The sequence below is a fragment of the Nuphar pumila genome, chromosome 13 (genome assembly GCF_984573655.1).
Source record: "Nuphar pumila chromosome 13, dmNupPumi1.hap1.1, whole genome shotgun sequence".
NCBI classification, from domain to species: Eukaryota; Viridiplantae; Streptophyta; class Magnoliopsida; order Nymphaeales; family Nymphaeaceae; genus Nuphar; species Nuphar pumila.
The window spans coordinates 25,436,890-25,492,004 of record NC_143261.1 but is presented as its reverse complement, the minus strand read 5'-3'; the positions used below and the strand labels follow the sequence as shown (position 1 = coordinate 25,492,004).

The 55,115-nt window shown below is 37.2% G+C and overlaps 3 protein-coding genes and 1 long non-coding RNA gene across 4 annotated transcripts; 1 reads left to right on the top strand and 3 right to left on the bottom strand.

The window, feature by feature from the left end:
• The first annotated feature begins 5,426 nt into the window (after positions 1 to 5,426).
• LOC149818135 (zinc finger CCCH domain-containing protein 19-like) lies at positions 5,427 to 20,425 on the top strand. The gene is made up of 3 exons (XM_089984056.1): positions 5,427 to 5,847; positions 17,388 to 17,498; positions 18,143 to 20,425. The coding sequence occupies exons 1-3, from the start codon at positions 5,719 to 5,721 to the stop codon at positions 20,120 to 20,122; spliced, it is 2,220 nt and encodes a 739-aa protein (XP_089840182.1). The 5' UTR covers positions 5,427 to 5,718; the 3' UTR covers positions 20,123 to 20,425.
• A 3,389-nt stretch (positions 20,426 to 23,814) lies between these two features.
• On the bottom strand, positions 23,815 to 26,692 carry LOC149818134 (BTB/POZ domain protein, putative (DUF177)). Its single transcript, XM_089984055.1, is given in 3 exon segments — positions 23,815 to 23,975; positions 23,977 to 24,328; positions 26,078 to 26,692. Coding segments are annotated over 3 exon segments (987 nt in total). The 5' UTR covers positions 26,677 to 26,692; the 3' UTR covers positions 23,815 to 23,939.
• A 1,635-nt stretch (positions 26,693 to 28,327) lies between these two features.
• Positions 28,328 to 42,804, bottom strand: LOC149818132 (DNA-directed RNA polymerase II subunit 4). Its single transcript, XM_089984054.1, has 6 exons — positions 42,756 to 42,804; positions 41,607 to 41,715; positions 41,441 to 41,518; positions 39,653 to 39,686; positions 39,502 to 39,570; positions 28,328 to 28,523 (listed from the first exon to the last, which is right to left on the bottom strand). Exons 1-6 carry the CDS (start codon positions 42,802 to 42,804, stop codon positions 28,446 to 28,448), a joined length of 417 nt encoding a protein of 138 aa, XP_089840180.1. The 3' UTR covers positions 28,328 to 28,445.
• LOC149818133 (uncharacterized) lies at positions 32,746 to 34,099 on the bottom strand. Its single transcript, XR_016426985.1, has 2 exons — positions 33,311 to 34,099; positions 32,746 to 33,234 (listed from the first exon to the last, which is right to left on the bottom strand). It is a non-coding gene; the product is annotated as an uncharacterized LOC149818133 (long non-coding RNA).
• Positions 42,805 to 55,115: the final 12,311 nt, after the last annotated feature.

The following is a 55,115-nucleotide window of genomic DNA, read 5'->3' as shown; positions in this document are numbered from 1 at the left end:
ATTCTGATGTGTGTACGATGAATAATGTTTTGAGTCGTGGTGACAATAAGTACTTTATTACCTTTATAGATGATTACTCAAAATTTTGTTATGTTTATTTGTTGAAACATAAATCTGAAGCATTTTTTCAAATTTCTTCTTTATCTAGCTGAAGTACAAAATAGGTTTAAAACAAATATTGTACATTTAAGAACAGATAGAGGAGGTGAATACTTAGGTGGAGAATTTGATAAATTCTGTGAAGATAATGGTATTATCCATCAAACGTCAGCTCCTAGAACTCCTGAACATAATGGAGTAGTAGAAAGGAAAAACAGAACACTTGTAGAAATGATGAATGCTATGCTGCTTAATACGAGTTTGCATTCCAACTTATAGGGAGAGGCTATACTTTCTGCTTGTTATATTCTTAATCGAGTTCCTTATTCCAAATCTGATAAATCACCTTATGAATTGTGTTTTGGTAAGAAACCTAATCTTAGTTATTTTCGTGTTTGGGGTTGTTTAGCATATGTTAAAATTCCAGAAAATAAAAGAAAGAAGGTTGGACCTAAAGCATTTAAATGTGCATTTGTTGGGTATGCTGAACATAGTAAAGCATATAGATTTTTGGACATTGTTAATGATGTTATTGTAGAATCTAGAGATGCATCTTTCATAGAACATAAAAATGCATTTGATTCTCTTCTTGATGGCAGCCGGATTATAGTAGATGGACTTCTTGTAAATGACATGATTGAATATTCTAATGATTGTGTTGATGAACCGGAAACTGAAGTTAGACTCAGTAAACGCATTAGAAAACCAACTAATTTTGGTTCTGACTTTTATACATTTCTAATTGAGAATGATCTTGTGTCTTTTCAAGAGGCTATGTCTTCTCAAGATGATGCCTTTTGGAGAGAAGCTATTAATGATGAAATATAATCAATTATGTCTAATATTGTTTGGAAATTAGTGGATTTACCTATTGGTTGCAAAACTATTGGCTGCAAATGGATTTTCAAAAAGAAATTAAAAGCTGATGGTACAATCGATAAATTTAAAGCACGTTTGGTTGCAAAAGGCTTTAAACAAAAAGAAGGTATTGATTATTTTGATACTTTTTCTCCTGTAACAATAATATCTACTATTAGAATTCTGATTGCCATGGTTGCCATATATAAGCTTCAAATCCATCAAATGGACGTGAAGACGACCTTTTTGAATGGAGAATTAGATGAAGAGATATATATGGAGCAACCTGAAGGTTTTGTAGTGCTAGGGCAAAAGCGCAAAGTTTGCAAACTTGAGAAATCCTTATATGAATTAAAGCAAGCCCCTAAGCAATGACATGAAAAATTTGATAGTTCTCTGGTGCATAATGGTTTTAAAATTCATGATGCGGACAAATGTGTCTACAGTAAAGTAGATAGTAGCTAAATTATTATTATTTGTTTATATGTTGATGATATGCTTATTTTGGGTAACAATAGTGAATGCATAAATCAAACAAAAAGATTTTTATGTTCCTTGTTTTGTATGAAAGACTTGGGTGTTGCAAATGTTATTTTAGGAATCAAAATTATAAGAAATAAAGATGGCATTGTATTATGTCAATCACATTATATTGAGAAAATTCTTACAAAGTATGGATATCTTAATAGTTCACCAGCATGCACCCCATATAATCCAAATATGAAATTGACTCCTAATGATGGTGCTAGTGTTAAACAATTAAAATATGTCAGTGTTGTAGGTAGCCTTATGTATGCAATGAACTGCACAAGGCCTGACATTGCCTATGCAATGAGTAAAGTGTGTAGATACACTAATAATCCTGGTCATCAACACTGGAATGTAGTGAACAAGATTCTTAGATATCTAAAGCATACTTTAGACTATGGAATTCACTATACCGAGTTTCCTGCTGTTATTGAAGGGTATAGTGATGCAAGTTGGAATACTGACTTTGAAGATTCCAAGTCTACGAGTGGTTGGGTTTTTACCCTTGGAGGAGGAGCAGTTGCATGGGGGTCTAAGAAACAGACCTGTATAACTCATTCTACAATGGAATCTGAGTTTATTGCTTTGGCATCTGCTTGTAGAGAAGCTGAATGACTTAAGAATATGCTAGTGGATATTCCACTAGGTGATAAGCCTATACCTGTTATTTCAATGTTTTGTGATAGCCAATCAGCTATATGTAAAGCAGGTAATATGAAATACAATAGGAAGTCTAGACATATTAGTCTAAGACACAGTTTTATAAGACAAATGATTGATGACAATATTATTTCATTGAAATATGTGAAGTCATGTCAAAATTTGGCAGACCCATTTAAAAAGGCCTTTCGAGAGATGTCATCAATAAAACATCGAGGGAAATGAGAATTAAGCCAATTAAGTCATCACCTAAGGATACCCAACCTAGAGCGCTGGAGATCCCACATGCATAGGTTCAATGGGAAACAAATTGGTGAATGACAGATATTGAGCATATTTATGTAAGCCCATTACTGATGTGTGCTCATGAGCTGTAACTAATATGAGGGTTGAGCTAATAGCTCTTAATGAGTTTGTAGGCCTTAAGGCTAAGGTGTGTGTTACAGTACACCTAGACAAACTCACCTATATGAGTGTAGAAATGTGAGTCGTTTCTTATGAGAATTGGCAATTCTCTAGAGCACTCATGAATCCAGGAAAACACAAGGCTCTAAATGTGCCAACATGAAATCCACACAATCGTACTTTTGGAAACCTATGTATGATTGAAAACTCTGTTAACAATATAAGGAGCTAAGTTCAAGGTAAGTCCACTTAGCACCTTGGTTAATTTAGGTTTTCTTTCAAGTAGTGGGGGTTCAAGTCATGCAGACACTCTCACTAATGCATAAGTTTCTATGCAAGCCAAATATATTTTAAAACTAGTGGGGAATTGTTAGGAAAGTTTTAAAATATTAATGATTACTACCAAAAGAGTTTTGAAAAAGTTTAGTCCCATATCTAAGAGAGAAAAGTTTTTCAAGAAGTTTAAATAGAGAGTTTGTTATCTATTCTTTACTTTGGTAAGCCTTGATTCTTTAGGTGGATTGCAGACGTTGCTGCACATCGTGCAGCAACAGACACGCCGTTCGCGCACACGCGCGTGCGTGCGCAAGGGCGCTTGGGGCGCAATGTGGCGTTTTGATGGCGCACTTTGCACTTCGCACGCTCGCAGCGGTGCGAGGTGCTTATGAGGTGAAAATATCCGTTTTGCTTTTCGGTTTGAGTTATCTGGCCGTTTGAAAAGCTTTAAGTTGCATGCATATCGAGTTAATTTGCTTTGTGACTATTGGGCGGTTTTGGAGGCCTTTGATTGACAGTAAAATGTGGGTGACCGTTTAGGTACTTTTTTGTCCTATTTTCAAACCGTCAGATTTATGGCCATTAATCTCATTTATCGCAAATCGTTTTGGCATCTCTAAAAGTTTATAAATATCTTCTATTTTCGTCTTTTGAAAATACAAGAATTTTCCGACTCTCCAAAATCTTCTTCTTCCTTCTTCTCGATTTGGCTTGCAGAGTACAAGTGTGGTAGAGATCATATGTCCTTGCGAAGCAGTGACTCTCTGGAGGTTCAAGCCTAGTTGTATCCTGGGAACTCAGTCGCATCAAACCCCTTTTCGCATCTTCGAACTTCCCGGAGTGGGACGATTGAAGTTCTAAAGATAGCGATCTTAAGAACGTGCCTCTAGGCTTGACATCTCTTTTTTGAAATACATTTTCACAAGGTTGGAATAACACATACATACATGCATGCCTAAATACATAGAGATCTAAAAGCAGATTTGAATATGTCCCTAGTGGAGATTCGGCCAACTCACGATCAAATCTGTTAAAAAAAACAGAGAAAGTTAAACTCATGATTTACTACCGGTATTGTCATCTAAGAGACCCATCCACAATTAGATAATACATATCAGATTTGGGTATTGATCCACTTAAGCTTGACATCAAAACCCGGATCCATATCGAATCATGTACATAATGCAGCCAGCTATACCAGCTGCATCAACGGATGGCATAGGTGAATCTCATCCTGGTATTGGGACGTAAATGGGTTAGGCTTGGATCCCATCTACGCATTACTGAATCTGACTTGATCAGATCTAGATTCTAGCCTAATCAAATTTGTATGGGAAAAAAAAATGATCCGATTAGCTAATTGGATATATGTTATATGTAATCAGAATGGATTATCTGTTGGATTCAGATTCCGATGAAAAACTGTATATTGAATCTGAATCTGATTTTTAATCAAACCCTACCAAACCTAGCCAATCAGATTAGGATCCAAACACGATCCTTTGACAACCCTAGCTAGTATAAGTTATGATGCCTACTAGCAGAATATCCAGTGCGTTCCCATCTGAATATATCTTTCTAAGTTACTTGTTGCAAGAGCTAAACAAAATTCAAGAAAGAAAAATATGAATATGAATCAATTAATTTGGATAGATCATAACAACACTAACGGGTGTCATTTGGTGATAAGAAGGCCCATTAAAATCGGGGTTGGACACAAAGGGTCTAATTAGTATATAAAATCGAGAATGGTTTGTGAAATTTCAAACCAAAACCAGTGACTTGGGTTCCGATTAAGATCTGCAATTTTTCAATGTAAAAAGTATAAACAAGTACAGTTTTTATCGAGTACTGACTGGGTCTGGTTCATGTAATTCTTATAAGACCCAGATATGGTTTTCTTTACAGTGGGTTCAATCAGACTCTGGTTCATGTAATTCTTATAAGACCAGCACCTCGAAGTTGTATATAGGTCTGAATCCACCGAGTATGAACCAAGTCCGACCCGTGGCCACCCCTAGTAGTGGGGCATGATGTGACCAACATTCCAACAGAAAGAAATTTCTGAAAAGGAAGATAGTGCTGTAGGTTAAGCTGCATCTTTGTAAAAGGTGAGAAAAGTAACAAAGAGATTGTAATGCGAGTTGAATGGGATTCCATGTGATCATTGGATGATGATGCCAGTCCATCTCACATGATGGCAATGGAGTTTGGATTATGGGAGCCTGGAGGGTTGTAACTTGTAATATGAGGAGCACCTTAAAAAATACCTGAACATCCTATGATCATGATTTCAGGTAGGGCTAGGATTCGCAGGTTCCAAGTTCCAACCCTATGGGTCTATCTTCAAACTTGGTTATTACCAAACAAAGTGGAGAGAGAGAGAGAGAGAGAGAGAGAGAGAGAGAGAGAGAGAGAGATTTATAAAATACAAATACAGATAAATTGAAATACACAGGCAAGTCAGTATACACAGTATGTAACGTACAGAATCCAGAGAGAGAGGTACAGTATTCTAAATAAAAATATAAAATACAGATAAGTTGAATACACATGGAGGTCAGTATATACGTACATAATCCCAGAGAGAGAGAGAGAGAGAGTGTGGTAATTTGAGCTTTGAGTTTGCTCCTGAAAGGTATAAAAAACCTGCGAGCCTTTTAGGTCGATGAGCTCTCTCTCCTTCCCATCCCTCCCGGGTTTGAGCGTCCCATCCTCACCTCGCCACCGCCGTCCGATCTGCCCTACATGCACGCGGATCCATATCAGATGACCCGTTTGCCCTAATACCCATCTCCCCTCTCCCCCCCCGAGTTCCTCCTACTTATCTGAATTTCTCTCTGTAAATCCCCCAGAAGATAGAGGTAGAGAGGGAGAGAGCTCAATCCGATCATGGAGCTCAATTCGATCATGGATGGGGGTTCTCTCGAATCGAACCCGCAATCCACCTTGGAGGAGGAGGCCAAGAAGAGGAGTACGGATTGCGTCTACTTCCTTGCATCTCCTCTAACATGCATCAAGGTCGCAATTTCGATTATTTTTGCTTTTTACCCTATCTTTTTCTGGTTTCACCGATGCCCTTTTGCTTACATGCTCTGTTGGTGCTGAAATCTGTCCCATTTTGGTTATTGGAGATCCTCTTTGGATTGTTTGTTGCATCGATGTGGGTGTTGCTAGAGATCTGTTTTTTTGTTGCCTTCTTGTTAAATCTTTCAGTAGGCAGTGTGGTTGTCTCTTAGCTTCTCGTCCGGAAGCTTTTATTAGTTTTTTGCTTAGAAAATCTGAGTTACAATGGTAATGTAAAAGGACCCTTCTTCATGAGATGGGCTGTTCTTGTTGTTTCGGTGAAATTTCGAGTTCATTGGCGCTGTTGGTGTGCGAGATGTTTTTGACCCATGTCGTCCCTTGCTATGATATTTGGTTGCAGTTGAAGGTTTTGAAGCATCACTATCACCATCCATTGTCCCATTTGTGATTCTGTTTTGGTTGAGGTTTCTGAACGAGAAAAAAATAATCTTGATATGTTACATATGCCCAAGGCCGTCCTTATGTTTTATGAGTAGTCTTTCTGATAGGATGGTGGTAGCTTTACTGTTAGAGGCCGAGCATGAGGTATCTTGAATTCACTTTTTTGTTATTGTCACACATTTTGGGCAGATGAGTTGGTATCGTTCCTGGCTATTCATATAACTTGTGGATAGCCAAGAACCCAAGGAAACTAAGTTCATCGGAAGTTATTACAAATTAAGGTCAAGTCGATGTAGAATGTATACATCTTGGATATCTGAGCTGATTCTGCACTTGATATGTATGTAAACTGTAACTCTACATGAGCTAGTTTCTTGCAGAGATTTCAGTTGATTTCCCCTTTAAGTATTGAGGAATATATTAACAGAGAAATTATTTTTAAACTTCTGAGTGCATTGATTGATGTATTTGAATGAGAGAGACCTTTGTGGGGATTTATTACATCCAGAGAGTTTTCCATTATTATGATTTTTTATGGTGATGGTAGCCATCAAAGTGGGTCCATACATTGATTATGGCAAGCTTAGTTACAGGTGCAGAATGAGGGATGTCTGGATTTCTTCTTCATTATTTTCATGTAGCGAAGAGTACTTTATGTTAAGATGTGCACATAGTGCTTGCATGATTGTACATTTTATAGCTGTGATATTAATCTTGATTTCTATTTAATCTATAAGAAAGCTGGTGTTTTTTTCATATCTTGCAGTTTGTGTGACATCTAATTGTATGTATAGAGCACATAAAGACCACTTTTCTTTAAGAAGTCCACCAAAAATGCAGTCTCATTTTGTCTTGCCATTGGCTAATTTACTGACTTGAACTTGTTATGTTGCATATTAGGGGTGTAACTGGGTTGGGTACACCCGACCCGACCTGAAGCCCCGAACCGATTATACCCTACTCGAACCGATATTGGTGAACCTGTGGGTTTGGGTCGGGTCCAAAATATAGACCCGTAGAGAAAACAGGTCGGGTCTTGGGTATTGTAAATGAAGACCCAAACCAAACAAACCTGACCCGATTATGTACCCAAACCCAAACCGACCCGTACCTGACCTGACTATATACCTGAACCGACCCTTACCCAAACCCTCTTCATACCCAATCCATTTGAAAGTTTCGAATCGGTAAATATTATATATTCAATTAAACATTTAAAGATGTTGATAAACTTAGAATTAATATGCATTGCATTTTAGTAATCTAAACTTTAATTCATTTTTGCATATACTTCCTATTGCCCTTTTTTCCTGAAAATTGTTGGATTGAAGTGAATCCCAGAATATTACTCTAGAACTCATTGAATTTGATACATTTTGAATATGATATATCATTGGTTTTTTTGTTTCACCATAAAATGTTCGGTTGGAGTAGATATATTCTTTTTATATTCAGATTTTAACATTATTTAGAATAGATATTAAGCTTCTATTTTGTTGGCATATAATCTTTTTAATAAACGTTGATTCCATTAATTTACATATTTTTTATTGGCAAATATTTAGGTCTAGAATACCCATCATATCAAGATCCGAGCTGAAACTTGAACCCATTAAGACCCGAACCCGTTAATCTATATGGGTATGTTTTTTTCAGTCATACCCAAATCCGAACCCGACCCGAATCAAAACGGGTCTACTAAAACCTGATACAGTCATACCAGACCCAATGTATACCCGAACCTAGGGATGCACAACGATCGGGCTCGGCTCGGTTCGAACTCATTCGGGTAGATAAACGAGCCGAGCTCGGTATGCATAAACAAACCGAACTTGATCAGGCAATCAAGTTCGGTTAAGCTTGATTAGACCGATTAAGCTCAGTTTGCGTAGTTATATAATGCACATAGAATAGTATATTTACAATTTATGTTTGCAAATTTAACACATCAAGTGGCCTTGTTTGGACGGGTGAGGTGTTGGGTAGTTCCAAACCCACTGTTTTCAGTGCAGTTCAAATTTTTTTAATAAAAAATGCTCAGCTCGAGCCGAGACGAGCCAAGCTTGAGTTTGACTTGAGCCAATTTTGGACAGAAGCTGTTCAAGCTCTGCTCGAGCTTGAGCCAAGTTTGAACAGATAGTTTTTTTTATTCGAGCTGAGCTGAGCCAGCCTAAGCTCGTCTCAAACTCGGCTCGTGTGCATCCCTATCCGAACCCGTTAACCCATATGGGTCTACAGTTTCTAATTGTACCTGAATTAGATTGGGTCGGGTTTAGGTCTTACTTTTAGACTCGATTCAGAATTGGGTCTTATCAGTCCCAAACCGAACCCGACCCGGTTACACCCCTATTGCATATGTATTCCCTGTTATCCTTAATATCATTTTTTGTCATGGATCTCTTTATATTTTCATGTTGAGGTTGTTTCCTTTTATGTTGTAATTGATGGGCATAACTCTCTTGTAATGCCAATTACCATTTAAGACAATGGATGGATATTTTATAAGGGTTATAGGGATTTTAATCAATATGTGGATAAAAATTAGCTTCTGTATTTTTCCTTTTTTTGTTTGGGAATTTTAAAAGAAAAATAAACTTATGATAGGTGGGGTGTGAAAAGTATCTTGCATTGAGATACAAATACAGATGTGGAGGGAAAACTGCCCCCCCCCCCCGATACATGAACCTGGCTGCGTAAAGTTGACCCCAATCACAATTTTTTGAGTGATATACTTTGTTATTATGCAACCATGTACTTGGATTGTTCATGTCAGAAGAGCTGGACTGTCTTGCCTGGTGATACAACATTTACAAAAAAACAGTGTATAAAGAGTCTTGGTCTAAGGACCTCTATGATCACATATAGCTGGAGACCTTTCTGTTGGCATTATCAGCCTAAGCAATGAGATTATCCAGTGTCAATGAATGCTTGTGCAGTATTCTGGTTTGTAACAATCAACTCTGTTGTTTTGATTGACGGAACACACAGAAAGAGTGCATAGTTCCTGAGTGAATGGAAGGATAAATTGTTTTCGATTGAAATATGAAAGAGTAATGCTGACAACTGATTGATAATCAGTACAACATGCATTAGCAGAACCTCAAGGGAGAAGATTAAGACTCATCATCTTGTTAATGCCTACCATCTTTTCTGCTACTAGCTGCTACTCCCAAATTCATCATCCTTTTGATTATCGGAGAAAGTACAATACTGAAAAATGTGTTTTGTTGTAGAAAATTTGGGGTTTGAATTTTTCACACAAGGACTATTTAATCTGGGGACCATTTATCTGTAACTAGTCTAATGATTGACATCAGAAATTAATATGATTAAGGATGCTTAATGTTGAATCTGTATTGTGATATACACTTAGTTGTCCAAGGTGGTAGGCAGTGAGCCCCTAAAAAGACTAGTCATGGACTAGGCATACTAGTCGGGACTAGGCGTACTAGTCGGTACCTCAACTAAAAAAATAAAATATGTAAACAAACTGCTAAAATGAATAACAAACATGTATACAACATAAAATCAATAAAAAATAAGCAATGGGCAAAACATGTAAAACAATTATATTAAATAACCTGCTCCAAAAAATTAAGAATAAATGAACAATGGAATAAACAAGCTATACAACTAACAATGTGAATAAATAATATATAAAAAATAAAATAATGTATACAAAAATATTAACAACAATAGACATAAAATAAGCAATAGACACAATTGAATAAACAAACCATGCAATCGACAATGTAAATAAAAGGCAACTAAATGATTTAAATACAATTAAAGCCTTAACAATATTAAATTCACATCGAAGTGATAGTTTATGATAACTAAAAAAATCACATTTAACCGTTTCATATGCTAATCTTTATCTCTAAACTATGAAGATCATAAAACTAAACTATATAGGCAAAAAATTAGGACAAAATCTTCATTGTTTCATCCAACTGTCGCACCACCATCTCTTCATATTGATGTCTTTTTTTGGCAAGTGAAGTTAATCGAGTTTGCCGCGGTGGGTCATCATCATCTTCAGAATCTGGAACAATGACTGGAATTCCTTCTTTGCATTGTTGCAATCTTTTTCTTTCAATTCCTTCTAGTTCAACAACAACATCAACACAAAAAGTGACAGGAATAGATAAAAAATGACATGGATGTACAAATTGACAATGATCTGCAATATGTTGCTTATATCTATGGAGTGCACCTCTAATAATAGCACCACAAAACACACATCTCAATGACCTTGATTCATTATAAATGCTTCTATAGTATTTTCATGCATGATCATCTCTACGACATGAACGTGAAGGTGACATCAACAAATGTATAATAAAACATAACCAATTAATCACCAAATAAAAATATATGCATACACATATTCAACAATAAATCTACACACATGTAACAAACTTAACTAATAAAAAAAGAAAAAAAAAACTTAGTTGTCAAAGGCGGTGGGGTTGCACATTCAACATACAAAACATGATGATGACTCACCACGGCAAATATGCAACACATTCAAATATATATTTGCAAATATATAGAACATCAATACAGAAAACATGCATTATTCAATATAAATATTTAGCAATACCTACACATGTCAAATCCAAACTGATATATGTCTAAAGGGTCAGGGTCAAAGAACCCCAATAAGTTTACAATAACAAGTCTAAAATAGTCAAATCCAAAATGATATGTCTAAAAGCTAAGGGTCAAAGAACTCCAATAAGTTTATAATATGAATCAACAAACAAGCTAGTTCAAAACTCTCCACTCTAATGAATCTAATCCTTAGATGATGAACGTGAAAGTCAATCATAATCATCCGAATCATTTCATCAATATATCGGTCTTCTTCTTTAATTACTTTAGAACTAGCTTCTTCCTCTTCTTCTTCCATCCTCACCATTTTCTTTTCGTTTTTGGATCTTTTCTTATGCATTGTGTAGTACGGGTTTTTGGGCCTCCTATGCCTCGACGCTCCTGATGCCTTATCAACAAAATTGTCATATTCAAAACCGCCTCATCTTCACTTGGTCCCTCATCTTCTTCTCTTAAGATGATGGGGTCGATGAGATCTTCTTTGCTCATTCGCTCTTCATATCTTCGATTCAATCTCTGATTATATTGCACAAAAACTAAATCATTCGATTTCTTGTGCAAAAGTCAGTTTCTTTTCTTTGTATGAATCTACATATATATATGTATGTATATAATTAAAATATATAAAAATTAACAAATATTGTTTAGTAGTAAATAATAATTTACCACTTCAAAAGTACTCTAGTTACATTCACAACTGGGTGCACTACATGTGAGGCCTAAGATCCGAACAACAAAAGTCTGGAGCTGGGGACAACCAATGCCTAAGGAAATCCACCAATCCACTATAAACAAAAAATATCAAATTAGATGTAATTAAAGTAGATAAGTTATAAAAATAATACAAAGCTAAAGTTATATGAAGTTTAGTCAACTTGGCAAATACATTTTTCTCTTCTTCTTTGCTAACTTCATGCCAAAAGGCCCACTAGAAGTTATAATATTTTATCAATTGGTCTACTAGTTCACTTTGATCTTCTTCACTTCGAACAAGACGATTAATACAATCATACAAACTATTTTTTATCTCCTCATTTGATTTGATATTTGCATAATCATAATATATAGTTGAATTTAGATATAAGCCTGCCACATGCAAACTATATAATATATACATATACATAATAACATATGCTTATAAGTTATAATATATTAATATATATTTACATACAGAAAACAAATATATACATATATATATATATATATATATTTGGTATACAGGAATAAATAGGAATAGGAATGGCGTAGGGATTGTTATGAGTCATTAGTTTATAGATAATGTAGTTGAGGTCCGTAGGAAGGGTGATAGAATTTTACTTATTAAATTAGTATTAGGTACGGATATTATTAATATTATTAGTGTTTATGCACCTCAATGGAAAAGTGCTATTGGAGTGCTGTGCGATCGTAGAATGCCATTGCGGTTGAAGGGAAAGTTTTATAGGACGACTATTAGACCCGCTTTACTATATGGTACGGAATGTTGGGCTGCCAAGCGACATCATATTCAAAAAATGAGTGTAGCTGAGATGCGGATGCTTAGATGGATGTGTGGAAATACAATAAAAGATAAGATTCGGAACGAAGAGATACGTAAGAAGGTAGGTGTTGCACCCATTGAAAATAAGATGCGAGAGAATCGTTTACGGTGGTTTGGACATATTCGGCGAAGGCCTAATGATGCTCCAGTTAGAAGGTTGGAGAAATGGGAAAATATATTAGTTAAAAGAGGTCGGGGTAGGCCTAGGAAGACTTAGATGGAGATGATAGGAAAGGATATGAATGCTTTGAACCTCACCGAGGACATGGCGTTGGATAGAAATGATTGGAGGAAAAGGATTCATGTGGAAGACCCAAAATGAATTTCTTTTTTGGTTCATATCGCTGACCCCAATTGTTTTGGGATGAAGGCGTAGTTGTTGTTGTTGTTGTTGTTGTAGTGTTTATGCACCTCAAGTAGGTTTAGATGATTCCATTAAGCATCAATTTTGGGAAGATTTAGATGGAGTAGTACAAGGGATATCTTATGGAGAAAAGCTTTTCATCGGCGGTGACCTTAATGGACATGTAGGCATTAGTAGGGATGGATTTGAGAGTATCTATGGAGGCTATGGTATAGGAGAAAGAAATGAAAGTGGAGAAATGATTTTAGATTTTTGTTTGTCCTATGATATGATCTTAGCAAACACTTGGTTTAGGAAGAGGGAGTCTCACCTAGTAACATTTAAAAGTGGGGTTAATACGAGTCAGATAGATTTTTTCCTACTTAGAAAGAGAGATAGGGGTTGTTGCATCGATTGTAAGGTTATACCGGGAGAAAGTGTAGCTACACAACATAGAGTCTTAATTTTAGATCTTAGAATTAGACAATGCTGCAAAAGGGATAGACATAGGATAGATCCTAGAATTAAGTGGTGGGCACTGAAAGGAGCTAAACAAGAAATGTTTGTAGAGCAGGTAGTTAAGGAAGCTGATTGGTGTCTCGAGGAGGATTCATAATCAATGTGGAATAAGATAGCGGGTGATATGAGAAAAGTGGCTAAGGAGGTATTGGGTGAGTCTAAATGCCACCACTAGGTAATGATACATCATGGTGGAACGAGGATGTCAAATTAGCTATTAAGGTTAAAAGAGAGTGTTATAGAAATCTAAGTAAGAGTCGTGATAATGAGAATTTGGAGAAGTATATGATAGCAAAGAAGGAAGCTAAAAAAGTTGTTCGAAACGCGAGGGCTACGGTATATAAGGAGGTTTATGACAAGTTGGATACCAAAGAAGGCGAGAAGGATATTTATAGGCTTGCAAAGATGAGAGATAGGAAATCGAAGGATTTGGGTATGGTTAGATGTATCAAAGATGAAACGCAAAGGGTTTTAGTCAAAAATGAGGAGATTAAGGAGAGATGAAAAGATTATTTTGATAAGCTATTTAATGATAGTCATGCTCAAGATCTTGGAGACTTCTCCATTCCTTTTCATGAGATTAATCGTGACTTCATGCGCAAGATTCAAAAGAAAGAAATTGCAGAGGCTTTGAATAAAATGAAATCAAGAAGGGCAGTTGGCCCAGATGGTATACCTATCGAGGCTTGGAAATGCTTGGGAGAGAAAGGTTTAGAATGGTTGACAAATCTTTTTAACTTGATTTGGCGAACAAATAAGATGCCTAATGAGTGGAGGAAGAGTACTTTGGTGCCTTTATATAAGAATAAGGGTGATATACAAGATTGCACAAACTATCGTGGTATAAAACTCATGAGTCATACTATGAAACTTTGGGAGAGGGTGATTGAGTCTAGGTTGAGGAAGGTTGTCATGATATCGGAGAATCAATTTGGTTTTATGCCTGGAAGATCAACTATGGAAGCTATACATCTTCTTAGACAACTTATTGAAAGATACAGAGAGAGGAACAAAGATTTGCATATGGTTTTTATTGATTTAGAGAAGGCATACGATAGAGTACCTAGGGACGTTCTCTGGTGGACAATGATGAAGAAAGGTGTTTCCCTAAAGTACATTAGTATAATTAAAGATATGTATGAAGGAGTAGTAACCAATGTCCGCACTTGTGGAGGGGTGACGACCAATCTTTCGATAACGGTTGGGTTACATCAAGGATCTGCTTTAAGCCCTTTCCTATTTGCGATAGTGATGGATGAGCTTACGATATCAATTCAAGAAAATGTACCGTGGTGTATGTTGTTTGCTGATGATATTGTTTTGATTGATGAGTCTAGAGCTGGGGTTAATGCTAAGTTAGAATTATGGAGACAGACATTGGAAGCTAGAGGTTTTAAGTTGAGTAAGAGTAAGACTGAATATATGGAATGTCGGTTTAGTAAGCAACGAAGTAGTGATGGGAGTGTAGTGAAGCTTGGTGAGCAAGAAATACCGGTGAATGATTATTTCAAATATTTGGGATCCATCATTCAAAAGTATGGAGAAATTGATGGAGATGTAAATCATAGGATAAAGGTTGGGTGGATGAAATGAAAAAGTGCAACTGGAGTGCTGTGCGATCGTAGAATGCCATTGCGGTTGAAGGGAAAGTTTTATAGGACGACTATTAGACCCGCTTTACTATATGGTACGGAATGTTGGGCTGCCAAGAGACATCATATTCAAAAAATGAGTGTAGCTGAGATGCGGATGCTTAGATGGATGTGTGGAAATACAATAAAAGATAAGATTCGGAACGAGGAGATACGTAAGAAGGTAGGTGTTGCACCCATTGAAAATAAGATGCGAGAGAATCGTTTACGGTGGTTTGGACATATTCGGCGAAGGCCTAATGATGCTCCAGTTAGAAGGTTGGAGAAATGGGAAAATATATTAGTTAAAAGAGGTCGGGGTAGGCCTAGGAAGACTTGGATGGAGATGATAGGAAAGGATATGAATGCTTTGAACCTCACCGAGGACATGACATTGGATAGAAATGATTGGAGGAAAAGGATTCATGTGGAAGACCCAAAATGAATTTCTTTTTTGGTTCATATCGCTGACCCCAATTGTTTTGGGATGAAGGCGTAGTTGTTGTTGTTGTTGTATATATATATATATATATATATATATATATATATATATATATATATATATATATATATATATATATATATATATATATATATATATATATATACAACATTTGTGTGTGTGAGTGTGAAGAAAGATACTGAGAACAAATATACATACATGATATATATACGTGTGTGTGAAGTATGAAGTGTGAAAAAGGTAAGAAAACAGATAATAACTGAGACAAAAAAATATAAAGCAGAAACAATATGCACAAAAACTAAACAATATATACATATACATAATTACATATAGTCATATATAATATATGCTTATAATATGTTAATATATATAATTATGTGTGTGTATGTGATGTGTGAACTGTGAAAAAGATAAGAAAACAGATTATATATAAATTACACACACACACACACGCACACACACACACACACACATATATATATATATATATATATATATATATATATATATATATATATATATATATATATATAACTGAAAAACATAAACTATAAAAAAAAGAAAAAGGAAGGAAAAACAGGAAGAAGAAGAAAAAAGGAAGGCAAAACAGAGGAAGAAAAACAAAAAGAAAAAAAAAAGGAAGAAAAAAAAGGGGAGGGGGGGGGGGATAGATAAGAATAAAAAGAAAACTGAGAGAGAGAGAGAGAGAGAGAGAGAGAGAGAGAGAGAGAGAGAGAGAGCTACACCCTTCCCCTTTTACACTAGCCCCTTGGCACAGTTGACCAGGTTTGGACAAGTCCAAACCTGGTCAATGAAGTTAAGAAAAAAGGACATAACTATCCCCACGCCTAGTCGGCAACAGCCTAGATGGTAAAAAAAGGGCCCCAAAAGCCCAGGCGGTGGAGCTGCCCGCTGCCTTTGACAACTAAGGATATGCAACAACATTTAGTGATGTTATTTCATTTTTTCTCTGCATACTACATCACATTTCTGCTAAATATTTTCATATCTTTCTACTCTGTCCTTTTCCTATATTTTGCATTGCACTGACTTGCACTTCTCCTCGTAGTTGTATGTCACATAAAGCAAATGTATTTTTCCTTGTTTAAAATATAGGAGCATGTTGGTCATTTACTAATTCATTAGATGCAATTCTTATACAAAATTTTCATGCATATAAATCTTATGTTAGACTTCCTACATTTGAATGAAAATATAATGACCTTTCTGTGAGTGTTATGCATTCTTTTCTGTCTTGCTGATAGAGATGTTTTCTCTGTGGTGGATTGTTTTCTTGTGTTCACCCATCCAAAACAAAATCCACCACCTGCCACTACCAGAACTGGTTTTAACAAAATTTAGTTCATTAGAGTGTTCTCTTGTTTGGTTTTCTATTTTTTCCCTAATTTGATTGAATTAATTTGATTTGTTCACTGTATTCTTTCAGGCTGCAAGTGTGTGTGTGTGTGGCCCTTCCCACATCAATGTTCTAGAACTAAATGGCATGCTCAGCTTGGTCATCCTATTTAACTGGGGAATATATGTCCAATAATGTTATAGAACTAAATGATGTGCTCATCCTCATCATCCTGTTTCACTGAGGAATATATGTCCAATACTATTATTACCAGTTTCTTGAAGATTTGATGATCCAAATGCCTAATAACTTCCAAGTATCTTTAAGAATTGATCTTATACACCATCTCCATGCCAGCCTTAGCCTGTGTTCTCTACTAGTGTGTGAAACTCTGTTAGTAAACTTTCCTTGGGATCTTTTCATCATTGGTTTTTGTAGTTCTGTTTTGTTTTCATTTTTCTCCTTTGCTTTCGATTTCATCAATAGCTTTATGCTTGTAGTTCAGTCTTATGTTCCTTTTTTCTCTTTTGCTGTTTGATTCTCTAATAATAACGATTTTGTGATTTGCATGATTCATTGGAAGCATATCTAAGATGACCTTTTTTCCTTCTTTTTTTCAGGGGGCTGAATGTGAGTATCGCCACAGTGAAAGTGCAAGAATTAACCCCAGGGATTGCTGGTTCTGGCTGAACGGTAACTGTTTGAATCCAAAATGTGCTTTTAGGCATCCAGTAAGTTCAATTTCCACCTTCTTCTGGTATGTGGATTGTTATTTGATAATCTATTCATGCATTGTGGCATTTGTCTTGCACACTTGCATGAGAAGGAAAATGAGCTGTGTGTTATCATTATTCATGAAAAATTTATTGCTGTTCTTGTGCCAATGCATCTCCACGACCTTGGATAGTGGAGGTTGCATGTACATCTGTGTCAAAATCCAATATATTCAGACTCAGCCGAGGCACTTTGCATATTGGCCATCCTCTTTCCCAAGTTGGTTTAACTAAACTTTTAAGTAATGAATGCTTGCATGTACAATATATTCAGACTTAGCTGAATCACTTTGCCCTGTTGGCCATCATCTTGCCTGAGTTGGTTTAGCTAGACTTTATGTCATGAATGCTTGCATAGTTCAGGCAGGTAAACTGAAACTGTTTGACCTCAGACTTGTACTCAAGCGGGTCAGGTTACCACATTTTTAAACTGCATGTCAGAATGCTCTGGTTGTCTTTTGATAACCAGATGCTTGAATTATGGTTGTATTGTATAAGGCGTTCTCCCGTTTGAATGTGTATCTACTTGCCTTGCTGTTACTTTCTGTACCCACTTCAGAAAAATTGTGTTTTAAGTGCTTGGCTCATCTTCTTTTGTCCAGCCACTTGATGGATTTCGAGGAATTTCAGCAACAGCGCCTGCTGGTGCATCTCAGCCCTCTTTACAACCTGCAGTGCCACCACAACTCCCTCAACATGCAACTGGTCCTTATCACCCTGTTTCTTACACTTCTAACAGGCAAAAGGTTCCTTGCTATTATTTCCAGAAAGGCCTTTGTTTAAAGGGCGATAAGTGTTCTTTCATGCATGGTTCACAGCCTACGGGTGATTCTGCTTTGCCTCAGACTGCAAAAACTGCTCCTGTATCAAATCCTTATACCGTTAAGAAGACAGTGAATGGAACTGAAAATCTAACTTTGCAACAAAAGAATTCTCAAGCAAAATCTGTGCAGCCACTGGAGGTACCTCCAGTAGTAAAAGCTGATGCAAAGCCTGTACCCTTGCCTTCTATTGGAAACACAGTTCACAAAAATAAGGCACCCATAAATTGGGATGATGAGCCTACTAGGTTCACACAAACTGCTATACCGGTCCCTAGTGGAAGTAACATAATTAGGCCCCGACTCCACCAATCCCAGCTACAAGATGAACGAATTCAAAATGGTAAAGATGTCGATGAATGCTTAGGTGAGTCTTCACCTGGCTTTGATGTTCTTGTTGATGATGATCTGGAGGAAGAAGAGTATTTTGATCCAGATATGGAAAGAGCCTTAGGACATGGTGGCAGACGTTTGAATTCCCTGAGGGAGTTTGATTGCATGGGTTCTGGCACTGATGCTGTTGGTGAGTTTGATGGTGAGCGTGGGGAATTAGGTGCTTATGATGTATATGGGCGAAGACAGGATCAATTGGGATGGGAGCAAAGCCATGCTTCCATGGCGAGGATTTTAGAGAGACCATCTATGGGAGAAAGAAGTCTGATGCTGAGAGAGGAAAGCCCTGGTCGGATAGAGGGGCAGGATTTGCGCCGTCAGCTCTCAAAGCGAAGAAGGGATAATGGATCAGGAGTGTTTGGCAGTCCTAACCCTCATGGAGATTCATACTGGAGGGATGATCAGTTGGTTGAGGATCGGTATCATAGGCATTCTCGTCGGGAACAGTTGCAGCATCCGAACACTGAAAGCTCCTTAAGTAAGCGTCTTCGTGGCAGAATAAAATTCCCAGGAAGGCGTTCTCCAGATTCGTCCTCTGAACCATACTCAGATATGGAAGGTGAGCGAAGAAGAATGAGGGCAAGATCATCTCCAAGCAGGCCTGCAGTGCATCAGGGAAGACACCTTGAAAAGGTGAAAGGGAGGACGAATGAAGATAGCACTTTTGAGGGGAAAAGTTTGAGAGGTCAAATTGTTAGAACCGAAGAGAGAAAATCTGAGTCTCTGGATTTCGCTGGACCTAAAAGCCTTGCAGAGCTCAAGAGTGCAAAGGTTTCTGGGATCCATGAAGAGCAGAATTCTGCTTCAGCAAACAGACAGGCGTTAAGGAGTCAAGTTGTCCATGGGGAAGCTGAGAAGAATATGAGGCTGAAAAAGTCTTCAAGCCAAGACCCCAATGCTTTGTTTTTATTTGAGGGCCCAAAATCTCTCAGTGAGATCCTCGATATAAAGCGAGAACCGGGTTCTGGGAACATGAGTGATTCAAAGAAAGAAGATGAAGTGAGCCAGATGGAAGGACATGGAAACTCTGATGTTACAGATTTACAGACCTCAATGGCTCAACCTTTAGAGCTCAAGAAAGAGTCTAACCAGGGCAGCGATAATCCTGCCAGTGCTGGAAAGATTGAAGATAAATTGGATTCAACAGATGAAGCCCACCCATTTCAAAATGATGAATCACCAACAGAAGTGGATTATAATGCCCAGGAAGAAGATGCATTGATGTTGGATTCTGAAGTCCAAGTTGTGGAAAATCTGGACAGGGACAGAGAATCAGAAGATGCAGAAAACCCAGATGCAGAGGATGAATACTTGGATGATGAGGATGGGGATGACTTTGCAAGAAAGTTGGGTGTTATGTTCTCTTAAGTTAACTGTTTTGGCAAAGTTGCCGGAGCTAGAGCTACTCTTCATATTTGTTGTTGGAATGTCACCAGAATGTTTCTGCATCTGTTATAGAAAAGAAGGGTCTGTAGGATCTATGTATCGCAGAAGAGGTGTTTTCTGGTATTTTAACTGCTTGGGAGCTTGCAGGCATCTGAGGCAAGGTGCTTCAATTGCATAACCGTCTTAGCCTGCTTCCTTGGAAATTTTAATTGTATTACAGAGCAGAAGAATTATTTCTGACCATATATGCATCATAAAGCAAAATCTTGGTCATTGCTTGGGTTATATGATGTGTTCTGCTGTCTTTGTATTTTGAGTACTGATCTCTCTTGATTAGTTGGCTGCTTAACTATGAGTAGTTGATGATTTGATTCAAAGTCCAATTTCTTCATATTAAGGGAGGCCCTTCCCTGCCCCAAGGGGGTTGACATAGTGGGGTGGGGCCTTGGTTGCTAGATGGGCAGTCAAGGTTCGATTCCCATGGGTGTTGCCCCCTCTGCGCAAGGCAATGCGGAACATAGGCCCTAGGGGCAGGGGTCCTAGTCTCAGAGTTTTACACTGCTGGCACGACGACCGTAGGTATGTCCAGGGTTTCGTGCTGTGCGGTTTTTTTGGGTTATAAATCCAAAAAAAAGGAGACCCTTCCCTGGTATGGCTTACTATTTTTTGATGGGCAAGCTGGAGGATAACCCACATAGGGGACGAACCCAAGACATCTCGTTACCATGGCGAGACCTACCCCCACCCCCTAATTGTAGACGAAAGATTGTGGTCTGTAGGGTGATCAAGTTATTTTTCTGATAGGCAGGATTTTCCTCCCCACTCCCCCTTCCCCTTCCCTCCCCTTGTCCTGCTTAGTGTTTATTGGAAGTTTTGGAAGCATGAGGCACAGTGTTTTGTGAGAATTGATGGTGTATACGCATTCATTTTGTTGTCCTTTTTTTTGTCATTATGGTCATTGCTGAGCATGGTTACTATGTTATGATCAATGAGTCCAGATCATATTAAAAATTGAAGGCATAATTTTTGTTCTTTTAATCTTGTTAAGAAAAAAAATCTATTCACTTGTTGGCAAGTTTGGTCAATATGTCGAAGTGGATTTGTTTGTAATCTCACCAGCCTAAGCAGAGCAAGTTGTCCTGAAAGATCCGTCTTTGATTCCAAAATTTGACACTTTCACCAATGGAGCACTGAAACCTTTTTTCGATGAAAGAGCACTAAAATCTTACTTTCTCAAGAATGAAAATGATCTTGAGACATAACAATGCTGTTTAAAATAGTCATCAAGTGTTTGGATCTCACATGACAAGTTTATAAACCTGAGAGTGTGTTTGAATGACGAGACACACTCGCAGATAGTGAGCCCCCTCACATCCTACATCAAATGCTGGACGCATTTGTAACTCTTTTAAATGGTGAGACACTCATCCACCGATAGTGAGCCCCACATCCTGCATCAAACAGGGGACACATTTGTGACTTATGTCCTGCTTTGGCAGGACACCATTGCGACAATGGTGTTCTGGGCACACTCGTGTGAATGAGCACGCCCAGAACGGAATGGGCATATCAATCAAACGGGCCCTGAATGATGCAATTCCAACTCATGAAATATCAGGGAATGACCAGTTTAATTTAGGTTTCACACCAATGTACCCTTTTTTGCAAGTCCCACACCACCATGTTTCAAGTTACGTGCCAGCAAGTGGACCCTTTACCATTGATGAGGCAATTGGCCTTTAAAGAACTCAAGATAAGCAAAGGGTGTTAACACTTGTGATTTTCCAATAGGGTGTATAGACATCAGGTGAAGCTAGGGTTGCACATGAATCAAGTGGAGCCTGAGCCTCGGCTGTTCAAGCTCGGCTCGAAGCTTAAACACCCAGGCTTGAGCCCAGCTTGAACACTGTTTGAGCTCCCTAAGCTGTTACTGACACAGTGTTGTGAGAGGCGTACGTCTCAGTACTTGAAGTGTACGCCTCACAGGCCAGGCGCACGCTCAAGGTATTGAGGCGCACACTCAGTACCTGAAGCACTGCCTCCTCAACGGTGATTTTGAGATTTTCTTTTTTTAACAGTCCTGGTCAGGTAAAAAATGATGAAGATATTGAGCAATTTACAACATTATGCCTAACTTATCATCTATTTACAAAAGGCCGTTTGATTTCAGGGCTATTACATTCAGTGTTGTGAGAGGCGTACGCCTCAGTACTTGAAGTGTACGCCTCACAGGCGAGGCGCACGCTCAAGGTACTGAGGCGCACACTCAGTACCTGAAGCGCTGCCTCCTCAACGGTGATTTTGAGATTTTCTTTTTTTAACAGTCCTGGTCAGGTAAAAAATGATGAAGATATCGAGCAATTTACAACATTATGCCTAACTTATCATCTATTTACAAAAGGCCGTTTGATTTCAGGGCTATTACATTAAACAACCTGTTTATTTATTTTTGTTAAGGTACTTTATCTGAATGCATTTTAATGGCAGCCTGAAGTATAAAATGGTGTTTTTTTTTCAGTTTTTGTAGGACTTTCAGGCTTACATGTATAAGTTTTAATTAAACAAAAAAACTTCTGAGGGGCAGGGTGGGTCTGTCGGCGACCTCATGGATCTGTCGGCGGCCTTTTTTTATATATACATGGAAAAACCGCTCTCAAGATCAGATGTAGCCAGTGAGGATCTGTCGGCGGCCTCATGGTACAGACTACATATCGTCGTCCTCCAATGCATAATTTGGTACACTCTCCTCCTCTTCCTCTTTGAGTACCGCAGTGCACGGTTTCTCATCAGCGAGCAGTTCTTGGAAAACGCTGCAAGCATCGTCTCATTCAAGGTCGATTCTTACGTCGCCTCCCTGTTCGGCCCCGATCAGTTAATGGCGGACGCAGAGATCGGTGATGAATCTTTATTTTATTTTCTTATGATTTTGTACTAAAATAACTAAAAGCAAATTAGTAGTTCTTATTTAAAATTTTCAATATTTTATTAATATTATATATTTTATTATCCTGATCATGAAGCTTACGCTTCAACGCCTCGCTTCATAACATGCTCAACGCCTCGCTTCGCCTCATCGCATTTAACAACCTTGATTGGACATGCATATGTTACGTATCCATATAATTAAACGAGCTATATTGTGCTCCAACAATATGTTTGAGAGCGATTATCATTCCAAGCTGACCCGAATCCAACCCCAATAATCTCTGGACTCGAGTTTGAACTATGATTTCTATCGGATATCCATGTACATTTAAACACTTTTAGATAATGCAGTTTTCAGGTTTAAGCTCCTGCTTTCTCAACATGACATGGCCTGAACCTGGACCTAATTTACTTGTTACTTGGGTGGACTCAGGTTTACCTTAGTGAGTCAGACATTGGTCCTGTTGACAGCCTTACATGGGTGTCATGAACTAGTCAACCCCATTGGTTGTTGAATCATGCAAGAGGCGCCACAGAGTTGAGTTGCTAATGTCCTAATCTCACTGCTTCTAGTGCACACCCTTATCTCAAAATTAAATTTATGCCACCAGGTTGCTTCACTTTTTTCCTTTCTAAGCTCATCGAAGATATTGCACCAGATGCCTGGCACTCGTCTTTGTTGCTTTCACACACACACACACACACAATGCAATGGTTGCTTGTCATTACATATAAAATACATACATCTAACATGTAAAATACCCAAAAATTTATTCAAAGATATAAATGATACAGATTCTCAACACAGCAGTTAACTAGACCGGAGAAACAGCATCTGAACAATAAACAGCCCAAACATTGTCAATTCGTCCACCTATTGATTGTTAAGAGGACCCTGACCTTGCCCCTCCCTCCTGTGCACCACAGTTACAAGTATTTCTGTTTAGGTTTGTGCCGCACTTGAGGCACAAACCTTTACAAGTGGGACTGCACAAGGCAGTTATTTTGATCTCCACATGAATTGTATCTCTAATATGTTTGGAGATATCAATTTCTTTATCTTCAGCAGGAAAATGGAGCTGGTCATCCAAGTCAAAGGCATCGTCGTCATCGTTTTCTCTGTCTCCTTCGCCGTCAAATGTTTTGAAGTTTCCTTGTCCAATAATAACCCAATTGTTCACCTCATTGGTTTCTTGTATAGGCTCTTCTGTTAGCAGAAGTGTGAAGTTTGAAAATATGCACTCAGCAGCGGGTTCAGCACACCTTTCATTCGAAACAAAAGAAATGCAAAAGTATTAGTCCATTGCCTGTGAATAAAAAAAAAATTGTACTGCTCAAGTGATAGCCAGTAAATTCAAGGACAGCAAGTCCTTTGAGATTTTTTAGAAGGCAAGTTTGTGTTATAGAGTCATCCCCACAACATCATCATCTGCAGAGGATGACTGTGGAAAGCAAGACAAATCTAACATGTTCAGAAGCCTCCATGTGCTCAACATGTCAACCTATTTAGATAATTGAACTGACTCCCTGACCAACCTATTTAGATCAAGTTAATTGCCACAAGGTTACCAAGTAACGCTGATATTTAAAATACTAAAATGTCTATTTGCCAAGTTTGTAATATCTGGACAAGATAAAGAAGCAACCACTGAAAGTAAAACATAGAGGACCTCTAAGATCAAACAATTCTGTATATTTAGTTCCTCAATATGAGTGAAGACGATTATGAACTTATCTTACATGTTTTTCCTTTCCTTTTTTAAGAAAAATAAACTTATCTTTTCAAAGAGATAACACTCTACATGTTTTGATAACTATGTTGTGTTTGTCAAATATTGTCTGCATCTTCTTTTGAATTACTTTCGGCTGTACTGGTAATTTCTCATTGAAATAACACAAATTTTCCAAATTGATTACAAGGTGGATTATGAACTTTGGGTGCCATTAGAAAGTTTTCCAAGTAACTACTCACTCTTTAGTTCCTGATTCATCTTGCCTAATGAGAAGATAGAAACATAGATTTCTATAGTTACATGGATACACCATTTTAGTAATTGAAAACTAATCAAACTTGTGTCGCATGGATACTTCATTTTACTTTCAAATTCTACATAACATTCATAGAAAAATCCAGAACTATAGTAACATCTGATATCCTGGAGCCATATCCCTGTGACACAGAAACAAACCATCATACTTCTCTTTGTTTTTCCCCCATATTTACTCTATGGTAGCAATTAGCCAATTCATAAACAACATGATTATTCAGATTTTTCATCAAAGAGTTTGGAGGCATCATTCAGATGCCGCACAATCAAGTACTTGGTGATCATAAGACTCCACGAAATAACAATTTTATGACTGACTCGAATAATGATAGGACACGTCTCCTAGTCACCAAGCAAAGGCACCCATCAATCATCATGATCTACAGAAAAGCATCTCGGGGTGCCACTAGCCCCTCTTCCTAATCTATCAAATTCAATTATTCCATCTCAAAACTTTACCAATATCTATAGACTCCCCAAAGCCCAAAGTCACAATTTGGAATCTAATGGTTATTTGTAAATAAAAAAATAGCCGTTAATGAAAAATAACCGAAGCTAAATCTAGATGTTATTCAGAACTATAGAAAGTGATGAAGTAATATCAAAAGCTTGTAAGAATGATCCAGACTATCAAACTTGAAAAATCCAAGAATACAAACAATCCACAGATGTCAAACTCTTTCACTTCGAAATTGGTGCCATTCTAAACTAGAAGATCACAAATGAAAAAGGAAAAAAAGAAGCAGCCAAAAAGGGCATTGAACTCATGTATCAAGCCCGAGCTCATAATAAAAACCATTTAACTCAGGAAACACAATGGTGGATGGAAATGCAATCAATATGAAGAGTATCTTCTATCTCTGTGCAATTCAGACTTCAAAAACACAAATACAATCCAAATAAAAAAATTAAATTTCACATAGAGAAGAGAGAGGTTGGCGAAGGGAGGAGGGAACCATAGAACCTGTTGCAGGGGAGGCTGATGACGGTGCGGACGATGCCGTCGAGCCGGAGCTTGCCCTTCTGCCGCCTGGAAATGTCGACGGAGACCTGGACAGGCGTCCCGTTGGCGAACTCCTTCACTGCCCTCGTGACCCTGATGCCCATCAACGATGCCCTGGACCGAGAAGCCTCTGTCGAGTACCTCCCCAGCCCCAGCCTCTCCATCGTGGTGCAGTACTCCAGGTGGGTGACGGAAAGGTCCCTCCGGTACACCACCGCCCCTTCCCACGGCGAGCTCCGGTCGTCGTCCTCGCCGTCCGACCGTTCCGCTTCGGGGTCGGATTCGAAGTCGAATTCCTCCACCAACAAAGAAGAAGAAGAAGATGGTGATGAGCAAGGAGGGTTTTGCGAGGGGACTCTGAGTGGCATTAGCGGAAAAGACTGGGGTTTCGGAGGGAAGCGGGAGAACGGGGAAGACGGAGGAAGGGGGTTCTTGCAAACAATGGATGTGCAGGAGAAGGGGATTTTAGGAAATTTTGGAAAAATTTTCCTGCAGCTGGAATTAGGCAGAGTTTGGGTTGGAAGGATGAGAGGTAGCATGGCTGGAAGGAAGAGAGCCATTTCTTGGTGCAGAGAGAGAGAGAGAGAGAGAGAGAGAGAGAGAAAGGGAAGAGGGGGGGGGGGTCGAAGATTATGAATGGATCGGGAACAAGGAACCGGATCCGAACTGAATTTGGCCAGATATGATAAAACCTTTCAGATATGGGTTGGGTCATGATTGACCCGAAATTGTATCCATTTTATGAAAAGGTGGATCGGGTATGCATCCCTCAGGTGGGAGGGATCTCGATTCAGGTTTGGATAACAAGATCCAATCCTGGTAAAATCTCTATATTTAAAACATTTTACATGTAAAAATTCCGGCGCTTAATTGTTTCTCAAGTACCTTTTCATAAGTTGAAAGTGGATCGAGTTTGGTAAGGCCTGGATCAAACACCTTATTCTCAGATATTAGATCCTAAAATACGATCTGTGGATTCGGATATGGTTTCAAATAAATGTTTTCTGTGAAATCTGTGTTTGAATCTTGACTAGATCCAACCAAAACTTTTATATGCAAAGCCCTTGTTTCCAACTTTTTTTTACCTGATTTATTATTACTACATAAAATTTGAATTTATCTCTATTTCATGGGAATTAGATCTTATTCAGATTCAGATTTGGACCTACTGCTTAACATTTGGATCTAGTTCAGATCAAGCATGAATCAGATCCACTTGGACCACTACCTCCTCTGAAAAACACTGTAGTCATTATCTAGATTTGAAGGAACGGACGGGGCTTCAGCGTCGATCGCGTCCGCTCAAATTGCCTTTAGCAACAGTCTTTACTGCGGTTTTGCTCAGGCACCGCTGATTGTGTGATCAACGGCCAGTGTGTGTCCGACGTGGGCATCAACTATTACCGCCACTGTTATATTGTAACATCACGGTAAGGCCTTTAGCGGTGGTACAGTTTTTGCGCACGCGCCGTTGATCGCGTGAGCGTCTTACTCTCTTTCCGGGATAAAAAATAACTATTTTCTTCCTCAAATTAACATTCAAAAATATAAAGGTTGATTGCCCATATTGGACCATGGGTTAATAACCAAGAAAAGTTGCATCTCTAATTAGAGTTAATCTTTTTCGATATTCCAGACCAGAGAAGTGACTGAGGTCTGTTACAAAAATCAAGCAAATTATTCTTGAGTGCTTGAAATTCTCCCAAAAGGACTCGGCTCATCTGGTACGGGCAACCTGTGAACATCACCAAATTGACGAGACATCCTGAGTTTGAATCCCATGGTGGGTATCCCTTGACCGAAGGCTCGATGTTACTCCCTGGCAGGCAGGGAGGGATTTCTAGGGTTTTACCAACTGAAAGTCTGCCAATGTGTGGGTGGTGATTGAGGGTTTTCTTTTGGCTAGCCAAAAAGAAAAAAAAAGTATTCACTTATACACTGATTTTGTAGTATTTTCAAAACACAAAGTTTCAGTTTGAAAATCCTCATACAAGGACATAGCATTTTCAGTACATCTATTGCACCACCAGCAACCATGCATCCATGACCATGTACATGAAAGGAAACTTCAAAGTTAGGGCACAACAAGCAACTACAATAGTGAACAGAACAAAGCATTCCAAGAACAATAACAGCTGCACATCGAATAATTGTCTTACCCGGCTCCGTCCTTATCTGGTAACATATAATGTCCTTTGTCCAAGGAGACAGAGAACCGGCATTTTCATTTATAGTAAAAGGGTACCATTTGGAAGAACATGAACAGAAATATCCTGCCCTCAGACCATATAACTTGGATTTCCACATACTGCCCACACACAGCCAGCGATCATTCAAATTTCTTGATCAAAGCAAGATCATTCAACATCTTCTCAATAGCATCATCATCGTGAGTTCGACCCTTTGTCTGCAATGCAACATGCAAAACAAAAAATAACAGAGTTGATTGCAGTGAATTTTATCATGAATATGGCATGTAGAGTACCACCACGAGTTCCAAATCCTTGGACAATCTAGGTTTAGTTCATTGAGCGTTCAAAAGATTATGGAGATACGTGTCTGTCAACTATGTGTGTGTGTGTGTGTGTGTGCATGCATGTGGCTTTTCAAGCCTTACCATCTATTCTCATGGAATTCTCCACTTGATAAAAATGACAATCAAATAAAAACTTCATAAGAGAACAAAAACAACTGCAGCAATTAACTGCTAATTCAGAACAAACTCTGCAGAGAAAAAATCAAGAATATGCTATTCTTTTCAAAATTTCAGCAGAAACTCAAAGTAGCATATAGAAGATTGTAATGGCCCTTTTGGATGAATTTTCAAGACTTAGAAAATCCATAATTTACTGGGTTTTCCAAATTTCTATGTACTAGTAGGAATGCCGAAGGATATTTTGGATTTTCAGCCACATCCAAGACTATGCACAGATGTCAACAATAATTCAGAATTTCCTCATTTTTGTGATATTAGCAGTAGTAGCAGCGGCAGCAGCTGTAGTAACTGTTATATATATATATAATGTAATTCATTTGTAATACCCAAAAGGGGTATTTTTGTCATTTTACATAGTTGTTTATAGAAACAACTATTTATTAAATTAGGTTATTTTATCTTTTTATTTTTTGTAAATTTCCTTTTTTAATCCCCTTTTTGTACACGCATTGAGGGTCCCACATAGAGTCGTTGGGACCCCCAACGTCTCTATGGGGAGCCCCAATGGCTCTCCTTTTTGCTCAATTTTTTGTATAAATAGGGGTCATTCCCCCTTGTATTTGTAGGTCTTTTAAAGGCTCAACCCAATAAACATCCCATTATATTTTCATGCTTGTATAGCCTTTTAGGCTTTCATATTGTCCCTTTTTGGACTTTTTGTTTGAATGTCGTAGTGCTTGTCATTATTGGACTTTGTGAATGCCTGTGCATTCTTGGGTTACACTTCCGCCTATTTCCTTACATGGTATCAGAGCTTGGTCTCTAGGAGAATAGATCGTGTATTGCGATGGTAGTCTTGAAAAACGTGCCACTCAAAATTATGTGGCTTGGATTCAAGAAAAGTTCTTATCCGGTATGTATCCCATATTTTCTTAAAATGTCTTTTGTATTATTTATCTTATGTATTGTGTCTTTATGTATCTCATTTACGTATATGTATCTCTATTTTAAATAGTAGCCTCTTGTTAAATATGTTAAAAATGAATAGGTTTTTTAAAGTAATTATTAAATCTCATATGTAAGCATATCATCATAAAAATTATATTTTATAAAGATAGATGACTTTCCTTTAAAAATCTTAAATATTGTGCTTTTCATATGGCTAATTCCTTTGTTGTATGCATTTGATTTTTATCGAAATTGATAGTTCTAGGCATATGTTAAAATATGATTTTTAGGTATATTATATGAATTTTATGAAAATTTTAGAAACTTGTATGATGTACACCTTATGTCATCATTCACTCTTTGGTAATATCGTGGATATTTTTGCATACTCATGATTTCAACGGCTCTCTCACTTTTTCACTTCAATAATATTCTTATGTTTCTTTTTGGCATTTAACCCTTAGTGGGTTTTTGTGTATTTTGCACTTTATGTGCTTGTGATATTTGGTTCTTTATTGAATACTCTTGTGTTATCCCTTGTAATTTGTATTTTCGCATATCTCATTACAAACTAATTCTTTGAAAAACATTCTCGATTGATTATGCTTGAGAATGGCCTTTGATATTTCTGTTTATCTCTATTCGACTTTTATATAGAAAATAAATCTTGCATTGGATGCTTTGAATACATTTTATAATGTTAACTCATTTTTTTTCTCTAAAAATGTCATAGTCATACAAAAATAGATTGCATTATGAACAATGTTTGGTATAATTTCGTTATTAGATTATTTGCATGATTGGTAGTAATTATGCTTATTTTTGGGATTGTAAAAAGTTCTTCTAAAAGCTTTATATATATTATTTCCTTAATATTACATGTTTGTTTGTCTCATAGTAGACTTTTGTTTTTAAAAGACTTCTTTCTAAGACAATATGTCCTTGTCTTCTCTTTAAAAATTATTAAATCTTTTGTATATAACGTGCCCTAGTACATCTATTCATTGATTGGTGAATTTATGACTTCATCTTTAAGAATCGATTATGTTAAGCATGATTCTTGTTTATTCAAAAGGTTGTCACGAGACATATTGTTATGCATATGATTGCACTTTTTCTAAGATTGGTCATCTACCATTATTGGTTTTTTCGATTTGAAACTATCTTTTCATATCGGTTCCTTTTATGAACTCACCTATTTGGAAAATGATTTTCGTGAGTATTTATTGTCTTTTTATGGCATTTGTGTTGTCTATCACAGACTTTTATATGATGCATCAATCTTCATAGCCTTATTTTTTATTGAATCAGAGATGTTTGTTGGGGTGAGTGGTGTGCACCTCGTTTTATGTTATTTTAGATTGTCAACTTTTAGTTTGACTCTAATTGACAGTTATGTAATCTCTGATTGCGAGTGTATTTGATCATCATTTATTTTTTGGCCATCATTTTTATTATGAATGCTTTTAATTATGTGTAACTGTGATGAATATCTATTTTTTTGAAACCATGGTGTTTCGAAATATGGTCAAAATTGATATTTTTTAATTGCATTAGTGTTTCCATTATAAGCTTTCTTACCTCGGTTGTTTTTTCCTTTTTATGCCTCTTATCTAAGTGTCATTATATCTAAACAAGAGATGTTGATTCACACCTTCGTGTGTGATTTTTAGCCCATTGATGGCTTTGTACTCTTATTCTAGTTGTTGATACATTTGATTTTGAGTGTCCCTATATGTAGACAAGAGATATTTATTCACACTTTCGTGTGTGATTTTTAGCCCATTGTTGACTTTATGCTCTTGTTCTAGTTGCCGATACACTCATTTCAAGTATCATTATATGTAGACAAGAGGTGTTTTTACACACCGTGTGTGTCTTTGGCCCTGCTCATGGTCTAGTCGCTGATACACTTGATATTTGAGGTTTGGAAGACTAGAAGGTGATTGCTTGTGATGGTTAAACCGATACTCTAATTTAGTCATTCAAATGTTTGAGAATTTTTAATCTTTTTCAAAAGTTGCCTAAAATAATTTGCATCTTGCATTGCATTGTTGAGGTTTGCAATATATCACTTCTCGATATTTGTGAGAATGTAATTTTTCACAAATTGGTATTGATTTACAAATTCCATTTCCCCTTGTATGAAAAAATATTTATCAATAAAATTCATGCATTTCATTAATAACATATATATATATATATATATATATATATATATATAGGTCTTCTATACTTAAAATCACTCTAGGATGGGTGAGTGAATTATGTTTTTAATTAATTATCGTGTCCACATTGTGGTATGCATAAATTTAATTAACTCATCTTTTATTGATAAAAGTTGTTATCTTTTCATTGTTGTTTCATGTGCATGGTTCACATAATTGCATGCATAAAGTTGATTAGCTCTTTCTAAAAGATTTTTAAAAGATTTTTTTTTATGCCTTTGTGCATTTGTACTTCTTTGTGAGTATTTCATTGTGCCTTTGTGCACTTAGCCTCTTTGTGATTCTTGTGGGTTAATCAAGTTATCTTTGGACTTGATCTTATTGAAGATATTTTCACATTAAAGTCATTTTTCGAACTTGATTTAATTTTAATCTTGAAGACATTTTCATATGGTGCATACTCCATGCTTCTTAAACATTTTGTATATGAATACATCATTATTTATTTTTCAAGTGTTCTTCCATTTATACCATTTCAAGGGTCATGCTTGTGTCATGCTTGTAGTGTCTCCAATAGACACATGTTTGTGAGTTGTTCTCCAATAGACACATGTTCTTCCATTTTATACCCTTTTGTGGGTCTTGTTTGAAGTCTCTTATAGACACAATTTTGAGTGATTCAAGTAATTTCGTGGAAGACCACCATTTCATTTAAGATAATTTTTATGCATAATTGTGTATCTCTTCTTAATGAATCATATGTCCTTTAAATAATCAAATCTTCATATGATCAATGTTATGGTTTCTTAAAAAATAAGTTTATTATGATTTAATTCAGAGTTGCCAGTCGAGGAAGCGGGAGCGGGAAGCGATACGGGAAGCGGAAGCGGGAAGCGAGGCACTTTCAAAAATTTAGGAAGCGGGAAGTGTGGGACCACTTAGGAGCGAACCGGGAAGCGACATAGGAAGCGTCTCAGAAGCGACATAGGAAGCGAACCGGAAGCGACCTAAGAAGCTATAAATTTCTAAATTGTAAATTATAAGCTACAAAGTTCTAAACTCTAAGTCTAACCTTAAAATTAACATAATCCACTACTTCACTTCATCATGCAAGATTCAAAATAAAAGTATACCAAAAAAATATTATAAGACCATGACAAAAAAGTAACATAAAAGTTTTTAAGTTGGACAACTCCAACTACATCATAAAAAAAATAATAATTCAAGAGTTCATTAATCTGTCATCTTTCTCTTCCCCTTCAAGTCAGCAATAGATCGCGAACTTTCTGCATCATCACGTGCATCTTGTCCTCCACGACCATGTCTTCTGCTCCTTCCTTCATTTCCTATAATGAATACGTTAAAAAGTTAAAATGTTCAAAAACCATAATTTAAAATATAAAAAACACAATATCAACATACCTTGCCTAGGTCTCCGGCTAAAGAAACGATCAATCCGACCATGAGGAACTGATGGTTGCTCTTGTATATCTACAGTTCTACTAGCTCTGATGGATTGATTTGTATCCTCTTGAACTTCATTTGTACGTATAATTATTGGAGGTAATGGAGCTCTTGGTTGTGCATCTTTATGTTTGGATTTGGAAATAGTGCTTGATTGTTGTGCACTATCATCCAAATCTCTCCATCGCATATCCTCTAATCTCAACGTATTTTCTTCTACAATAGGAAGTTCTGGATTGATATCCCATTTTCGACTAGGCCCTTCTTTATAGCGATTGTTGCACCTTTTATAACAAGAATATAAAATATGAATGCTAATAAACAATCAATGATAAAAAAAGAGAAAAAAAAATACCAAAACAAAAGTACAACACAGTTTAATTATACCTGTCAATCAATCGAAGATTGAAATGAATATACACTAAGGTATCAGCACGATCTTCATTGAGCTTATTTCTTTTAACATTGTGAATGTAACTATAGGTGCTCCACACTCTTTCTGCAGAAGATGTGCTAATAGGTTGAGATAAAACCTTAATGGCTAATGCTCTCAACTCCGGTGTATCACCACCATAAAAACACCACCAATTAAGCACTGATATTGTAGGATTCAGTGCATCTATTCGTGCTGCATTTCGGCTAAATCTTTCACTTCTTGATGCAAAAGCCACAAGTTGTGACCTATAAAGTGTAGATAACTCTTCATTTCCAGAAGATATGACTTCAAGCGCAAGCATTGCACCGTCTAAGATATCATTATCCTTTTCTGCAAAAAAAAATGTTTAGTAACTATAACAAGAGAAATGCAAATGAAATAATAAAACTAATTAAATCATTTAACTTTAAACTTTATTAAATAGATAGAATTAAATTTTTACCAGGAGAAACTCGTTTGACCCTTCCTGCTGCTGGGATTTTGAGATACTCCGACTCGTAATATTTTGGAGTAAGCATGTGGGCTAGACTATGGAGAGGCACATTCATTCTATCCCATCTATTTGAGACAATCTTATGAATCTTTTCATATAAATCTGGTTGTCCTTTTAGATTGTCTTTGATTTCCCCCAACATGTTGTCCATGCCTTCATACACTTCACCAATTATAGGGCCTTCCTGATCACAAAATTTAATCATCTTATAGATGGGTTTTGTAATCAATAATGCTAAACGTACAGAATCCCAATATTCTTCATCAAGAACAGTTGTTTCTGTTGTAAGAGCCTTTTTTTTCATAATTTCATCCGTGCATGATTGCTTCCAATCGCTCCATCTATCTGAAATTACTGTGAGCCTTAAGCTCTCTCTCCCTCACATCAAGCAAGCGTTTCAAAGTAGTATAATGTGAAGCAAACCTTGTTTTTGCAATCTTTATTAATTCTAATTTTTCATTGCTTCTAAAGATTGCTAGTGCTTTTGAATGATTTGTGATATACTTCACAATTTCTTTACTCTGCAAATATGTTTCTCCCAACCAATGAAACTCATGTGCCAAATCCTTGAAGATCAAATTAAGTGTGTGCACAACACAAGGTGACCAAAAAATATACTTGTACGTTTGTTTTAATTCTTCACCTGCTAACTTGCAATTTGCTGCATTGTCTGTAATCACTTGCACTACATTAGAAGGCCCCACAAGTTTAAATCCCGTCTTCAAAAACTCGGCAATGTTTGCAGTTGACTGTTGCACATTAGAAAAATCGCTTGCATATAAGAACATCGAGCCAAAACAGTTTGAGGCAAGTATATTTATCAAGTGTTTGTTCTTGATATTTGTCCAACCGTCTGAGACAATGGAAACTCCAAACTCCTCAAACTTTTCTCGAAATTCATTTAACTCCCTGTGAACACACTCTCACTGTCAAGCAACGTTGTTCGCGCTTTTTCATATGATGGGGGTTTATATCCGGGCACTTTACTAACTGCAGATATCATCTCTTCCCAATATGGTGATCGAAGCACATTGAAAGGTATGCCATTTGCACACAAAAATCTGATAATTTTATGATCTACATCATCTCTTTCTACCTTTTTAAAGGTATCACGAATATCAACTGTTTTTCGGCTTCCACTAGATGATGTAGTCATACTAATAGGCTTCTTCGGAGTATCAATTCTTGATCTCCTCAACTCAAATGCACTTGATGAAACCTCCACTCGACGAACTTGCCTCTTAATTTTTTTTGCCAATTCTGCATTTTTTGCAACTTCAGGGCAAAAGGCAATCCCAACACTTTGTCCCTTTGGAGATCCCATGAGATGTGCAAAAACTCGAGTATATGACCCATGATAAATATTTTGGCAGTGCCTGCACATAAAAACTTGGGTTCCACCTTGCTTTCCTTGCCCACTCTTCTTTTGTTTCAATACATGGCGCCATAGCACTGTTGTTTTATGCATGCTAGGTGGTTCATCATCTTGGTCATTTTCAGAATAGTAGTCATCCAAGTCATATTCTTCTTCATCTTCCTCATCAAAACAATTTTCGTTTCGGTCCTCAAACTGATATGGACAAGCAGAAGACCTCTTCTTGCCCTTCCCAACACCACTAGATGATTCATGCTCCAAATTGTACAAAGAATCGTCATCGTCATCAGAATTATCGTGATCATAGCTTGAGATGGTCATTAATGAAGCAAAAAACATGCAAATATATCTGCATCATAAAAGTATCAGAATCAACCTAAAACACTTAAAAAAAAGCTATTATTAACAGTAAATAATGGAGAGTGAAGAACACAAATCATTACTCATAATTTACCAATTACTAAAACAAATAAATAAACATCATTTAAGGAGGTGAAAGATCTATGATTCTATAATATACTATGATAAAGCAAACAAAATTTTAAAAAAAAAAGTTCTTTCAAAATTTGCATTTATGAAAAAATGCCAAAATAAGATAACATAACAACGAAGAAAAACAAAATTCATATTGGTCGACTGTTACTAGCAATAATGATATTTATTTAAAATTTTAAACAACTAGCTGCAGCATACTAGTTGCCCCACTCTTCTGATAGAGTAAATGAGCCGAGCCTGGGTGTGCCCACGCTCAGTATATCAAAGAATTCATACTTAATAGGGATGATAAGCTCAATCATGCTTGGTATACATTTTGTATAATATGTTTTTATAATATGAATTCAAGAATTTTCCTATAATATATGTTTTATATATTATAGGATACTTATAAGTATCTCTTTTGTTTTGTTTCTTTTATCATGCTTGGTTCACTTGATCAACATGTAAGTTCAGAATTCACATAAAGCAAAATCACTTCAAGAGATCAAGGAGAGAATAGATTCTAAAAGTCTGCAAGATCAAACACCATAATGAAACCATAAGACAACTTGTGGAGGCAGAACATGTTTTTCATTGACTTTGAAATTGAAAACAATAAATCAATAATCCATATATATCCAACAGTAAAAGAATAATAAAAGTGATCCAGTCAATCTGATCAGGAATCAGGATTCAAGCAATCGTCAAAATGACTTAAAAGTTAAAACCTACAAGAATGATAAAAAAATACTGCATTAACCCTTATTTCTAAAAAAGACGACCAAATAAACTCAGTTAAACAACCACAAAATGTTAAATGTTTCTCAACCAATATAATGTCCATTCATGGGTCTCAAATAAGAATATAAATGATCATCATATGATAACACAAAACAAAAGATAAATACCATCATGTTATTGCAACGGAAAAATGAAACAAATAGTCTCTAACAATCCCCTGTTCCTTAAATGTACTTTCTAGATAGAATGAAGGAATCAAACCTCTGCTCACGAGCTGAACCTCACACCACACAAGTCAGACACCAACCCTATATCACTCGAAAACTCTTCATCAAAGCAAAATATGGGCCTCCCAGTCCAGTTTAAAAAAAAAAATTTAAAGCTCAGTATTAGCCCAACTCCGATTCCATATGAAATAGATTTTTATCCATTTTTGTAGCCCAACCCTGACTGCAGCAAATAGTTTGATTTGTCCATATGAAATAGATTTTTATTAATAATTGTAGCCATTTTTATTTTATCTCAAAAAAAAAGGAGGATGCTGCCCCTGAACCCCTATCACACCAATTTTTTTTTCTTGCTACACCCCTATTTGCGCCCCCGAACCCCTATCAACAAAGTTTTGTTCATTTCTGGGTTGACCCAGTAAATGCCTGAGTGAAATCGACTCACTAGGTTGACTCGGTCAGTTTTTAAACCATCATTAGATTGCGTATTATGGAGACAATAAAAAACAACCCACTGCTTCATGCAGAATGAATAAAAAAAACGGCTGCGATAATGAATCAGAAACTAAAAAAACTACAAACAAACCCTTGATCTACAGGAACAAAAAAACCCTTGATATACACCCAGAAAAAAAAAACCTGCGATAGATCTACACCGAGAAAGAAAAAACCCTTGATCACTTTCCCCAAAACTACCCTATTGGATCCCACTGGTGTTGCTGACTGGAGGGGAGCTCGCACGACAGAGAGATAGAGAGAGTGACAGAGCGTGAGAGAGGGGGGTAAGAGAAGATAGCGTACCTGAAGGTGAACATCTTCATCTTCGGAAGTCGGTGGAGGCCACCGGAATTTTTTGAGGTCGCCGGAACTCGGAGCTCGCCGAAAACTCGAGAGAGAGAGAGAGAGAGGAATCAGAACGCGTGAAAAAACAAAACCCTAAGCCCCTTTCGATTTTATTTTTTCACGGGTTTTATAAAATACCCATTTTAACCTCGGTAAAAAATATATTCATGTGTAAAAAAAAAAATTTAAGGGCAAATTCGACCTTTCCATAATAGCGTCCCCCCTTTAAAGGGGTACGCGTACCTCTTTAAAGGGGTACGCGTCCCCCTTTAAAGGGGTACGCGTACCCCTTTAAAGAGGTACGCACTTCCCTTTAAAGGGGGGCGCGCTTCCCTTTAAAGGGGGACGCGCTTCCTCAATTGAACCTGCGCTTCCCCTCGCATTTCGGAAGCGCTGCGTTTCGCGCTTCTGAAGCGCGTCCCGGGGAAGCGCGCTTCCCCTATTCTATAGGCGTTTCCGGTAACTCTGATTTAATTTCATCTTTGAGGGATGATCCTCTTGTCTTTCTTAATATCTAATGATTCAAAAAGTTATTACTATTTTGTTTAAACCATTTTATTCTTGCTTTACAATATATTGTTGTTAAAAATTTTGCAACTCTTGGGCTAAAATATTTGTCTTGTGTACTTGGAGTCTTCTTTTGGTTTGTTCTTTCTATGCAGGATCTTTAAGATATGATACATTCGATACATCATGGAGATAACCAATGAAGGTGCTTGGGGATGATCACCAATAAAGGAGTTTTGAAGACTTATATTTGCAAGAATTTTATGAGATGTCATAAAGATGGAGATTTCTCTTGAAGACTTAGACTGCTTTCCAAGATTCTTTTTGTATTTCCAAACTTTCGGGATAACTTTCCCCGTTAAGTTTGAGAGAGTGTTAAAAATATATATACATGTCTATATATATAAAAATTATGTAATTCATTTGTAATACCCGGTAGGGGTATTTTTGTTATTTTACATAGTTGTTTTATAGAAACAACTATTTATTAAATTAGGTTATTTTATCTCTTTATTTTTGTAAATTTTCTTTTTTAATTCCCTTTTTGTACACGCATTAGGGATCCCACGTAGAGTCGTTGGGACCCCTAACGGTCACAAATCCCAACGTCTCTATGGGGAGCCCCCAATGGCTCTCCTTTTTGCTCCATTTTTTGTATAAATAGGGGTCATCTCCCCTTGTATTTGTAGGTCCTTTAAAGGCTCAACCCAATAAACATTCCCTTATATTTTCATGCTTGTACAGCCTTTTGGGCTTTCATATTGTCTCTTTGTGGACTTCTTGTTTGAATGCCGTAGTGCTTTGTGCATTCTTGGGTTACACTTTCGCCTATTTCCTTACAGTAACAATTTCAATCGAAAACAATGACTAAGAAGAAGATTTAAGAACCAAAGAAATTGTCATTTTTTTTGGGTGCTATCCAAGCTTATCCATAAGGAGACATCAAGCAAGAGGGGTTAGTTGCCTCACCTCCCAATCTTGACTCAGTAAGCGCTATAGAAACAAAGTAACACATACTTCTCAACTGAGAAGAAAGGGAAAAAATTTCACCTTGATGGAAGGGACCATTGCTATAGCTTCCTCCACCGTCTCAGGACAAAGGTTGCCAAGGACACAAAGCTGCAAAATCAGAACAAATGATTAGGTAAATACATTTTGGAAAGGGTGATTTCAAGTATTGTGGAGGGATTAAAAAAGATACCTCAAACTCAGCCAACTGGTACCTGCTGAGGATTCTGATTCTCCAGTCAAGAAATCAAAACTCGATGCTAGGACCAATAACATCTCATTTCAATGATGTATGAACTATCACAACCATGACCGTAGCTTCAATTCCACTTGTTCAGGAATTGATTCAAGCATGCAGTGAGAGAGAACTCTCATCACCACACACACACACACACACACACACACAGAGGACACAAACAGGATTTGATTGAGTCAGATGAGGCAACCGATTCCCAAGTCAGGTTATCTAAACTGATTAAATGCGGGAAAGGATGAAACAGAAAATAATTCCAATCTACCTATATAAAATTTTAAGAAGAAAATACCATTAATTAAACTCTTATGAAAGCCGCAAACAACTGACCAGCATGAATACAAAAAGCTTGCTATGAGTCTATGACAAAAAACAAATCAATGTACTAAATAACACCATAAGCAACCAAAGAATGAAAAATTTCCATCTATGTTTCATAGGTAAGAGTGTGGGTATGGGGTAATAATCAAGAAATAGATAGTTAATATTGGACACTTTTTATGTTTCAAGTTAACCACAAGTTGACCAGATCATAAAATGGATAAAAAAGATTGGTTGAAGTCTGAAAACAAGTTGACCCATGTCTTGGAGTACCAACACTAGTACCCATGTTGACACGGTCACACCATGTTCACACGGCACACCATGGGCACAGGGGCCGCGTAAAAGTACCATGTTACATAGATTGCTCCATTTCAAAGTATTATATCGCCTGATAGGAACAAAGGATTTTGATAAAATATGAATGCACAAAAATAATCCATTTTTCACAAGAGGGAGAAAATAAAAAAAAAAGAAAAATAAAAAGAAAAAGAAAAAGGTGTTCCGTTCATTTTACATAAATGCCAAATGGCTTGATCAAACTACATGTATGGAAAGGTAATGGCTTATGCTCACTTGGCAAGAAATTTACAGTTCATCAGACCAACGATAACTAAAAAAAAGAAGTTGGTCCACATTATGTACTTGAAATAGATAGAGACAGAGAGATATCAATCATCCCAAACAAAATATTACAGACAATGGAGAACGAAGCAGACATGCTATGATGCGACAAACCTGGGTTACTAAACCCCATGTGAATGAGGCTACACTCAACCAGTGATCAGGTATACATGTATAAGGTGTCTAATGATTTGAAACCAGGCAATTCAGGCAACACATAGAGACAATGTGGTCTAGCAACCCAAAGCAACTTCAAGGTAAGATAATAGTTTTTTTCCATATTATGCACATTTGTTTTCCATAATAAACTGGAGATGCACAATTGTTTTCTCCATATTATGCACTTATTGAAATATTATTTTACAGTTAATCAGAACAAAAAATAATTAGCATTTGAAGTTTTTCCATATTATGCATTTAATTGAAATAGTTAGAACCATATCAATATCACCAAATGAAATCTTACAGACAATGGAAAATGAAGCAGACATGCTACAGTGTGACAAACCTGGGTTACCAAACTCTATATGAACAAGGCCACACACAATCAACCATCAGGTATGAATGTATAAAGTGTCTAATGATTTGAAACCAGGCAATTCAGGCAACACATAGAGACATGTGGCCTAGCAACCCAAAGCAACTTGTTCAAGATTAGTTAATAGGTTTAAACTGAGGATGCACAAATGATTTTAGGAGAGATTCATGTATTTCAAAATCCAGCTACTACCATAGAACAAAAAAGAGTGCCATAATGCTTAGCAGAACCAAATTCAAGGATACTCTCTAACTTGCCTCACTGCATCAGGATTCTTATAACGACTGAAGCGTTTAACATACTGCAGTGACTTCTCAAATACCCTGGAAACAAAAATAGATTTGAAGATATACTTAAGAAAGGAGGAGCTGAAGCAATGTTAAGAAAACGGAATACATCTAATAGACTCACTGAGAAATTTGAGTTGTAGGATCATCAGACATTTGTTGTAGCTGCTCATATTTATGATCCAAAATCAATGCAACTTCACAGTTCATCAAACATTTGGCCTTCAGAAACTCTGCCAGATGAAAAAAAATGTATCAAGGGAAAAAACCAAGGCAAGTTATACTATCACATGAAAAGACTGCTGCTATGTTGAAAGAAACTAACTCAATGAGCCCACAGCCGTTGCCACAAAGAATCAAGGCTAATTTCTGTTAGTATTTTAACCCCACGTTATACTCTGTATATGTTTTACTTTGAACAGATTGAACTTAAACCCACATCACTTATCATTCAACAAAAGACAAACAAATCCACTATGTTTTACGTAAAGCAATACGCGAAGTAGCTCCCCATATAGCAGTAAAAGCAAGACGTCTAGGTGGATCGAATCATCAAGTTCCCATTGAAATAGGATCTACACAAAGGAAAACACTTGCCATTTGTTGGTTATTAGGGCATCCCTAAAATGTCCGGGCTGAAATATGGCTTTCAAATAAAGTTCCGAATTAATTGATGTTGCCAAGGGGAGTGGCGGTGCTATACGCAAAAAGGAAGAGACTCATAGAATGACAGAGGCCAAAACAGCCTTTGCACATTTTTGTTGGGAACTGTTATTTCCCTAATTTTAGTTTAATGAGAACAGAACATGGGTCATCAATTTTTCTGTTCATATGAAATCAACATCATCCACATTCATCCAGAAGTTATCTCTTACTTCGTTTTCTCTTTGGGGTGCAAAAATCAGCGATCACATATGTTACATGAATGCTGATATAAGTATTGGCATCAGCAGTGGGTGTGAGCTTTGAAAAACTATATATATATATATATATATATATATATATATATATATATATATATATATATATATATATATAGAGAGAGAGAGAGAGAGAGAGAGAGAGAGAGAGAGAGAGAGAGAGAGAGAGATGCTCCACCCTAGAGTTACCGGAAGCTTCTTATATAAAAAACAAGACATTAATGTATATCAAAAACAAAAATGCAAAATGGACAAATATATTTGCAAACAACAAATAAAAGGATCATTGAGATAGGTATTGAAAAATGGAATTCAAAAGAAAAATTCAAAAATCTAATCAAGAAATCACCGACCTTCACCAATCTTCAGCTCTGCAGCATTCTCTTCTTCCTCTCCTGACATCTTCAAATGCAAACAAATAAGAACGACAGTAAAAAAATCACACATTTAAGGATTTAATACGGCAGAAAGTGACTAAATAATTAAGGAAAAAATGGGGTTTTACAGGAAAACTATCTTATGAAATTTCTATAGTGATATTTTCATAAAAAAATGCTGAAGATAGTCCTTGCATGTCATGGGGGGAATGGACCTACTGGACGTCAAGACTCAAAACAAACCCTGGATCTCCAAAAAGCTTTTGGTGGTGATGATGCTGATAGTGATCGGTTATGGAGGTTAATGCTGTATAATAGTTCATATTTTCTTGATCAGATCTATAAAAAATTGTACCAAAAGTATATATTCAAGGCTCATAGGCCTGGTTTCCCTCATGCTAAACCACCCTTTTTGTTCTAGTTACTATTTTGTGCAGGCAAGTTGCCAACATCATCATTGTATGTGCGCACACATGTAACTTAGAATGTGCAAAAAAGAAATCCAGATTTTGGTTTTCTGCACGTTTGGCACAGGATGCCAGTAATGCATGGGACTCAAACACAAAGTACAGTGTACATCGAAATCATTCTATCAAGATCATAGTTCAACTATATTGCAACACAAAACAGTTTATATAATTATGTGAGGAGTCTAACAATTTGAATCAGGTTCTAGCCTGCCCAATCGGACGAACCTTTTTTATTTGAACTGGAAACCAGATTTTAAACAAGGTCATGGCCTCTCTTGTAAACCCAAATCCTCAAATCAAGAAACTTGCCTATTTACAAATTAATACTAGCGGAAATATGAAACGGCATTAGCATAACTAACAATATATGAAACGGCAAGAATCGTTAAAGAATGAATAGATGATTAAAAATATTTTGCATTCAAACAGATGAAGAAACATCATAGAATGAATTAAAAAAATCAGTAAATAATGCTATAGGCTTCATTCGGTCTTGAATTTTACAAACCAAGGTAGGAAAAAAAAGGATGTATATATATCAGAAATTTCATTCATAATCAAGTTAGGAACTACGGGATTTTAATCCAATCTCAACATGATTACCGCCAAACATTGATAAAAATCGCACCCAGGTTAGAGTTTTTCCGAGAATTCGTGTTGTAAACCTTCCTCGCAAAAGAACGAGTTTTTCCAGCGTTCCGAAAAGACAGTTTTCATTTGTTCTCTTCAGTTTTCAAAGTTTTATTGGAGAAAGGGGTGTTCTAAACGGAGTTACGATAACCATGGGCATTACATGGGATGCCATCACTTTTTGGGTTAAACCACCACGTTGGTGGTGGATGTGGGTAACTTCCCCACATAAATATTGTTCCTTCCGTTAAACTCATTACCGAATAAAAGGATGGTTGTTCAACAGTTTCCATTAGGTGATTATAAGAGGGTTTCATAAGCAACCCATGAAGTATGCTAAATACAAAGATTAGGAGGGAAGAGGTCGACTCATCGTCTGCATACGGAGGCCTGCGCTTGTGGTGGTTGCAGATCGGCTGAGTTGAAGAGAGCCCTTTTCCGGCAACGTCCTCCGCCCTCCGATAATGGTCGCCTCAGGTACGCTCTGCTTTTCTGTTTTGTTTTATGCAGGGCCACCACCACACATGGATGCCGATTGTGGCTTCGCCGGAAACCCCCATCCGACCCAACATTGGGTTATGGGCCCACACTCCGCTTCCGCTGCGGGGTGTGCTCTCGGTCGACCAGCAAAGCAGGTCACCATAGGGTGACACTACTGCTGGTCACCGGCGACTGTCGCCGTTGGGCGACAGACTGATTAAAAAAAAACTGTTTTGGGGGGTTTTCTGTCGGTGAGGACACCGCCGGCGTTTCACTCCTCATCCGTCATTAAAAAGCGTTGCTGGAACCGTCGCCGACGACTATTGAGTCACCGGATTTCTGAAAAAGGCTCCTGCAGTTTCCAGTTTTTTGTCGGCGGATGGATGGCTGCTTTTGTCGGAGAAGAGACGCCATCAGCGGCGACATTGGTCGCCGGCTGACAGGTGGCATAAGTCGGCGGCGTTGATCGCCGGCAGGCGGCGGCGGCCATCGCCCTCTGCATATGCGGTGAGTGAAACTGCGAAATAGGGTTTTGAAAACCCTATTTCGTATTTCACGTTTTTAACGGGATCCATTTTTTGGATCCGGTATGTACCGGATCCGACCCGGATAAAGGAACCCCGGGTTAGACCCGGATCCGGTAAGTACCGGGTCCGACCCGGATAAGGTAAATACCGGGTCTGACCCGGATCCGGTTAATACCGGGTCCGACTCAGATCCGGTTAATACTGGGTCTGACCCGGATCCAGTTTGTACCGGGTCTGACCCAGATCCAGGTCTTTACCGGGTTTGACCCGTATCCATATAACCTCGGGTCTGACCCAGATCCAGATAACCTCGGGTCTGACCCGGATTCAGATAAGTATCGGGTCCGACCCGGATCCGGCCAATACCAGGTCCGACCAGGATCCGTCCTGTACCGGGTCCAACCCAGATCCAGATAATTCCGGTTCTGACCCGGATTCGGTTACAATTGGGTATGACCCGGATCCAGAAGGGTCCAGGCACTATTTGGCCTGAACCGGATCATGGACTGACTCAGCCCTTTTCCGGGACCGGTTCAGAGCCGTTTTTGGCTGGTTCCTTCCAGTTTCTCACCGGTTCCGAGATGCTAAGACTCTGTTTTCTTAAATATAAGAAAATACGGGGATTTTGGCATACGGTTATAGGATTTTTATGAACTTTTGTTCATACTTGACCCGGTTCATAAGGTTCAGAACCGGTTCGGACCCTTGGATGACCGGTTCAGGGCTGTTTCAGACCGGTTCAGAGTACTTTAAGACCGATTCGTGAAACATATTACAAGTTCATTTAGTTTTAGAACCATTTCAAAGGTCATATGTCTGGTCTATTCGGTTTACGGACTATTTTAAGATATTATTTTGTATATAATATTGGCATTAAGGATAGTCAGATAACTTAGTGTATTCATGTCACCAAAGTGACTGAATACATGTATGTTGTCAAAATATTGTACTATCATATGGTTTTAGTCAATATTACTGTTGTACTTATATTCATGAAACGATAAATGACCCAAAGGTAGTTTTATCGTGTTTGGAATTTCAGTAGGGTAGAATAAGGTAAATGTGTCGAGATACATCACACATGAGTATCCAAAGGTACCTTGTGTTGATGGTCTAACTTCACAAGAACCTTAGTTTTACCGAATATGGTCGGTAGGCGAAGTGGTTTCACGTGTCAGAGCTCTTACCAAAGTAGGACTCTGATGACCCCCTTCACTCGTCTGGAAAGAAGCATATCAAGGGCCTTTATTATTTTGCTTTTTCCACTAAAGTTTTAGTCTCGTATGAATGCTTCCTGATACGTGTATTTTGTCATGCAGTTTCTAGTTCTGTGATTTTAGATGGCGCTTGCTCTATACCTTTTCTAGATGGATCTAATTTTAGTGATTGGAAAGAAACTGTTCTTTTTGCATTAGGGTATATGGATCTAGATCTGGCCCTAAGGATAGATGAACCTGCTGCCCTCACTGATCAGAGCATTGCTGATCAAAAGATTGCTTTTGAGAAGTGGGAGCGCTCGAATAGGCTTAGCCTATTGCTTTTGCAATATAAAGTGGCTAAGAACATTCACAGTGTCATCCCACAATGCAGAACAGTGAGAGAATTCATGAATGCCATTGAGGTACGGTTTGTGAGTTCAAACAAGGTCAGAGCCAGTACCCAGATGTCAAAACTTATATCTATGAAATATACTAGAGGGGGAAACATTCGCCAGCACATTTTGGAGATGAGAAACATAACGTCTCAACTGAATGACATGAAGCTCACCATCTTTGATTCTTTCCTAGTGCATTTAGTCCTAACATCCTTACCCTTGGAATACAGACCTTTCAAAATCTCGTACAATACACATAATGATGAATGGACATTTAATGAACTTATGTCCAAGTGTGTTGAAAAAGAAGAGAGGATGAAATGTGAGAAGGTGCAGAGTACACATATGGCTTCTCATATATTCAAGGTAGGACCAAGGAAGAATGCATTTAAGAGAAATGCTAGGAAGAAGCCAACTGGGGATAAGTCATCCCAAGATAAGCAATCCAACTCTGCTCCCATAAAGTGCTTCTTTTGCAAGAAGAAGGGACACATGAAGGCAAATTGCATAAAGTATAAGAAGTGGTTGGCACTACAACAAAGCAGTAGATTAGCGACGACCACATTCTGTCGCTAATCCGTCGCTAACATGGTTAGTGACGGATTAGCGACAACGAGGCGACAGTATGCTTACGTCGCGAATATTTCGACGCTAACTGGCGACAGAATTATTCCGTCGCCAGGTCCGTCGCTAATTGCGACGGAATAACGAGCGCTATATTCCGTCGGTACTAAACGGCGACCACGGCTTGGCGACGGATTTACTTTCGTCGCTATGCCGTCGCTAGATTACTATGAATAGCGACAGATGGTTCCGTCGCTAATCCGTCGCAAACACGAAAAAAAATTAAAAAAATTATTTAAAAATTAAATACCGAGAACTGTACAATTTCTATTTCCTGTACAATTTATATTTCCTGTAAATAAAAAACAAACCACACAAAAAAATTCATATAACAAGAATCTACAACAATTAATCATTCCACCTTAAAATTAAGAAGTTTAATTATTTACAATTCAACAATTACAATTAGGAAAAATAAAAAAAATAAAACTTCTTCAACACAGTCCTCTAATCATCGCCAAGATTTTGTGCGTCTTCTTGTTCATTGTCTTTATCTGTCCCTTCAGCTCCACTACGCTGATTATCGCTAGCAGCCTACACAAGAAAAGAACAGTTAGTATTGATAAACAAAATATAATGAAATAAATTACACACTATATGTGATTCTATCATGTGCTCATGTCTGATCTAAGGCAATAAAAAAACTCTATATGTGATTCTATCATGCTCATATATGCTCTAAGGCAGACAAAAAGTTATATATATATATATATATATATATATATATATATATATATATATATATATATATATATATATATATATATATATATATATATGATTCTATCATGCTCATATGTGTGCTAAGGCAGTCAAAAAATTGAATATGTAATTATAGCATGTTCATATGTGTTCTAAGGCATCTAGAAAAACTCTATATGTGATTCTACCATGCTCAGATGTGCTTTAAGGCAGGCAAAAAACTATATATGTGATTCGATCATGCTCGTATGTGTGCTAAGGCAGTAAAAAAATTGAATATGTGAATATAGCATGCTCATATGTGCTCTAAGGCAGGCAAAGCAAAAATTTTTATATGTGATTCTATCATAAATGATATATAACATGTTCATATGTGTTATAAGGCAGTAAAAAAACTCTATATGTTATTATAGCATGCTCATATGTGTACTAAGGCAGTCAAAAAACTGAATATGTGATTATAATATGCTCATATGTGTTCTTAGGCAGTCAAAAAACTGAATATGTGATTATAGCATGCTCATATGTGTTCTAATGCAGTCAAAAAAACTTTATATGTGATTCTATCATGCTCATATGTGTTCTTAGGCAGACAAAAAAACTTTATATGTGATTATAGCATGCTCATATGTGCTCTAATGCAATAAAAAAACTCTATATGTTATTATAGCATGCTCATATGTGCTCTAAGGCAGGCAAAAAACTCTATATGTGATTCTATCATGCTCATATGTGTGCTAAGGCAGGCAAAAAACTGAATATGTGATTATAGCATGCTCATATGTGTTCTAATGCAGTCAAAAAAACTTTATATGTGATTCTATCATGCTCATATGTGCTCTAAGGCAGACAAAAAGTTATATATATATATATATATATATATATATATATATATATATATATATATGATTCTATCATGCTCATATGTGTGCTAAGGCAGTCAAAAAATTGAATATGTGATTATAGCAAGTTCATATGTGTTCTAAGGCATCTAGAAAAACTCTATATGTGATTCTACCATGCTCAAATGTGCTTTAAGGCAGGCAAAAAACTATATATGTGATTCGATCATGCTCGTATGTGTGCTAAGGCAGTCAAAAAATTGAATATGTGAATATAACATGCTCATATGTGCTCTAAGGCAGGCAAAACAAAAAATTTTATATGTGATTCTATCATAAATGATATATAGCATGTTCATATGTGTTCTAAGGCAGTAAAAAAACTCTATATGTTATTATAGCATGCTCATATGTGTGCTAAGGCAGTCAAAAAACTGAATATGTGATTATAATATGCTCATATGTGTTCTTAGGCAGTCAAAAAACTGAATATGTGATTAGAGCATGCTCATATGTGTTCTAATGCAGTCAAAAAAACTTTATATGTGATTCCATCATGCTCATATGTGCTCGAATGCAGTAAAAAAAACTTTATATGTGATTCTATCATGCTCATATGTGCTCTAAGGCAGACAAAAAAACTTTATATGTGATTATAGCATGCTCATATGTGCTCTAATGCAATAAAAAAACTCTATATGTTATTATAGCATGCTCATATGTGCTCTAAGGCAGTCAAAAAACTGAATATGTGATTATACTTGAGAGGGACCTGGAATCGAAGATCCCCTATTCTGAACAGCGGCCTTGATCTCATTTCGGAGAAAGGGGGCGACAGTGTATTGGAAGTAGTTATTCAGTGATTCATTAATGATCTCGCGTACATCATCACCGAAAAGAATAGTCGGCTGCTTGGAGCTTATGTCGGCGCAAGAAGTCAGTGAGCCGTAACTGGAAGAACCAATAACTGGTGAAGTGTTCATATTACTCTCAAACCCGAACACGCGACATTTTTTGGGTTCACCTGCTGCAGTCACCCATGCTGTAGGATCAAATGATGGATGCTGAGTAGCGTCATCGCCATATCGCTCTACCATCTGTTGCTCATATGCCTCCTACAAAATAATGTTTAAAGTATTCATTAATAATTAATGATAACATTATGATAACTTGCATATATATTGCAATGATTATTAATAGAATTAATATATACCGTTGTCGTTCTCGCCTTCTCTGATACGAAGACTCCCGTGGTCTTCCGTTTATGTGTTTCTACAAACACATCCTTATATGGTACACTGCCTCCTTTTTCTGCTTCCTGCGAAGTTAAAGGACAAAAGATTTAGTACACAAGTTTGCAACAATACTTATAAAATTAATATTATATATTGATGAGTTACCATTTTCTTTAGGTGGCTCCCAAATGTCTTAGATCCACCTGTGTGTAGATGGGCTTCGGGCATCTTCGATCGATTTTGTGCAGCCTTCGCAGAGCGATTTCTAAATGCATCTCCCGCCCACTTATCGCACATTTCATCCCAGTAATCTCTCCTGATAGTAATAGAACCATGGCCCTTCCACAGTAATGGATCATCTACTACGCCAGATGCTTTTTTTGCTGCAGTCTTCATAGTGTGCAGCATGTCTGCAAATCGATTGGCAGCCACCTTCTGCCACACCTTCCTTGCATCATTTTCTTCCACCGTAGTTGCAAAGCGATTCGAAGCCTACAAATATTTTCAGAAAGTTAGTAGACATTGCTTAAATAAATTAAATATGAAACACATTAACTATGAGGAACAACTGTATACCATGAATGATGATCACAATCTGTCTAACACCTCCTTTGGGTACTCTTTCCATTGAGCAACTGGTCCTGGTAGATGTTGAAGAAGTGAATTCCTAATCTCCCGTACTACTTCTTGTGGCTCAAACCTCGTGCTGCACATGAATTGTTACACAGTAAATATCAATATAAAATATTTAAAAGATATGCAATAATTGAAAACAAAATACTTACGGTCGATTATTGATATATACTATTCGAATGAGTCTTCTTGTGCCAGCCTGAGAAGACCCTGTTTCCTGTGTTGGCTGTTGACTTGTGTGATCAACTGGTGTAGGTGGGTCATGTACAGGCGCAACATCATCTGTAAAAAAATACATTAGAAATTCTCAAAATGCGCATTTGAACTAATCAAGCATCCAATTAGTTATATGATATACCTATCACAGGAGCCCGTGAAGATGAAGGCTGAGCCTGGCTACTACTGGATGAGCGACCACTATAACCTCCACGAACCATATTCTAACAAATAACATATGTCATACAATACATTCAAATAATTCACATCAAGTATTACAATGCATTCAAGTCATTCACATCAAGCATTGTAATGCATTCAAATAATTCAAATCATTCACATCAAATCATTCGTTAATTGCATAATTTATAATACATTCAGATAATTGAAATGATTCACATCAAGTATTACAATGCATTCAAATCATTCGTATCAAGTATTAATATACATTCAAATAAAATTTTTAATCATTCACACCAAGTATTGCAATATAACTCACATCAAGTATTACAATGCATTTAAATAGAGGTTTGTAGTATAAGATTTTGCTCACTAGCTTGAGAATTCTTCCTCGTCACTAGTTTGACTTTCTTCTTCTTCTTCATTGTTTGCCCATCCACTTGATACATCATTTGGATCACATTCCTCTATGAATGTTTCATCGGCCAATGAAGATATGACATGCATATCATGCGCAACATCGTGACCATAATCGAAGTCATAGACATCATCTGATTGATAGTAATCACTGTCTTCAGCTAACTCATCTTCCTGTAACTGATCATACTCGGGGTATAGTTTGGATTTCACCTTGCAAACTGCCCACCATTCATTTCTATCTGACTTTTTTATACTTGGATATGAAGTATAATAAACTTGTTGAGCTTGCGAGGCTAATATGAATGGTTCATATGTTCCAAACCTGGATTTATGATTCACCTCCACAATGCCTCAAGCTTTGTCGAGTCTTGTTGCAGTTGGATCAAACCAATGACACTTGAATATCATAACCCTGTTATTCATGCCTAAGTAAGTCAACTCCATTATTTCCTCTATAACACCGTAGTAATCATGTTCATTTTCACCGTAGTTGCTACCCTTGATACACACGCCACTATTTATCGTTGATTTGTTTATACCGTAGTCTTTTGTATGGAATCGATAACCATTTACGATATACCCGTTGTAGCATTGCACAACTTTGGTCAGACCATTTTCTAAATCACATATTCCTTGATCTTTAACATCACCATGGCGAACCTACGCACAGACATAAACAATTATTGTGATCACGATCAATTAAGTAACTTAGTGTTGTTTATGAGTACAAAATTTATGTTAGCTTCTTTACCAACTGTTTCAACCACTCCATAAACTTAGTTTCACGTTCTTTTTGTACTTCTGCATCAGTGAGATGTGAAACTTCGCTTTGCAACTCCAGATCAAATCGTCTGCAAACCACAAATACTTATATTACCGAGCCATGTATCCACATATAGAACATAAAAGGATTTATAATTGAGTTGCATATACATATACTTACTCGATGTATGGGTCGATCACTGAGCAATTAAAAAGAATATAGATGTGTGTTGCATCTTGCTCTCGATCTGTCAATAGCCTTGATCGGCAACTACCAAATGCATGCCCAAGTGGTTGAAATATCGACAGCTTGTCAGCTACAGTTACTTGTTCTTCATCATCGTTACGGGGTGGGCATGTGTAACGTGTTGGAATATGAGGTTCGAAGTACATAGATGAAAAATTTGAAATCTCTTCTAAAGTGTACGCCTTACAAATAGATCCTTCTACTCTTGCTTTATTACGAACCTTTTTTTTTAGGTCGAACATGCATCTGACAAGAATATACATTTCAAATTTTAAATATCTGTCATTAAAGAGACAAATATAAAAAAACATATACCTTTCAAATGGGTACATCCATCGATATTGCACAGGGCCACCAACCCTTAGTTTATATGGCAGATGTATGATCAAATGTTCCATAACATCAAAAAATGCTGGCGGAAATATCTTTTCTAACAGACAAACAGTGGTGATGACAGAGTCCTCGAGATTCTTTACATCTGATACAACGACCACCGATGCGCACAATGTTCTGAAAAATCCGCTCAACTCAGACAATACCCCCCATATAGGATTGTCTAACATATCATGGAATGCTAGGGGTATCAATCGTTGCATAAAGATATGACAATCATGGCTCTTCAACCCATATAACTGTCCATCGTCAATCTTCACAGCCCGAGCAATGTTAGAGACATATCCATCTGGAAATCTCAGTTGTCTCAACCATTGACATACATGTTTTATTTGATCAGGTCCGAGCATGTACTTCGCCTTTGGTTTCAGTACTTTGCCATTATACTCTTTGAGTTCCAATTCTGGTCTTTTACATATTAATTTTAAATCCATACGGGCCTTCGGATTATCCTTCGTTTTTCCTTTAATATTCATTACTGTATTGAACACATTATCAAACACATTTTTCTCTACATGCATCACATCCAAATTATGTCGTATCAATAGGGTCGGCCAATACGATAGTTCCAAAAAAATAGATTTTTTCGTCCAATTGTGATCCTTCCCAAATCCACGGAAGGGTGTAGGACTGCGGGCATCTGTTAATACATCTGGAAAGTATCGCAATCTTCTTAGAATCTCTATGCCGGACAATCTTGAGGATGGACCTTCCGTTTCAGTTGTGCCTGCTTTAAATGCATTCTTTTGACGTCGGAACAGATGATCGCTGGGTAGAAATCGACAATGACACTCAAACCAGCAAGGCTTCCTTCCATGCCTCAATCTAAAAGCTTTGGAATCCTCCATGCAGTACGGACAAGCCAACCTCCCATGTGTGCTCCAACCAGATAACATACCATATGCAAGGAAGTCACTGATTGTCCATAGAACAACGACCTTCATGTTGAAAATTTGTTTTTTGTGGGCATCATACGTGGTAACACCGTCATCCCACACTACTTTTAATTCATCAATCAATGGCCTTAGATATACATCAAGATTTTGGCCAGGTGAGGTCGGACCAGGGATCAACAGAGACAAGAAAAGATTTGGACGTTTCATACACAAGCTTGGTGGAAGGTTGTATGGAGTTACAAATACTGGCCAGCATGAGTATGAAGTTGATCTACCCCCAAATGGATTAAATCCATCTGTACATAGACCGAGTCTAACATTTCGCACTTCTATTGCGAAGTTCTGATGAGTACGATCAAAGTGCTTCCAAGCTTCAGCGTCAACAGGATGCGTGATCTTGTTTTCATCGTGTCGAACTTTATTTGCATGCCATCTCATGTGTTTAGCTGTCCTTGAAGACATATACAATCGCTGCAATCTAGGAGTGATAGGAAAGTAGCAGAGCGACTTGTATGAAACTTCATTTGATCTCGTGCTACCATTGCCTCTTGTCTTTGGCTTGAACCGAGGATGCCCACATGACGAGCATGATATGTCGTTTTCCTGCTCCTTGAAATACAACATGCAGTGATTTGGACAAACATCAATCTTTTTGTAACCCATACCTAGAGCGTTGACCATAACTTTCGCACGATAGAAATTTTGTGGCAATTTTTCATCTTTAGGCAACATACTCTTCACAATCATGCACAAATGGTCAAAACATGATTGACTCAAATTATACTCGGACTTCAAATTCATTAGTTGAAGAACTGCAGACAAGATAGTGTGACTCTCACAACCGTTCCAAAGTGGCTCATCAGCATCTCTAAGTAAATCATAAAATCTACTAGCTGCATCGTTTGGTGATTCTTCATCTACGGCAGTTCTTACATCACTAGAACTCATAGCAGAACCCAGTTCTGTTCCTGCGGCATCAAATATCAAATTCGTATGTGGATTATCGTGCACCACATTCACCCGTGCATTAAAATCGTTTCTAAATTCTTCTCCATGAAACATCCAGTTCTGATAATCACTCACAAAACCCTTCCTGTATAGGTGATGTCTAACGCCATGAGGTTCTACAAATCGATTATTCTTATAAATCTTGCAGGGACACCTAATCCGACCTGTGGGATCTACTGTACTGACACTTGCCGTTGCAAATTCAATAAAACTGTCAATACCATCCATATATTCATGCGATAACTCATTGTCCACTATCCTACGGTACATCCATTCACGGTTTGGAGTCATTCTGTCGTATGATGTTACGAATAGTATCCTAACCAGTTAAAAGAGAACCATCAGAATGCTATGATGAAGAAAATATCAAATTTATCATGCAATATATGATGTCATACAATCACAAGAATTATGATGCATGCATTGATAACTTAATATTTTATGTGCAAACTATTCATGACACGATACATTCATTTG

What these genes read in the sequence shown, in the direction of transcription:
- LOC149818135 (XM_089984056.1), top strand. Translation starts at nt 5,719, where the DNA reads ATGGAGCTCAATTCGATCATGGATGGGGGTTCTCTCGAATCGAACCCG. An exon ending in CTCCTCTAACATGCATCAAG is followed by an intron (nt 5,848 to 17,387) that starts GTCGCAATTTCG and finishes TCTTTTTTTCAG; the next exon opens with GGGGCTGAATGTGAGTATCG. An exon ending in AATGTGCTTTTAGGCATCCA is followed by an intron (nt 17,499 to 18,142) that starts GTAAGTTCAATT and finishes TCTTTTGTCCAG; the next exon opens with CCACTTGATGGATTTCGAGG.
- LOC149818132 (XM_089984054.1), bottom strand. Translation starts at nt 42,804, where the DNA reads ATGTCAGGAGAGGAAGAAGAGAATGCTGCAGAGCTGAAGATTGGTGAA. An exon ending in ACCAGTTGGCTGAGTTTGAG is followed by an intron (nt 39,571 to 39,652) that starts GTATCTTTTTTA and finishes CTGATTTTGCAG; the next exon opens with CTTTGTGTCCTTGGCAACCT. An exon ending in CAATGGTCCCTTCCATCAAG is followed by an intron (nt 28,524 to 39,501) that starts GTGAAATTTTTT and finishes GTTGCATTGCAG; the next exon opens with ACAAAGGGTCGAACTCACGA.